The 72,089-nt window shown below is 37.2% G+C and overlaps 5 pseudogenes; 2 read left to right on the top strand and 3 right to left on the bottom strand.

The window, feature by feature from the left end:
• On the top strand, nt 8,035–10,049 carry Gm18259 (predicted gene, 18259; annotated as a pseudogene).
• Nucleotides 10,703–17,827, bottom strand: Gm9628 (annotated as a pseudogene).
• Nucleotides 23,893–25,429, bottom strand: Gm18879 (predicted gene, 18879; annotated as a pseudogene).
• Nucleotides 47,998–50,604, top strand: Gm32300 (annotated as a pseudogene).
• On the bottom strand, nt 51,258–53,185 carry Gm18263 (predicted gene, 18263; annotated as a pseudogene).

The following is a 72,089-nucleotide window of genomic DNA, read 5'->3' as shown; positions in this document are numbered from 1 at the left end:
GCTAAAACCATCCAGTGGAGGAAAGACAGCATTTTCAACAAATGGTGCTGGCACAACTGGTTGTTATCATGTAGAAGAATGTGAATCGACCCATTCCTCTCTCCTTGTACTAAGGTCAAATCTAAGTGGATCAAGGAACTTCACATAAAACCAGAGACACTGAAACTTATAGAGGAGAAAGTAGGGAAACGTCTCAAAGATATGGGCACAGGAAAACAATTCCTGAATAGAACAGCAATGGCTTGTGCCGTACGATCAAGGATTGACAAATGGGACCTCATGAAACTGCAAAGCTTCTGCAAGGCCAAAGACACTGTCAATAAGACAAAAAGGCCACCAACAGATTGGGAAAGGATCTTTACCTACCTTAAATCAGATGGGGGACTAATATCCAATATATATAAAGAACTCAAGAGGGTGGACTCCAGAAAATCAAATAACCCCTATAAAAGATGGGGCTCAGAGCTGAACAAAGAATTCTCACCTGAGGAATACCGAAAGGCTGAGAAACACCTGAAAAAATGTTCAACATCCTTAATCATCAGAGAAATGCAAATCAAAACAACCCTGAGATTCCATCTCATACCAGTCAGAATGGCTAAGATCAAAAATTCAGGTGACAGCAGATGCTGGCGAGAATGTGGAGAAAGAGGAACACTCCTCCATTGTTGGTGGGATTGCAAGCTTGTACAACCACTCTGGAAATCAGTCTGGCAGTTCCTCAGAAAATTGGACATAGTACTACCGGAGGATCCCGCAATACCTCTCCTGGGCATATATCCAGAAGATGTCCCAACCGGTAAGAAGGACACATGCTCCACTATGTTCATAGCAGCCCTATTTATAATAGCCAGAAGCTGGAAAGAACCCAGATGCCCCTCAACAGAGGAATGGATACAAAAAATGTGGTAAATTTACACACTGGAGTACTACTCAGCTATAAAAAAGAATGAATTTATGAAATTCCTAGGCAAATGGTTGGACCTGGAGGGCATCATCCTGAGTGAGGTAACCCAATCACAAAAGAACTCAAATGAAATGTACTCACTGATAAGTGGATATTAACCCAGAAACTTAGTATAGCGAGATACAAGGTAAAATATGCAAAACATATGAAACTGAAGAAGAATGAAGACCAAAGTGTTGACACTTTGCTCCTTCTTAGAATTGGAAACAATCACCCATGGAAGGAGTTACAGAGACAAAGTTTGGAGCTGAGACAAAAGGATGGACCATCTACAGACTGCCATATCCAGGGATCCATCCCATAATTAGCCTCCAAACGATGACAGCATTGCATACACTAGCAAGCCTTTGTTGCAAGGACCATGATATAGCTGTCCCTTGCGAGACTAGGCCAGGGCCTAGCAAACACAGAAGTGGATGCTCACAGTCAACTATTGGATGGATCACAGGGCCCCCAATGAAGGAGCTAGAGAAAGTATCCAAGGAGCTAAAGCGATCTGCAACCCTATAGGTGGAACAACATTATGAACTAACCAGTACCCCAGAGCTCTTGACTCTAGCTACATGTGTATCAAAGGATGGCCTAGTCGGCCATCACTGGAAAGAGAGACCCATAGGTCAACAAACTTTGTATGCCCCAGTACAGGGGAACGCCAGAGCTAGAAAGTGGGAATGGGTGGGTAGGGGAGTAGGGGGGAGGGTGTGGGGGACTTTTGGGATAGCATTGGAAATGTAATTGAAGAAAATACGATATATATATATATATATATATATATATATATATATATATATATAAACTGACAACAAAAATACTTTGTAGCATTGGAGTGATTCACTTGGTATTTTTGGAGAGACTATATTGTTTGGCGATTGAGTTTTGCTTTCCAAAGTTGTGGTTGTACGCTGGTGTTACAAGTGAAACTTAAAAATTATAGTTAAACTACCAGTGTTCCATTGGCTGCAGTTTGCAATTTGATCACAGGCTCAGGATTTTACTCACCCATATTGGTAATTAAGAAAGAAATCAAACAATTGGAGGTGATTGCAATATGATACCAGCCTGCTGCCCCTTTTAAGGGAGATCTCCATGGGAGTTTATCTAACAGGGTCCAGATGAATTGCTAAAAGAGGCTGGTAGAATTTTTGGAGACAGAAAATTGGACCCTCATACAATCAGGGTCTGTTTATGGCTGCTGCCTTGCAGGGGACTAGAGTACAAGCAATGCTTTTACAGCGCTGAGGTGATAAAGAATGTTTTAAGTATGGGGGCATAAGTCATTTTAGGAGATAATGTCCAAAAATAAAGGCATAGACAGGCAACAGAATCACTCTGCTGGAATCTGTCCTCACTGTAGAAAGGGTAATCATTTTGCCAGATTATCAGGAAATAGGCCCAGATCAAGAAACATTTACAATTGAGTTAATGCAAAGGTCAGAGCAGTCTCAGCCCAGGCATCTGTGGCATTCCTTTTGGCTCTGTCATATTAACTGGCCCCTAGAAAGGTGTTTACAAGGCCTGTTCAACTCATTGCAGTTTCCTTGCATCTGCTATGCTCCAAGTTTACTAAAAGTTAGAAAGAACAAGATGTCTTTAGTTCCTCTGATGTGTACTGGGTCCAGTCCAATCTATAAGAGATCTAAACTTAAATTACTAATTGAAGAACAAAAAGGGCTTTGAAGGGTTAATGTACACTGCAGTTTATGCATTCACTCATCTCCAAGAGATTGGTTATTCCATTAATCAAAAACAAAGCTCAAACTTAAGATTTATGAAAGGTTAATGAGACTATGGAGCTTTGGGGGGCTTAAAGCCTGGCTTGCCTATTCTACCTGACATTTCAGGAAATGCATGTAGAATTATTATGTATTTGGAGGATTGTTGTTATACTATTCCTTTGTGTCTTGATGGTTGTAATAGGTTTACATTTTGTAAGTATGCTTGTAATTTTAAAGAACCAATGAAGCAATATCATTAGAAAGTTTTGCCTCAAGGAATTGCTAATAGCATTACAATATGTAATTTTTTGTTGTCTCTGCTTCAATACAAGAAGTTAAGACTTTGAATCCTTCAGTGCATATTATTCATTACATGGAGGGTACTTTATTAGCTGATCCATCTGATGGAATTTTACTACAAGCACTTGCTCTTCTTATACAACAAGCTTTAAATTTTAGGAATAGTTGTTGTTCCAGAGAAAGATTCAAAGGTATTATATTTCTCAATATTTGGGTTTCAGTTATATCCTAAACCAATTGTAGCACAGAAAATTCAAGTAAGAAAAGATAAATTACTTACTTCAATTATTTTCAAAAGTTGTTAGTAGGTATTAATTGCCTAAGACCACATCTTAAGCTTTCCACAGTAGAACTTAAACCTCTGTTTGATATTCTCAAGGGGAACGCAAATTCAAATTACCTTTGACAATTAACTGAAGAGGGACAAATAGTTTTGCAGAAAGTAGAGGAAGGTATTAGCCAACAACATTATATAGACTATGATCAATTGTTGGCTGTTTATGTTTTTGCTACTCATGTGCCCACAGCAGTTCTATGGCAAAAGGAACCAATAATGTGGATTCATCTCTTCATCTCCAAAGAAAGTATTAACACCATATTCTGAAGCTTTTGCTGTGTTAATACATAATTTTAGGATAGAGTCATGAAAGTATTTTGGAATGAATTTCTTAAGAACTTGATGAAATGTTTATTCCTTATTTCAAACAGCAAGTAAATTAGTTATTGTAGAATTAAAATTTGTCCTATTGTATGTTCAATTTTTTTGTAAAAAAAAAGACAAGTTATAATTTACCTCTATGAATGCTTTTTTTTATTTCTTATAAGTTTGCATATATAGCCAACAGAGAAAACACTAAGTGTATTTACAGATAGCGTATCTAATGGGAAGGCAGTATATGTAATTGGATCACATGTTCATTCTCTTGAGTTTTCCCTCTGCTTCACAAATAATTGAATTGCATATTGTAGCCATTGATTTTGAAATGTTGAAAAAAAATCAAGCTTTTAATTTGTATACTGATAGCATATATATATATATATATATATATATATATATATAGTTTATATATATGGTTTACAATTGCATGAAATTGTTCCCTTTTTTAGATACTAGTAATAATTTATACAAATATAGCTAAATTTAAGAAACATGTACTATTCCTAAACCTTATAGGACATTTAAGAACTCATAGTGGATTTCCTGGACAGACCCCTTAGGGCAATGCCATAGCACATTTGTATACCAGGCAGATTATAGGCCTTACAGGGATAATTGGCCAAAAAATCTCAATCTTTACATTATAAAACTAGTAATAGCTTTAGACCACAACTTGGTATTTTTAGAGAATGTATAATTCAAATTGTAAAGACTTGCCCTCACTTTCTACTTGTACCACATAATGGTGTTAATCCTCAAGGACTTATACCTAATCAATTGTTGCAAATGAATGGTACTCATATTTTGAAAAATTAAAATATGTACATGTGACTTGAAACATTTTCAGGATTTCTAATTGCAACTGCTTTAACAGGAGAAGCTACTAAAATTTTAGTCATTGCCTATGTTGTTTTTCTACATTGATTTGGTGTTCCAAATCAGACTAAAACAGATCATGGAACTGGCTATTGCAGTCAAACATTTGAAATGTTTTGTAGTAAATTTAGTATTACCCATATTACTGGTATTAGTTATTATCCTAAAGGAAAAGGCATTGTGGAACAGGTCCATGGAACTTTAAAACAGTATCTTCTTAAACAAACAAAAGAGGGGGAATTATATCCCCATAAACATTATGTAAATCATGCTTTTTATTATTAAACCTTTAAAATTTGGATGCCAAGGAACTGTCTGATGAGTGTCTATGGCACCCTACAATTAGGCATTCTTATGATTAGGTAAAATGGAAGGAGCTTATTTACATATGACATATGGCATAATCCCAATTAAGTATTTAATATGGGGAAGAGGATATGTTTGTGTTTTTTTTTCCACATGATGCTGCAAGAGCATGCTAGCTGCTAGAGTGATTGGTGTGACATGTTGATGCTGGGACAAAGAATGATGATGACCTGTGAGCTTGCTGAGTGCCCTGACAATGGTGACAGCAAAGCTGTAATTGTCATATGTTCTTCACCTACATTTGCTTGCCTATATCCCAGATTAAACAAGCTGCCTTGCTTCGAGCTTTTAGACTTTATGGCACAGAGAACATGGAGACTGTGGAAACTGACTTAGAAAATTTAATCAAAAAGAGAAGTTATAAAGACTCTTCTCTTTCCTTTAATGTGACAAGTTGTTCTGAATCAATCATGAGCTGGTCTAGAAATCAATCCAATTTTGGAAAAAATGGAAATGACAGACTTTATTTGGAAGGCTGGTTCTGGATATTCTCATAGACATATTTGGAAGGTAGTTGTAGTTCTTTATGAAGTTACATTTGCAGTGGATAAAATTGGATAGGATCTGGATTTTGAAAAACTGTTAGTGTATGTGTTTAAGCTCCTAATATTTTACTCCTTCAGCAGCAAGGACAATGTACAGCCCTCCATGAAGAATGTTACTTTGACATCAATCGTTCAGGAATAGTAAAGGTTCTATGGCTGAAGTTTGAAAAGGACTATCCAAAAGGAAAAGAGAAAAAGAACAGAATCAGGGATGGTTTGAATCCTGATTCTCTACTTCTCCATGGCTTACAACTTCAATTTCTACACTGCTTGCACAATTAATTATGATTTTATGGCTTTAAACTTTTAGACCTTGTATCTTTAATAGATTGGTTGCCTTCACACAGGAACCTCAGCTATTCACCATGGCAGTTATTGATCGCTATGAAGAAATGCATTTAGTGCATATTCATATGACCTTCCTGGTTTTGGCCTGAATGGGAAAGACTGTGCTTTTGAAGTCTGGTAGTCAGGGATAGATAAGAGTGTTCTTGAGCTCATATCAACCTAAGACAGACCTATTTCAAAAAGCTATGTTTGTCCTCCAGGATGGGTAAGAAGGGGCAATATAGACACTGACCTAAGACAGGTGTAGTCACCTGGCCACTCTTTACCCAAGAAGGGATTATGGAAAACAAGTAAATCTTGTGCGTCCTCTCCAGCTCATCTATAAAAAACAAAAGAGGGAGAATTATGCTTTTCCTCCAGCCTTGAGTAGGCTAAATAGACCTTAAGTGCTTGCCACATTTGGACCTTAACAACACAGGTGGAATCTTCTACCTTGCTGCACCTGCAGTTTCTTATACGAGTAGACTGCCTGCTGAGCTTGTTTTCCAACATAATCCAGATTGAACAAAGGATGAATCTGTGGGCTTTCCCTATATACATCCAGTGTTGAATATTAAACTTTGAGCCTTTGTCTTGGCTTCATCTTTCTCTTGCACCTTGTTCCTTTTTCATTTCCAGCAACCTTTCAGCTACCCAGCTCTCCATGATCACTGGACAGCTACAGAGACTTGAAATTCTTGTCATATAGATCTTTGACTTTTTTGGTTAGAGAACTTGGATAAATCACACCAAGGTATTTTCTCTTGTTTGTGATTATTGTTAAGTGTGTCATTTCTCTAAAATCTTTCTCAGCCTGTTTATCCTTTGAGTCGAAGAAGGCTACTGATTTGTTTGAGTTCATTTTATATCGAACTACTTTGCTGAAGTTGTTTCTCAGGTATAGGATTTCTCTGATGGAATATTTGGGGTTACTTAAATGTACTATCATATCATCTGCAAATAGTAATATTTTGACTTCTTCTTTTCCTCTTTATACCCATTTGACTTCCTTTTGTTGTCTACTTTCTCTGGTGAAGTGTTCGAGTACTATATTGATACGCAGGGGGAGAGTGGGCAGCCTTGTCTAGTCTCTCATTTTAGTTGGGTTGATTCAAGTTTCTCTCCATTTAGTTTGACGTTGGCTACTGGTTTGATGTACATTGCTTTTACTATGTTTACGTGTGTGTCCTTGAGCTCCTTATATTTTCAATTTGAATTCTGTCAAATGAGTTATCCTTATCTGATGAGAGGCTCATATGGTTTTGCTTTCCCTTTGAGTTTGTTTTTATAGTGGATTATGTTGGTAGATTTCCAAATAATGAACCATCCCTGAACCCCTAGGATGAAGCCTACTTGATCATGAGAGATGATTGTTTTGATGTGTTCTTGAATTCAGTTTGAAGGAATTTTATTGAGTATTTTTAAACCGATATTCATAAGGGAAATTGGTCTGAAGTTCTCTTTCTTTGTTGTGTCTTTGTGTGATTTTGGTATAAGCATAACTATGGCATCATAGAATGAACTGGGTAGTGTTCCCTCTGTTTCTATTTTGTGAAATAGTTTAAAGATAATTGATACTAGGTCTTCCTCGAAAGTCTGATAGAATTCTGATAGAAACCAAACTGGTCCTGGTCTTCTTTTGGTTGGAAGATTTTTAATGACTTCCTCTATTTCTTTAGGGGTTATGTGACTGTTTAGATGGCTTATCTTATCTTGATTTAACTTTGGTACCTGGTATCTGTCTAGAAAATTGTCCACTTCAACCAACCAGATGCCCCCCCCAGACCTCTCAGAGACTAAACCACCAACCAAAGGGTACACATAGATTGGCCCATGGCTCCAGCAGCAGATGTAGCAGAGGATGGCCTTATTGGTCATCAATGGGAAGAGAGGTCCTTTGTCCTGTGAAGGCTCATTAATTCAGTATAGGGTAATGCCAGAGTGGGATGCAGGTGGCAGGGGGGAGCAACCTCATAGAAGCAGGAGAAGAGGGAATGGAATTGGGGATCTGTAATGGAAACCGGGAAAGAGAATAACATTTGATATATAAATAAATAAAATACCCAATAAAAAATAACATATATGCAGAAGGACCAGTGCAGACCTATCCAGGCTCTGTGATTGCTGCTTCAGGCTCTGAGAGACCCTGTGAGTCCTGTTTAACCTATTCTGTGTGCCATACTCTCCTGTTGCCCTCCACTCTGGTTCCTAAAATCCTTCCCCTCCTTCTCTGAGGGATTCTCTGAGGTTCACCTAATGTTTGGCTGGGCACATCTTCATGAACAGAGATTAATTCTCAAGAGTGATAAGGAAAGTAAGTATGGACTGAGAAGATAGCTTGGTTAGAATTTCATTGAAAGTGTAAATCAATGAAAAACAGAGACAATACCAAAGGGTCTGAGAGAGATTTTCTGCCTAAGTGGTCTGCCAGAAAGGATATCTAAATGACATATGGAAAAACTGAAATTCGGGGCCACAGCTCAAGCAGCTGCCAGAGAAGAACAAACAGTGACATCAAAGCCCTGGAGCCATGCCTCTGAGCAACACAACCTCAGCTGGCTCAGTCCATACTGTCTGGTTCTGTCATCAGTCCAGATGCCTCAATGGAATCTACATCCTTACTAGAGGTTATAGCAGTAAAGATCATAGTGGAATGTTATCTAGGCCAGGTGTGGCACAAAGTGGCTCAGACAAGTACAACCAGGTCATCTCCCTCCAGCCTGACCAGAGTCTTCTCCCTGGTACTGTTCAGCATTAATCTCTAAAACTACATAGCTTTCTACTCCTGACCCACTCCTCATCAACTTGAATAATCGAATGATCTCACAGCAGGCAAATAATCACAACAACTCCTTCAGATAAATGATGTTCTACCAAAGCACATCAGCTATTTTCTTTTTCTGGCCTATCCTCAGCTCTGTTTTACCCCAAATTTTCTCTCAGTATCTCCAGCAATCTAGCATACAGGATAGCCTCCCTCTACTTCCAATTACTTCACCTTTATCCTTATACCAACTACTCACTAAATCCTGCCTCCCCAGGGCTACCTGCAGCTGCCCAACATATTCAGATTTCTTACTATGCACCCCAGAGAGTGTACTTACTCCATCCAACAATACCCACCTCTGTCTCTCTCTGTCTCTGTCTCTGTCTCTCTCTGTCTCTGTCTCTCTCTGTCTCTCTCTGTCTCTTTCTCCCTGTCTCTGTCTCTCTCTCTCTCTCTGTCTCTGTCTCTGTCTCTGTCTCTGTCTCTCTCTCATCTGCAGTAGCCCCCAGTATGGTCAACTGTATTTCAACAGCCTTATTCATAGCCCATGACGCCTAGCCAGGAGCATGTCTATTTGTGGTTTAGCAGCCTCAGAAACATGGTCTCCTCAGCAACCAGAGTGGGATATGTTGGTCCATATGCAAGGCCTAGGGTTCAGTATCCTCCACTGCTTTCTTTCCAAGCACTACTTGTGAGTGACCTACAAAAGCTTTGTCTAGCCCCCTTTCCAGCTGTCTGTGCTTGTCCCTCACAGACACCAGGTGGAAGTAGGACTTCTAGCAAGGACTGTATTCATGCTCAGTATGATCCTGCCAGCTCAAGAGAATTGTATAAGCCTTTCTATAGTTTCCATAGCTTCCTGGCTCTGAATAGTATCAAATATTTCAATCTCCCTTTTGCTTAAGCTGACTTCAGAGACCATGGCATTACATCTTCTCAACCAAATCTATTGACGATATAATTGAATTGGCTTATGGACAAACAGCATGCATTTATACATACATACAAATCTTTCCATACCAGTGCATGTAACTTAGTGCAAACACCAAAGTATGCATCATCAAGACCAGAAGCATGGAGACTTGTACAATCCTGACAGTGACCCCCGGCCAACACACAAAGATGCTGCAGCACTCATATCTCTTAGTTTCCAGCACCCTCTTCTGTCACTATCCCACCTTCACTGGGCAATCACCTGCCTTTTCTTATGTGATTCACTGAGCCTGGGGGTCCTTCAGTGGGTGGTGGGGGCTGTTCCCTCTTAAGCACAGTTATTATAGTACAATCACTCAATATTCCCTCCCTTGCTCTATGACTAGTTGATTTACATGGTGTGCCAGAGACAGAGTGGATTGAGGCAAGAAAACAGGAACAAGAGACACTCAGATCTGTCTCCACTGACCTGGGGGACAGCAGATGCTCTGATAGATAGGGTACTGGAAGTTTCCAATCTTCCTGAAGACATCACCTGTACAGAGGTGACACATTCTTCACCAAAGTGGCCCTGTCTGGCACCAAGATCCAGTGGTGAGCGTCATATTAACATACACATTATTTTAGTGTACATACAGATGTTTGCTGAGTATACACACTGTGAATTTTCTTTAATCTATTTTTTGATGTATCAGATTCTAGAGTTGGACTATTTCTGTTTAATGGCATTATTGGTATTCTTGCTACAGAGAGGCTGTTTCTTCAAATGCCGTCTTATGTGGAAACCCATAATGTTAACTCTACTCATCCTCTCCTAATAAAGAAGGGGTGTTTTAAACTCTCTAGTATGTATCCCTTCTAGTCACATTTTTCTGGGTCTATATAATATATGTAAGCACAATAAATCTGTGTGAAAATTGTTATTTCAATTATGTGCCACTTTGAGGTCTTTGAAAAGGTGTCGCAATGAAGAGACTTCCCACAATTCTAAAATTCCTTCTTATAAACTTCCATTACACACAAAAAAAATCTCACAGAATGGAATTGTCATCTATTTTTCAGCCTACATCCAGCACTCCACAAGTTGGCATCACCTGTCTGATGGCAGAATTGAATTGAACGAATGTTAAGTGAAGTGAATAGTGTAAGGTGCTTTTGTGTCTCTTTTTATTTTATGAAAGAGAACCATTATGTTCATGCATACCTTGAAAAGTAAAAAATTATAAGAAACTTGGAAACGATGGTTCATCAAGGATCTTCATAAAACTTTACAGAGGTGCATATATCATCACTATAAAGCATACACATCAAGTACTTGAGATAAAGGTCAACTGTAAATGTGTCAACACGCAGACAGTAAAACAATTTATAAAGAGCAAAAAAACTAACAAAGAATCAAGTTCTTTGTTAGTTGACTGTAAGGATGCCAGATCTGTCCATAAAGGGTAGTCAGTATTCTCCTCCATTCAAGGATGAACCTAATGACCAAAAGCATAGTCAGATAGTCAGACACTTAATATTACAACAAATTATATGTTGTTGTCATTTTTCATTCTAAATATTAAATTATATTTAGGGAAATAGTACTATTTTAAAAATGTTGGCCAGAAACAAGGATTTCAATAGATCTAGCACAAATAACTAAAAATCTGGCATCTAAAGCTAGATTGGAGATAAATGTATATATTTTCTTACAATAAATTAATATCAGTTAAAGTATAATATTTCATGACTAGATAGAGGACTAGGAAATTGTCACCTGAGAGTAGATTTGTGTATCCAAGGGACAATGAAAGCATTATTGACAGTTTTCTCAATAGGTGGTAGACAGACCAGGGGTGAATGGGATTAGAGAGAATAAAATAATCAGGATATGTCAGTTTGCTTAGAAAAGTTACTTTCCAAACGATTGTGAAGAACAGCTTCATTTTATGTCCATCATTGTAATGCAGCTGCATGTAAGATGGAATGTCTACGTTGTGTTCATGAGAAGTGCTATGTATCAAAATTCCTCATTTACTACAGAAGTCAGATCATTTATGATGGAGTAAAGTGGAAGGCAGGTAGAGAGCTAAGCTTGCTGAGCATCATCAGGATAGTCTCTAGAAGTTCTCTGTTTAGGGTCCTGATGGCATTGGATCTTATTAAAATTGCATCAGGGGCACCTTTCATACAGTGGAGTTCAGTCTCTCGGTGGTACAGCAGTTTATTCCAGGAATTCAATATGCTGACTATAATTTTCAGGAAGTCTTCAAGCTATTCATCATAGAGGAGCAACGATATTGAGATAAATGAAATAAACAAGAATTTGTTACATGTTTTGAATTAGAAAGGATGAACTAACACAACTACTCATGTGGATAAAAGTGATATACAACTGTAAATTTTAACCATTCACTTATATTTTGCCAGAATGAAACAACTTATATAAAGAACTACTTTTTTTGTAATGGTCTAGAATACTTATCATATTCTGCTGTCCACATGAAATTCTACCACCTGCTCTGCATGTAAAATTTACATACTTGGCTATTTTGCTTGTTCACAGGCATCTGAGGCTTTGCTTGTGACTCAGAAAGACAGATACCTCCAGCCCAAATTATAAATCATTTAACTCAGATTAACCATTCTAGTAAACTAGATTGATCATAACCATACTAAATTATGATAACTAGGTTATTTTAGAATAACAATAGAAAGATATATTGAAGGCAACCTGTAGTGATAGATGTTCTAGCAGAACCATCTATTTGTTAGCATGTACAGGAGAAGAACAATGGTACAAATAGCTTTAATAACATCAAATGATGATGGCATAGAGGTTGCTGGGAGCTTGATGCCATGGGACTAAGAATGAAGGCTTGAGTTGGATAAATAACAGATACCCATTCTTACTAGTCATGGAAAAGGACCACTTACATTAATCTTTTAAATCCTCACTTTTATTAACTCAGATTGCTTTTAGGAGGAATTTTTTTCAGTGATATTAAAAATAATAATAATACTCTGTGAACTGCCTAGTCCTGGAGTAGGTCACTAAAAACATTTACAAATATTCCCTTTTTTCTTTAACCGTTTTCCTTCCCCTGTTCTTATTATTTTCAAAATGACATCAAATTAATTCATTAGGAGATAAGTTATGGCATTGAATCACAAGAAAAAGATCATAAAAATTATAAATGCAGTTGCTGGGATATGTAGACCTCATAACAAGTGAGGGTGTAGAAACTTTACATATAAATATAAGACTAATTTGTACAGAAAAAGCCTCAGTAGAAAGTACAAAAGTCAGAAAAATCAGAAGCAGGAGAGTTGTGAGAATTAAGAATAGTCTGTGTGAGGGCCAGTAATGGGAATTTCACCAGTGGGGAGACATAAGTGATAGATGATGAAGACAATTGTGGTTCCATGTCTTAGGAAAAGACAGATGTTTTTGTGGTTTTTTGGTTTTGTTTTTGTTTTTTATCCAGGCATAGCCAACTAAGTTAATAAATAATTATTTATTACATAATAATAAATAATATGCAAATAATAAGAAATTTTTGGGTCACGTCTGGAATTTTATGATTCTCCTACAATATTTTTTAACATTTAGTTTAGCTTATAATTCATCACCTACCTCACATATTTTTTTTCTTTAATTACTCACTCTTATCCCATTCTTCTGCATGTTTAATTTTAGTGTTTATAAGAACCTAAGAAATGGCAAAAGCAAGGTGTCCCTTCAGTTATTTAGGTGAAAACCCTGGCCCGAGGACTCACTGAGATCTTTCTGGCTTCCTCTAAGGTTTCTGGAACGCTGAGGGAAAATGTGTGGCAGCTGTAGAGAGTCTCAATCATGTGCTTATGGTTCTTGAGAAAATCCAATACCTAAAAATGGGAAAATAGAAACTGAGTTAGTTCCAATTTGGGGATTGAGGAAATAAATCCATGATGAGCATATGGATTAATTCAATAGCTCTGTAATTTTTTCTTTTTACACATGAGCACTACATAAAATCTGAAATGAGGAAATTTGAAAAGCTACCCTTTTACCTATATTTTCCTATTAAATTTGTAATCTCAACTTGGTATTCATCAAATTATTTTTAACTTCTCAGCCTTTTTCCCTCTTTACTATGCTCTCTTATTCTCATACCTCAGTAATTTTTGTTTGGTGGGAAAAAGCTGAAAATATTAAAATTATAAATATAAAATGTTTCAAAGAAAATCTGTTTAGGAAATGATACCAATGCCATAGTTTCTATTTAGCTGTATTTATTAATCTTTATTTTGTGTTTGTATAAACTGAAATGCTTCTAGGTATTATAAAATTATAGATATTACTTTTACTAACATTGAACACTTACAACTTGTACCATACTAAGTTAAACATAACATTTGAATAGAATTTTATTAACAGTAAGTATAAATTTATTAATCTTTATTAATAATTAGATAAGAAATACTTATCCATAAAATAATAAAAAATCAATTAAAAACATAAAATAGAAATTAATGTTTATGTACCCATCAATACATAAACACACAAATATATTAATTTAAATATGGTATTTAAAATACATTTGATGTAATATTCATAAAAGCTATTTTGTGAAAGTTTAATGGATTACTAAGAATGTTCAGAATTAAAGGGGATCAGTCAATAATGAGGAATAAAAAATTCTGAGGAGCTGGGTGGTTGTGGTACACACCTATAATTCTAGCATTTTGGAGGCAGAGGAATCCAGATTTCTGTGAGTTTGAGGCTAGCCTGGTTTACAGTGTAAGTTCCAGTACAGCCATAATTACACAGAGAAATCCTATGTAGAAAAAAAAAAATCTCAGGATTAAAAAGACAATATAAACACACATTTATGTCAAATACAGACATTCTTGGGATGCTGTTATACTCATTTTCTCTTGCCATTACTGATCTTGAACACATAATATATTACCACCAGTTAGAGAAAAATCTAGTTTCAGTTCTAAACCAACCCTCCAACAAAAGATACTATGGCTTCTGAGCCCTATCAACAATGACTTCTAGCAGTTGAGAGTTCACAAAAGGCCATTAGCTTAGTGTCCTCTCCTTGTCTGACATGGGGTCCTATTTATGTTTGTAGTCCCTGTGCACATGCATTACAATGCAGTTAAATTTTATAGGAAAGCAGCAGTACACCACAAGAGAAGGGACACTGGAGCATGAGTCCTGATGAGGATGCCTGGGAGATAAGACTTCCACCCTACTGTAATTCTTACACATGATTCCTGAGACTTTATAGTCTAATCACATTAAAGTTCCTATGTTTTCCTTTCCTTTTATTTTCTGCTTTTCTTTTCTCTCCTCTTCTCTTCTTTCCCTTATCATCAATCAGATATCTTAAAGATTTATTAGATTGCCCCCCTCTCATTCTCTTTTCTAAGTATGGTTTTCTTTAACTTCTGGAGGAATAGTCTTGAAAATTGTTGTAGGGTTCTCCTCATTCAAATTACAGTCCAAATCATAGTATGAAGATTCTGGGTTGTTATTTGTTTGGTTCTTTGCTTTCTTGTTTTTTGGCTGGTTGGTTTTGAAGAAGATAAAAATCAGTGAGATACTTACAATTTTTCTGAACATATTTGAGGAGAAGACATCAGAGAACTGTAACAGCATGAGGGGATAAAAGGAAAATTGTGAGTGAGCATAGGATGAGAGTGTGCCTACTGAAAATGCAGAGATGCATTCTCTGGCTCCCTTATCTCCTCACTAACGATGCCTGGCTTCAAACTGATAACATACAGCCACTGGAAAGTGACAAACCATGTTCCTTCTAAACCGGCCCTCTTTCTAATAAGCATCCCCTACAAAACTTTGACACAATGACCCCTGGTATTTAGGAGTTTCTAAGAGGCTTTATATTATTTTTATATTTCCTTACTGGCACCAGTACAATTTGTATTTGTTCTTTGCATTCTATGCAAGTCACTATACTACACTTCTCTTCTATGGGATGTCTGCCAATTGAAGACACCAATAGAGACCATTCTCCTGCAAATAACGTAAGGAAATCAAAACTCTCTCTGAGATATAACTATTGGGTTTTATGCTACACTTGTCAATTTAAGGAGAATTTATTTTAAGGAAAATATCATGTTACTGGAGGAAAATCATGTCTAAGTCATTGAATTCTTTTAAAGTCTTTGTAATCTCACAAAATTGTGCCGTTCTCCTTGTCCTATTTTTCAGTAGCATGTGCTTTCTTTTTTTCTATGAAACTTGTATTGTCAGAAATATACTAGATCTCTTCTGAAATATACTAGAATCATTGGCTGAAGACATCAGAAATAAGTGAGATACTTACAAATATCATGCGCATTTCTATAGTGAGAGCCATGGTGTCATTTGACAGTTTGATGGCTTGATCAAACAAGTCTTTGAGGTATGCCTCACCATAGTCATCCTCATTGTGGTGAATGGAAGCAGAAGTCACACCCTCCCACTAGAGTACGTTTGACATCAACAACATTGGAAGTATTCCTATTGTATAGAAACACAAGTTACATTGGATTACCTATCTCAGGTTATCAGTGGTATTCTTCTTTAGTTATCAAAAAAAATATTTTTCCATTGCCTGCTACCATCGGGTCTGTCACTGTACAGATGTGGTAGTGAATATACAATTTCTAATAAAAAACTTCAATTAAATAATTACATTCATACAAGTTACTAAACTTGAAGACATTATCTGGCTGTGGATTATCAGAACTTATTCTGAAATTTTGGTTCTTAAATTAATGAGTGTTTTTAAGTCATTCTCTGGAGACAGATTAGTATATTGGAAATTTATGCTGATCTTAAGTAGTCACCTTCTCCCAGACACTCTTGTTACTGAATAGGCAATATTTGCCTCATAGCAAGGACAGCAGCACACTACCATTTCAACTTCATTCCTAGCAAGAATATAGACATGCTTGCCTGTTGTTCAATACTGAGGGTGAAGAGACTTTTGTCATGGAAAGGATTATGTAACCTGGCTTTGCCTGGTCACAATAATACACACATTCATTTGCCATTCTACCAAAATATTCAGATTATTTTCTACTGAATTTGAGCTTTACAATAACCTTGTAGGCAGACTGGGCCAGTGTAATACAATTAAGCTATATTAACAAAAGAGGACACTTATGAGATTAAGTGACTTTCCTTAAGTGCTATTCTTAGGTGGTGTAGGAAGAAAAAAGCCAGCACTATAGACTTTGTACTCCACAGTGGGATGTCTTAACCATATTGGACTTTCATATAGATTAGGGTAACAGAAATGATGCCCATAATCAAATATAAGTATCACTAGGCATTGTTATTTGTAAAGTCCAATCTTTACTTGTGATCACATGACTCAGTAGATTATATGTTTGTCGACTTCCATTGCTCTATCAAAATCTTCCTTTCTTTTTTATAATGATTTTGATGTTGGTTTCATCATTAATTCTATTTCACAGATAGATAAAAACAAAACTGTAACATATCAATAATTTATACACTCAGCAGGATGGACCAGCAAATGTCTCAGCATGCAAAATCCATTCACCACTAGTGATAGAAATCTGAAAAAAATGTTCTCCTGCATTAAATTTTTAATGAATGTAATTTGAAAAATTGAAAAGGTGTTACACATAATTGGTACAAAATTACCAAAGCAATATAGATCCACATCTTCTCTCAATGTCTATTATGTTTCCAGAATTGGAGATAAGTTTAAAATTACTCAAGTCATGTAACTCATAGCAGATTCCCAGAAACAATAGCATAGTACTTCCTTCTAAGGTATTTATATATTGAAGCTATCAACTTCTGTGTTATCATTACAGTCAAATATCAGTATCTACTTTTAGAGATGGATCAGTATTGACCACACACATTGATGGTCTCTACCATTATACTCAGGTACTATTCCGCTTTTTCCTTAGGTCAACTAAGATGATGAATATTGTCTCTAGACATCACTGTCAATCTCCAGGATAAGAAGGCTTCTTTTTCAAAACCACAGATATAAGAGCCTACTGTGCAGTTGCTTTCTTCTAGAGTAAAACTTAGAAAGTACTTCTCAGTAACATCTGGCCTTCCTTTTGTGAGTTAGGCATAAATAAAGGTCCATTCACTTCATGTGTAAGAATAATATCACCAAAGAAGCAAGTTGTCCGAACAAAGTTTTCAACATAGTGCATTGTTTAAGCTTACTTAGAAGAAAGAGGGTCAGAATTACTTAGAGAATGATGGATGAGTCAAAGACAGCAGCATCTCTAATGAGTCCAGCCACGGCTAGCCTACTGATTCTGGAAATCTGCTTCACAGTAGTTCTGCTTTAATTTCCCACCTCTACATATTGCAGTGTACCATGCCCAAGGCCACAAGCTGCTATGAGGCAGGAGGAAGTAGACACCTGCAGTCGCAATGATGGCTCCATATTTCGTTGGCCTCAATGATGTCAAAAGCACCATAACAACTGGGACTAAGGTAGTCTCTTCTCCATCATTTGGCTTATTTCAAGTCTAAGAGCAGGTTCCGAATTAAATTATGAATAAACAGTCATCTCTACACCATGAAGATTGGTCAGAATTTCATGACCTAGGAAAACAGTCAGGACTTTCCTTTTGCTCTCAAGTACTTTGGTGACCACTTCTGAAATATTTACTGAATCTTGGATAAGATAACTTTAAATTAATTCTGAGCATTAAAACACAAGGTCACAGTTATAGTCACACAGCATGAGCAGCTTAAATCTTTTGAGTCTCAGCAGATACTCATGGGACAACTCAACGTTTTGCCATTATATTCTAGGCCCATGAGAGTCACACAGTGTTCAAATCCAGATGTTTAGAAGGCCTTTAGGTAGAAAGTTATATTCATGCCTTCAAACACTACCAAATAATTTCTGATTACTGCCTAATATATGATCGCTATAGACCTTGAACAAAGTTTACTGTAACAATCATGTTCTGTCCATGAATCTTTGCTTAAATCTAACTTAGATGTATTTGGTGACACCTATAAGGATTGTGATACCATTAGATGAGTTGATACATCTGGCTTGGCTTGGTAATTACCTTAACTTGGCCTAAATTAGCATCTCTTAGTGACAGTTCTCAGCAGTAGCCGCCTATCATCTGGCACTCTAGAAGACAAGCAACACTATGTTATCTTCTATCAAAAAAATTTCTTTCTATGAACCCAAAATATGTCACTTCTCATACCATAGGCCCTTATTTGGGTACTGTTTAAATCGAACACGTTTATTATACAGGTGGCCACTGGAACCTCTACATCAAATAGCTCATTGGAAATCTATGGGAAGCTCTGATATCTGAAGAAGAATTAATGTAAATGAAGAAGAGCTACAACGTGTAGTTTCCTGGTAGTATGTAGGATTCTTTGGCTTTGATGACTACCAGACAAATGAAAAGCAATTCATGATAAATGCAAAATGATATTTGGATCACTGGGCTTAGTTGGATGTACTAAGAAATGGGGTCATAAAGATGACCATGACCCCACCCCTCCTATGTTACTTATCCTGTCCAGATATTACATAGTATACTTTTCTTAAGTAAAGTCTTATACACTATGGACAAATCGCTGCTTTTGATCATGGTGTATATCAGAATTGGAAAAGCCCTGCCTGGATATAAGACAAGTAGGTTGAACTCATTAACTGGGAGAAAATGAGAGCATTTTTGATGGAAATAGTTCATCTAATCCAGAACTCTTTCCACAGACAGATGCGACCAATGAAAAGGCAGTGGCCAAAGGGATTTCTGGAGGCAATCACATCAGGATTGTTCTTAATAAGCCAGCTGGGGTGGCAGGTGTGAGTTGACCTTTTCCCCACTCACCTGGACTGTCCTTATCAATCTGAGTTCTTCCAAAGTTACCTATTCTTTGGTCAATTGGAAGGTTCCACACAACAATTTACTCCTAGGAAAGACAATGTCTTATGGAGAAGTAAATGTGGCCATAACTCCCATTGATTGTGTTGTGTTCAAATTGACACTTGAAAGAAACAACTAAAAATAAGCCATGGGGTATTTAATTTTAAAGTTGTATCTTACTTGTTTTTTTCAAAGATTTCATTTTCATTTTAATGGTTATATGCATGTGTGTATGTGTTTGAGTGTGGATTTGTGCACGAAAGCGACTTCACATGAAGGCTAGAAAAGAGTGTCTTATTTAGCAAAGCTATATCTCTAGGTAGCTGTGAGCCACCCTGCACAGATGCTGGGAATCAAACTCATTTTCTCTGCAAGAACATTGTACTCTTAAACCACTGAGCCATCTCTCCTCGCTGCATTTGTTTTGTTGTTGTTCTGTTCTGTTTTGTTTTTTTTTTATTTCTTGAGAATATATTTATTAATGTTTTTGTTAAAGTAGAGCTATGTCACTTCCTCCTCCATTTCCTTCCCCTAGGCCCACCCAATCACCCTTCATTGAATCCCTTTTATGTTGCCCCTATTGTGAGGTTGACAGTCTCTTATTATATTTCTTTCACACACATATATTTATGTGTATGTATAAATATGTAAAATTAGAAACCAATGAGTTTATTTTTGCTGTTTGTATGACTATAGTTTTAAAGCTGACTATTTTCATTGAACAATTAGTAAGAGGGCTCATTCCTGGGAGAGGCTACATTTTTTTCCCAGCAGTCAATAGTTGCCTGTGATTCTTTGTGTAGGAGTGAAAGCCTGCAGGTTTTCCCCTTCCATATTAAGATGCCCACTGCTATTCAGCTTTTGTTAATGGAGTAATTTCTAGGATAGAGTGGTTGACAGCTACCTTTTGATATTTTTGTTCTTTCCATGTTTCTGTCCCCTATTCTGTGATGTTCCCTAAGCCTTGAACACAGAAACTGTGAGGTTTATATCAGTTTATTAGCGCTGGGGTCCTTATAGTCCTTTGAACTCTACATTGTGTCTAGTTTTGGTTTTCAGTTTTGTTCTCCATTTGTTGAAAAATGATGATACTTTAATGAGGGGGTGGCTGGTTACACTTACCTCTGGGTTAAAGGGTAATATTTACAGAGTAATAAGGAATGATGCAGGTCTAAGATGTGAAGGAAGTGTTTTTCTAAGATTCATGATCTTCCTAGCATAGAGAATGTTGGGTTTTCAGCACAAGGGGTGATTTTCTCGTGTTGAGTGAACCCTAAGTCAAATTAGAAAATTGTTTGTTACTCTCAACATGTGAGTGACACTTATAGTACCTTTATGCATATGTTGCCTTGCTGGTAATTGTTATAGTTCATAGATGTTGAAGCTGGGTAGGACTGTTTAATTTTTTTCCCTCTCTTGGCATCTTGCAAGGTATTTTCTGGAGTCAGATCAGGTAAACCACAAGAAAGAGGCTTTAAGGACAAATCCAACTTGAATCATCTGAGTTGTGTGTCCTAAGTGATTAGTGTATTCATTAATAGGGGTTCCCATTACCTCTGAGAGGCTAGCAATGGCTATACTGAAAAGTTACATAGTTTTAGGAGTCACCTGAACTTCCATGACCAACCCTTCAAAGGTTTTCCCATGTCTGATAGTGGGGCTTTTGTTAGACTATTGTTGTGGGAAACATCCTCAGACCGAGTGCTTGAATTTCCTTTAATATGTATATGTGTAGGAATAGGGTAGGACATGTGTATATTTTTATATGCACATGTACTTAAGTTATTGTGCTTAATTAAGGTAAATATAAAAGGATTTCTTGAGGCTTTGTTTAACAACCTTGGGGTTATTTGTCATTCCTTCTCCTCCTATATTGATTCATTCATCTTTCCCATTTGGAGCCACCTCTTTGTTTCTCAATTTATATCATCTATATCCTCCAACTTCTCTTCTAAGCCTTGTCAGCTAACACCCACACCTATGGTCTCTTCATAAGTTCTTGACTTCCATGCATACTCCATGTTGGAGACTCACATCTGAAGAACTGCAAATGACAGAGGAAATGTGACACTTGTCTTTCTGGGCCTGGGTTACTTTGTTCAATATCAAGTTTTCTTGGTCTATTTCTTTGAAAACTTCATGATTTTCTTAGATCAGAATATTATTCCATTGTATATCAATACCACATTTTCCTGATCTATTCATCAGTTAACAGACACATATTCTTTTTCCATTTCCAAGCTACTTTCAACACACTAAGAGCAATAGTTTTTTATTGTTGATGTTTTCTTTAATCCTCCTAGGCACTGAATTTCAATATTAGCTCATAATTGTTAGAGTACTATCATTGACTTTTAAGGATCTCATCCATCCTATTACAACTGTTCATTATGTCATGCTAATATCTACCATCTCATAGATTCACACAATTGAAATCACCTAGAAAAACAAATGAAGCAGAGGAGAATTTAGCAAAACAATTTTGAGAGGGAAAGGAGTATTTGAATGCAGGAGGTTATTGAAATTGTACATTCAAGAGTGCTCTCCTTTGTTCTAAGATTGTATTTAATTGCTAGTACAAAATGAAGTATCAGAAGGAATATAGGACAGAAAGATAAATGCATGTGAGATGATGGACATTTTTCCAGAGTCTCATAGTTCTGTTGACTTTGACATGAAGTTCAAAAGGTTTAACCAAATACTAGTTAGTTGCTGTTTGGAATCCCATACATGTATATAATGTTTCAATTAATCTATTCCCTTTCAAACTTTCCTTTAACCCCCACCAGTACTTTCCCTTCCCAACTTCATGCACACTTTTATAAACCATCCAATTACACTTATATTGACAGTATATTGCATAGTATATGAACATCTAGCTGGCCATGATGGTTCTTGTTTCTTGTCTTCCCTAATCTTGGTCATCATAGTCCCTCATTTCATTTTCTGAATTGCAGCCATTCTGGAATTGGGTGAGAGGGAATATCAAAGAAATTTTAGTTCTAATTTTCCTGTTTTCTAGAGGAAACATTTTTTCAAATATTTATTTTTCTCTTTGATAAATATTCACATAGCTCATGTGGACATTTGATTGGATGATTATTTTTGTGTTTGGTTTTTTAAAGTTATGTAGAGTGTCTAGATATTCACGTCAGACCTATTAGTAATTATTTTCTCTCATCTTGTACACTTTTATCTTCTTTCTGCACAGTATTTCTTTTTGGATGTAAAGAAGTTTTTTAATTTCATTTAATCCCATTTGTCTTTGGATGGGGGGGAGGGGGTGATAGTATGACTTGCTATTACAGTCCATGAGTGGAAAATCCTTATTTCTGTGTGTAGCTTGAAATGTTTTAACCTTGTAGCTCTTGGTTTTAGGTCTTACACTCAGGTCTTTGACATATTTTGAACTGAATTTATTTTTAATGGGTGAGAGAGACAAATCTGGATGTTTTGTTCTTGTTCATTTATTTTTTTCTTCTATGTTAGATAAAGACTCTACAGTGCTGCTTGTGGGAAAAGCTCTTTCTCCAATGTGTGCTTTGCAATATATATTGAAACACAGTTTGTGTGTGTACACATGATTTTCTTCCTGGGTTTTCTATATTCTACATCACTGAATTTGTACTAGTAAAATGAATTTTTGTTACTAAGATTCTGATTTTTAAAATGCAATATAGTTATAATCATGTATCCAATCTTGTTCTTAGGTCAAGCTTGCTTTGGCTACTCAGAAGGTTTCAGTTCTTCTGGGGATTATTTTTTTAGGTCTGGAAAGCATGTCATTCATATTTTACTAGGATTACGTGAAATAGGTACATAATCCTTGGCAAAACAAGCATGTTCCCAGTGTCACTTGTGCTAATCTGTGGACATGGAGTTCTTCCCATCTTGTAGTATTTTTAGTCTGTTCTTTAATTTGTTTCTCCATTACTTATAATTTTCTTAGCTTGAGTCTTTCATACCCTGGTTTGACTTATTCCTAGTTATTTTAATTTAATTTGGAGCTATCATAAATATATTTTTTTCTGACTATATTTTAGAAAAAAATTATTATTGGCATTCAGGAACACTACCGAGAGCTACTAAGTTTTTGCTTGATTTTATGTCTTGGTATCTTCAGAATATTTTTTTCTGAGCTTCAGTTTGTTTGTTTGTTTGTTTGTTTGTTTTTGTTTTTGTTTGTTTTTCAAGACAGGGTTTCTCTGTATAGCTCTGGCTGTCCTGGAACTCACTTTGTAGACCAGGCTGGCCTCGAAGTCAGAAATATGCCTGCCTCTGCCTCCCGAGTGCTGGGATTAAAGGCGTGCGCCACCACGCCCGGCGAGCTTCAGTTTTTCATATATATATATATATATATATATATATATATAATCATCTTTTACAAAAATATCACCAAAAAAAAATTAAAATACACTCAGAAAACAAACAGTAATAGTCACCCCTCCCCCAATCAAACAGAAGCAGAGATGTGGTTAAGGCACTGTCAATAGAGCAGGGCTGGGTTTGAGCTGAGGAATCATGAGCGACTGAGGTGTTCAGCCACAGTATTGTTTGGAGGCTTGTACAGTACCATTGACTAGGACAGTGGGTTTGTTGTGCATGAGGCATTTCGTATTTGGGAGGCATTTCGAGGGTTGTGTGTTGGTGTAGGTAGGTTCTGAAATGCTTTCCATACAGAGAGTCATAGAGGGAGGTCTGGAATTGACAAAGGGAGAGGCCTTGGCAGCTTAACAGATCCTTGCATACAAAGTCAAGGCAACAGGACAGGATAAACTCAGAAACAGGTAGAGGATGGTACTGAAGCAAGTGGCCAGGTCCTTCTGCTTGCTTTCCAGCAAAGAGCCCAAACACCAGGCAAGACAGGTCTTCCAAACTCCTTACTCTCATCCAGGGATACTAATGCAATGGCTGCATTTTGGAAGTCCACAAAACCCTTGGCCTTCTGTTAGAAATAACAGAAGGCACCAGCCACTGTAGAAGGATCTGAGAGCTATAGCTGCCAGCCAAATGTCTCTTGGTTGGTCATTCCATTTCAGCTTTGCTCTGCCCCCATGTTCATACAGTCAGGGGACAGCAAAGCCTTCTGTAACATCTTTTCTAGTTCCCAGGTATAGGGCTCCAATATTACCTTCAGCTGGCCCCACCATGGCCATCACAGGTATGCTCCCTACAAACTCACATTCAGTGGCCAAAATGCTCAGCGCCTGTGCCATGACTCTCTGGACATTGTTGGCATGAAAGGGTAGAAGCCCTTACTCTCCTCAGGGCGGGGCTAATATACAGGGAGGAATTCTACTTCCAAGATGCTTCAGGAACAAGAAACTGTGAACCAGAGAACTTTGCGTCCTTACTCTCCTCAGAGCTGGTAGTGTCCAGATTGTTCGGGTATCATCTGAGGACAGGGTGCACAGGCATGCATTCGATGAAGACTCCTGCTTTGAACTTCAGCTAAACTTTCTCATTGAACCAAGTGTCTTCAGAAAAAAAAACAATGCCTGAGACCAATTGTATCCTGAGGTAACCTGCTTTTGGACCTCTTCAAACATTTGACTTGCTGGCATTGGGAGGGTGGGACATTCAGGGAAATTAGTCTGGCTTGCTGAATCAAAGAAGGGCTCCAATGACAGGCACAGAAAGATTCTCAGATTGAGACACACCTTGGTTTTTAGAAAAATTAGATCAAAGAAAGTTGATTAGGGGAAGCAGCCAGAACAGAGTCTTCAAGACAAGAGGTCCTCTGGGCCTTAATATAGATCCAGAGGAAGCCACACAGGAAAAATAATGTAGGTGTCTCAGGCTAAGAACCCCATTGTGGCATCCATCCATCCATCCATCCATCCATCCATCCATCCATCCATCCGGTAATTGGTTCCTGAAACTGACCCTTAGTGAGACTTGCTACTTGGAGCCATGTGAAAAGCAAGAGGCGAAAGGACAATAAAAGCAAGTAGCACTTGGGTTAGGGCCAGCAGTATTCACAAGAAGCAGAACTTCTCTTTTGAGGCCACAGAGGTGTAACTCATGGGAATGTTAAGGCCTGGGTTGTGGGATCCAGGGGTCACCAGGCCCAGGACTTTCCTGGCTTGCGGTGGGAGAAGTGGGAATGAGGACTGCCCTACTCCCTGGCCTTTGGCAGAGCAGAACCTATTTAGAAAATGTTCATTCTCTTAAAGAAGTAAGGCCATATGAACTTTTTAAACAGACTTTTAAAAAAGCTATTCAACTGGGGAGTCTTTGGCTTCTGTCTGCCACATCTGTATCTCTTGTGTCTCCCTTTTTTCTCTTTCTTCTCTATTGCTCTAGCTCAGACCCTACGCGTTGTACAGAATATGACAGATATAAGTATTTAGCATTTAAAATAATAAAGTTAGATTGTTCCAATAAGAAAAGCTATTATTCATCTTTCTTTTTTTATTTATTGTTGAGTATAATAGGGAAAATGTGTGGTCAGCTTACTTAGCTCTCTGTAATGAACTGTCATTATCAGGGAGACTTTTTGCTTTATCACCTGCAATAGGTGGGTGGAGAACAATTCACATCAACTGACCTAGGTCAGAGCAAACAGGATGCATTATTTCCTGTAGCTTCAGAATGCTTCCCGTCTCCATTCTCTCTAGGCTACCCTGTGGCCATTGCCTTTTCATTGATCAGAGATGTCTGCTGAACAGGCCTCGGGCTTTGTTAAAAGTCTCCATGGCTGAATATTTTCTGTTTTACCACAAGTTCATCCTACACTTCACAGCACAGACAAGAGTCTCCAACTCTGTTATACACCATGAGTCTCAGCAGCAAATCCACCCCTCATCATAATTTCTTTCAGTGGAGAAAAGAATGTTGTACATTCTATTATCTAAAGCAGGACAATTGCTCACCCATGACATGCTAACATTTGTTACTATAACTGATCTTACTCTATACTCAGTAACTTATGCTCTTTATTTATCAGTCCATTTTGGGGGAATTTTTTCATAGATTCTTTTTTTACTAGGTCTGACATTCATGAAGCTACATTTTGTACATTTCTGGGAACCCAATTGTACCTCTTCATTCCTGTGACCTGCTCTACTTATATTCTCCTAGGAACTCTGCCTTAAGGCCAGCACAATTGCTGCACCTTTTTCTGTTTATTCTTTTTTAAAAACGACTAATATTTTGGCATCCTAGTAATCTCATTTACCCTCCAGTCCGTTTCTTAGACTCATCTAAACGTCCCACCGTAAATGTGACCCTAGGCTGATGTCCTAGCCAGTGAGGGAATTGCTATTCTCCAGGACAGCCAGGGCTATACAGAGAAACCCTGTCTCGAAAAAAACCAAAAAAAAAAAAAAAAAAGAGAGAAGCTCTTAAATCCCTCTCTTCTTCTATCAGATTATCATCATTGTGCATTTACAAAAGTAGTGTGTTTTTCAAAACCACAGAGAAGGTTAGAAGCTCTCAAGCTTACTTCCTATTTTGTTAAAAGCTCCTGAGTTCTACCTATCAAAAGAATGAGCTCAGCAACAATGAGCCTAAGAGCATGCTGATTTGGCTGTCTCCTATTGTCTAGAAATCTCTGTAATATCCGTGATGTGTTTTAAAGACAGAGTGGAAATACTTTTATGATGATATAATAGTGAGATGAACGCTTATTCTAGGTTAGAAGCAAGTGACAAACAGCTACCCTAAACGAATCATGACTCTCCAAAGTGAATATGAGACTGTGCCGGGGCTTAGCAAACACAGAAGTGGATGCTCACAGTCAGCTATTGGATGGATCACAGGGCCCCCAATGGAGGAGCTAGAGAAAGTACCCAAGGAGCTAAAGGGATCTGCAACCCTATAGGTGGAACAACATTATGAACTAACCAGTACCCCAGAGCTCTTGACTCTAGCTGCATATGTATCAAAAGATGGCCTAGTCGGCCATCACTGGAAAGAGAGGCCCATTGGGCTTGCAAACTTTATATGTCCCAGTACAGGGGAATGCCAGGGCCAAAAAATGGGAGTGGGTGGGGAGGGGAGTTGGGGGGAGGGTATGGGGGACTTTTGGGATAGCATTGGAAATGTAAATGAGGAAAATACCTAATAAAAATATTTAAAAAAAGAAAATGTCTACTTTGCTTAATCTATAATCATTTATGATAAGGGATATTACTTGGGGTTTGAAATTAATCTGGCAAGTCCTTCCTACTACCAGTTTCTACCCACCTGTACTTATGATTCACTGTGAATCTAACTGAACAAGAAGAAAGTTAAATTTGAAACTCAGGAGGGGCTCAGTAGTGATCTAGTATAGTGGATAGTTACAATGCACAGGATTCTACTGTATAAGCTGGCATAAGTCCTACTTTAATTTTTCTTTAAAAGTGATGGCATAAGAGCAGATTGTAAAGTAGAAAACAGATGACAGAGCAGTGGAGTTGATAAGAAAAATGTACCAATGGTATTTCTCCTGATGAAGACTTCCTAACTTGACAGATACCCACTAAAAATCACCAGAGTGCTCATGACAAGCACTTGTCTCTTAGGGAATTCATTTTCAGCACCAGTATACAATAAATTGTTGATATCATGCCATAAATCAGTGATGGCAACCCTTCAGAATTTCTCGTATAGGACTAATTCTCACATACTCAATTGGGATGAAAACTTAGAACATCGATGGAATGTTATAGGAACTGCTTATTCTCCCTTTCCTACTGTGTCACTTCAGCAACCAGATTAGGAGAAAGTAACAAATAATGTCCTGATGAGATGAACTTGAAAGAACACAGAGAAGCCTTGTTAGGTTTAGTGTGAATAGAATACTGGGAAAGTGTCTAAGATGATACTAAGGAGACAAAATCAGAGGAATATAGCTGGAGATGGTAATTAGAGAAACCTAGAAGCATTTAATGTTCACATCCCAACAAGTTGTAAACTTTTGAAAATTCACAGCACATTGAGCTTTAGCATTATTCTTGTATGGTTGGCAAATACACTGCAAGAGATAACCGAGAATGTCTAGGTTTTGTACAAGATGTTCAGGTCTCTATGTTTTGGGTGACATTGACTGGAGAGGAACCCACAGATGTCAATGCAGAGTGATCCATAAAGAGGTAAGAATGAGAAACCAGTTCAGACTAAATTTTTCCTGTATGTATGTATAGATGTATGTATGTATGTATGTATGTATGTATGTATGCATATATGTATGTATTTTCCAATTAAGTATCTGATGGTGTCATTTCATAATAGCTTGACCCTGTAAGTAGTACTGGATTTCAGTAATATGATGAATATTAAAATTTCACTTGCTAGCATAAGTAGGACCATTATTATTAGTATTTACCTGTGAGAGTTCCAGAAAGAAAAATATGTAAAGAGTTATTTGATAAAGATAAATTTCAGATAGAAAATACAATGCCATTTTGCTCTAGTTGCTACAGCCCCATGCAATGCTTGGGGCTATGCTCTGTAGCTGACTAGTTAGAGAGAAGCATTGTACATTCTTATAGTTTATTTTGAACATAGATATTGACAAAACTGACAACAGAAAGTGCCCAAGATACAGCCATATTTTCAGATGTCAAGCTGATGTCCACTCATTATTAATTGTGCATTAGAAGTTCGGAATATTGTATAAAATTTGTGTTTTATGTTGTACAAACCAATGTCTGTAACATTGACGCTCTCATGTAACTTTTTGAACAATTTTCTTTTCCAGAGCCTGATCTTTTATTAGACCAAGGGGATGCATAAAACTAACAAGCAAACAAAATCTGTCAACAGTGGTCATTAGCTGCAAAGACTTAAACGTAAGGCATTTAAGTAAAGATTTGACGTGTTTAAATTTTTTGATTATTTTGATGAGCTTTTTAAATTTTCTTAGCTTTATCATTAATTTAATTATGCACTTTACATCCTGATTGTAGCTCCCCTTCTCCTTTGAGTCCCTCCCTCATACTTACCATCTCCACATCTCTTTTCCCCTTTTCCTCTGTGAAATGAGTACCAACTGGTCTTGGCACACCAATCATCAGCAAGACTAGATGTATTCTCTCCTACTGAGCCCAGCTAGTGCAAGAAGTCCAAAGGCAGGCAACAGTGTCAGAGACAGCCCCAACTCTAATTATTAGGGAACTCACATGAAGAAAAACTGCACATCTGTTACATATGTGTAAAGGGGCTCGGTCCATCCGTGCATGGTCTTTGGATGACTTTTCAGTCCAATGAGTCCCCTACTCTTATTTCCAAATTTACCCTGGGCCTATTTAAGTATTTATTTTAAACTTTTTTGCTATGTTGTGCAGAAATGTTAAATGAAGTTTTAGTAATAAAAGTCAAGATAAAATTTATTTTGCTAATGCCGTTGTCAAACAGATGAAGTTACACTCCATGGTGTCACCACCCCATTGCTATACAGCTGCTTGCCAGATTCCAGTAATAAAGCTACCAGGATTCTTGAATTCTAATTCATAAGACATGAATTTCTGTCTTTTTCTTCTGCCTAACCTTCCTTCAGGCAACTGCCAAGATTCAGAGTGTGTTTGCTCTGTTGTTTTTCCTTAAAACATTAATAAAATTGTCCTCACACTTCCTGCTGAGACTGTTCAAGAGTTCTTTTAACAAGACTAAGAATCCAAGAGGAGTATTTAGTTCCCCTAGTAATACCATGGACAATAAGATTTGTCTGACAACCACAAGCCACTAAAGATCAGAGTGAAGGAAGTCACAATCTTATGTTTCTTGGAATCAGAAGACAAGCTGAGCTACGCCCAAACATCTCATCTCTCCTGACTTAATGAAGACAGTGTCTTTTTGGCTTATTCCTTGAGAGATGAGTAGATAAAATTTTTCTTTCATAGGGGCAAATGGAGGGAAAATGTGACATTATTCCTCAGCTGAATGCCTATGAAGTAAGAGATTTTTCAAAAAGACCTAGCATCTAGTGAACAGAAGAAATAACAATTTTAGAGAACCCAAGAGGGAATAAGAGGGATTCCATGCTGTTTCAAAGCCTGATGTGATGAGGGACACTCCTCCCTGCTTCTTGGTAGAAACTGCAGTTTGAATCAATGTCTTTCAACATGAGAGGAGAAGCAGCAGAGACAGAAAAAGACACCATATATGGTAAAGTGGCTTACTGTGAAAGACACTGGACTCTGAGTCATCACAACTGTGTATCTAAGGAACTAATTATTGTGTCCTATGAGAGAGGAACCTGACATTCTCAGTGAATTAATTTTGCACTCCAATTGTTAATAAATATTCACTATCATGTTAATAATGTCAAAATGTTCTCATGTCTCCCAATTCTCTGTCCAAATATCAGAAAGTCAAAGGAATAGAGACTAATATGTGAAAGGGGGGAAGAAAGGTCACAGAACTGCTAATCCCTGTCTTCCTGGATTTGTGATCTCAACCACTAGAGGATGAGGGGATAATACTAAGCATGGTGATTCTGAGGTGCATGGAATAAGGGGAGAGTGTAAACAGTGTGACGATGACATACAGAGAGAAAGGAGATGTACTAAGCAACGTAAGTGGGAGATGCAGTTGTATTTGTTCTACAAGATTCATATGTTTGTAACATTTTTTGGTTAGGGCTCCTGTTTCCAGTACCTCCTCCTTCCTGCTAATGTTAATTGGCCAATAAGATCAAATTGTGAAACTGAGCTCCCAAATCTGAAATACAACACTCTCATGTTCTATGGCAGGAATAAAACACAGAAGCTATTTTTGCTAAATGGGTTTGCTAGCCTGGTTTGGGTTCTGGTACAGTGTTTTGGAAAGGTAAATTCCCTTGTTGAGCTAAATTTATGTATAAAATATAATATATACTATGAATTATATATATATATATATATATATTCATGTATATACTTAGTAACACATGTTAATAGGCTTCCTTCATGCCTAGCATACCAAAGTGTGTTCTTATAGGAGCTGACAGATGCTCAAGAAATGAGATGTTCCTTGATTTTAGACATGTATTTGACAAAAGGACAATGAATAAACAGGTTTTGTTTATCTTACTAAATGAACATTATATGTCCTTAGTCTTTAACTATTCTTTATGTAGTATGAATTCTAATGTTATACTATTATCCTGTATTTTGGAGCACATCAGTTCTGAATCTTAAACTTTAGGCCCAATAAAAGTAGAAATTTGTGATTGAGACTCAAATAGTCAGACGATACTAGGCTAGCATCATCTGTTGAGATAGTTAGGCATCCATCTTTCTGCCCAAGAAGGTACAGTTTAAGCAACTGCAAATAGCAGTTATTTTCTACGGTGATTCATGGATTTGATTTTTTGTATGAAGTACCCTTGGTTCATTTTTCCAACACTCTGTAAATACAGAACTTTTGACATATAATGTCACTGGGATTAAATGGAATAGAATTAAATGGAATACTGCTCTTATGTTTCTTAATGTCCTTATTTTCTATCCTTCTGAGGTCAATGATGGTGTAAAGGGACTGTAGGAAGCCTCTTTCATAGACATTTGTAGACTATCAGGCAGAAATTATTATTTTATACTCCAAATGTATATCATGAAAGGCTTGTTACATGTTTATATCAATGCAAAAAATCAGTATGTTTTATGATGATATAGGATAAATTTATATATCCTGCCTCTAGATATGATTTGGAAAAGACAAATAATTTGAAGAATTTAGAATTGAGAACAGGGAAAGCTAATCCATAGATTATGAGTGATTATTTAATTTGTAAATTTATAGTTGAAAAATATAAATAGATTTTTCTTATTTGTTACTGAAACTAACATTTGTAGTGGATGCAAACTGTTTTAGTTTGGGTTTCAATAATTGTGAGGAGGCAACATGACCATGGCAAATTTTATGAAGAAAAACATTTTTAATATATTTTTTCTAGGTATTTTCCTCATTTACATTTCCAATACTATCCCAAAAGTCCCCCATACCCTCACCTCCACTCCCCTACTCACTCACTACCATTTTTTGGCCCTGGTGTTCCCCTGTACTGGGGCATATAAAGTTTGCATGTCCAATGGGCCTCTCTTTCCAGTGATGGCCGACTAGGTCATCTTTTAATACATATGCAGCTAGAGTCAAGAGCTCCGGGGTACTAGTTAGTTCATAATGTTGTTCCACCTATAGGGTTGCAGATCCCTTTAGCTCCTTGGGTACTTTCTCTAGCTCCTCCAATGGGGGCGCTGTGATCCATCCAATAGCTGACTGTGAGCATCCACTTATGTGTTTGCTAGGCCCCAGCATAGTCTCACAAGAGACAGCTATATCAGGGTCCTTTCAGCAAAATCTTGCTAGTGTATGCAATGGTGTCAGCGTTTGGAGGCTGATTATGGGATAGATCCCTGGATATGGCAGTCTCTAGATGGTCCATCCTTTTGTCTCAGCTCCATACTTTGTCTCTGTAACTCCTTCCATGGGTGTTTTGTTCCCAATTCTAAGAAGGGGTAAAGTGTCCACACTTTGGTCTTTGTTCTTCTTGATTGAAGAAAAACATTTAACTGAGGGTGTCTTAAATTTCACAGGTTTAGTCCGTTTTTATCATGATAGGAGCCATAGCAGTATGCAAACAAACATGGCACGAGAGGTAACTCAGAGTTGTACATCCTGATCAGCAGGAAAGACAATGAGCCACTGAGCCTTTTCTTGAGCTTCTAAAATGTCAAAGCAACACACCTCTTCTACCAAGACCACATCTACTCTAACAAAACAACATCTTCTGTATTGCTACTCTCTATGAGTCTATGGGGAACATTTGTTTTCAAACTGACACACAAATGTTAAGTATTTATTAAACAAAACATCTCCAAAGATAAGATAAGATGCATTTCTTCCTTGCAAAGAGAAGTGTTTTAAAACTCAATCACATTTGCACAGAAAAACTCAGTGACAATGAGAAAAGCAAAGGAGTGTAAGCAGCTGTTTGCCTTGGGGCATAATTATGTAACCACTTCTAGGTCTTACATTTATTGAAGATCATTTATTGAAGATTCTTCAATTACTAGATGGTTCAAAAGGTTTTTTCAGGCATCCGTGCATTTTGACACTATTTTCCTAGGACTTCTCACTAAGCAACTGGAATCAAATAATCTATTAAAACAAGAAGACAACAGCGGGTTCACATAATACTTGCTCAAAGAGGCTGCTATATCATTTCACTTTACTATCCATGTGCATATTTAAAATAATCATTTGAAGCCAGGCATGGTGGCACACACCTATAATCCCAGCACTAGGGAGGCAGAGGCAGGCAGATTTCTGAGTTCGAGGCCAGCCTGATCTACAAAGTGAGTTCCAGGACAGCCAGGGCTATACAGAGAAACCCTCTCTCGAAAAACAAACAACAACAACAACAAAAAATCATTTGAAGGTGATAGGAGGGTAGAATTGTAAAATGTAGGCACTTACCATGTGTTACAGACTTTTAGAGGGGATAAACTCAGAAATGTCACTAGAGTGCTTATGAAGTTTCTAGTGAAGTGCTAAAACCCATGAATGTTATCTCTTCCAGTTCCTATTTTTCTTCTCCTGTTTATTTTATTATATTAGTTATTTAAGCAAGACTTATTGACCCACAGAAGGCTTATGCCATTGAGCAGGAATGAAGACTGGATTGTAAGTGCAGGAGTATATTGAGATACATAATGAAGCTTGATATAAAACATCATAGATAATGCATGGAGAAACAGAAGAAGTGAGAGATGAAAGCATCTGTGTGTTAGGACTGGCATGACCTGGAGACCTGTCATTACACAGAGGGACAGCTGTATAGTGAAGAAAACCACACAGCATATACTCAATATATTTCTGCAGGTGGATTTCAACTATGACCCAGGTAGAGTCAGAGCATCCAGACATCAACTTTTGGAAAAAGAAGCAGAAATAGAAACAGTAGACACTTGAAAGCTAAGAGAAATTAGTGAACTTGTAGGTATACTAAACTCTGCCAACACAGCTTGCAATAATAACATATGATAAATGCAATTGTGTTGGCATCACACAAGTTTATATTAATGGATATTTAAGCATGAAAGTCAATGTTATTTCAAACTTTCCTACAGAGTAGTAAGTAAAGCGATAGGGTAGGAATTATGCAAGGGTCCTATACTGTTAAATCGTCACTTACAAGATTTCACTTATAATTTATCAGCTGTGCAATATAATATTCCTTTTGTTGTTCATTTTCCCTGGAAGTGTGATTAATATATCTATTATGGTTCCTGTGACAATCAACAGTATACCAAAGCCAGTGTTTGGCTTCGGTTGAATTTTCTGAGCTTAGTAGAATTCATACAAATAGTATGAATGTGAATCTATTCAGTGTGTCTCCCACACTGGCTTACTCCATTCTGGAATAGGAAGAATTATGGCATCTGTTGAAAACCCTGATTTTGAACCTTAAGGTAATGGTAGACTACGTATTTGGGAAACGATGAAATATTAAAATTCTTGGAGATTCCCAATATAAAACCTAACCAATGATCAGAATGCTGATGCATCTGATGTGCAATTAATTTTAAGAGTTCTGAAAAATGAAATTAACATACTAAGGAAATGATCTTTTTACTTTAATTTCAAACATTGATCTTTTTCATTGATCTATAGTTATATAACTTTCAAAGCCCCTGGACCCTTCTGAGTTAGCTCTTTTCACTGTCCTAAAAGTTATCATTTGACAAACAGTACTAAAACTGGCATGCTGATACCCTTGGGTCCCCTCTGCATCAAAGGCTGCACCTATATCAGTGGCCTCTCAGAGTCATTCTGCAGGGCGATCAACCCATCACACAATATCAAGCCTTCAGTGATCTCCATGACCACTCTTGGTTTCAGAAGAAGTACCATGAGAAGGACTCTGAATATGGTCACTTTCAACTGCCAACTTGATGTGCTGCCTAAGTTAATTGGCACACAGATTCTGTTTGCTGACTCCAAAAAACAAAACAAACAAACAAACACAAAACAAAAATCATATCTCAGGAGTTTTTTTTCTAATGGCAGTGACTTTTTTTGGTAAATAACAGTTATTCAACTTCATCTAATCTGCAGCCATTATTGTAGTGTGCTAGCTAGCTTTCTGTCAACATGTCACAAGGCAGAGTCATTTGAGAAGAGAGGACTTCAGTTGAGGAAGTGTTTCCCTCAGCCTGAAATGTAAACAAGTCTGTGAGGGCAATTTCCTTGTTAATGATTGATGTGGGAGTGCCAAGCTCAATGGAGGTAGTGCCGCCCTAGCGCAGGTGGCATGAAGTGGTATAAGAAAGTGAAGTGAGTAAGCCATGGGAAGCAAGCCATTGAATGGCATTTCTCCTTGCTCTCTGCTTCCATTTTGACCTCCACTTCCTGCTTGATTTCTGGGCCTGAATTCCCTCGGTGATGAACAGTGATGAGAAACTATAAGCCAAACCAACTTTCCTCCCAAATTGGTATGGGTCAGTGATTTTATCATAGCAATAGAAACCTAGACAAGATACACAGTGATACACTAATATTTCACTTGCATGGACTCTGAATCTAAAGTATTACGTGGGCAGCCCTGAGAGAATCTATGCTTTCCTCTGAAGCTTCACAAGCCAGTCCTCCATCATCTATACTTTCACCAATATTATCACTACCCCAACAGCAACATTATATGATCTGAGCACTAAATGGGTTTCCAGACCAAAGATTTCAAATACTTTCATAATCCTTCCCCGACATCACATAGTCAGGTCCACCCTAGTGATACTTGGCTTCTCCTCTGCCAGGTTCAGTTCTAGTTTGCTTCCTGATGCTGTGAACATCCTGCCCAAAAGCAACTAGGAAAGGAAATGGGTAATTTCAGCTCATCCTTTAAATTCCTAGTCCACCATTGAAAGAAATCAGGGTAAGAACTGAAGTAGGAACAGAAGCAGGAATCACATGAGCTTGCTGACTGGTTTCTTCCCAGCTTCTTTTTCTCTTTGCTTCTCATGACCAACTTTGAGTGAGTAGTGCTGCCTATTGTTGAGTGCACCATCCTATATCAATTAACAGTCACGAAAATTCCCAGAGACTTCCCCACAGGCCAATCTGATGTATGCAACTCTTCAGTTGAGTTTCCTCTTCCCATATGATTTTAATTTGTGTTAAGTTGGCAATAGAAAGTAACTAGCACAAAGAAAATTGTCAAAGTTCTGGATAGTTTGAAAAGATTGTTAGGATGTTATAAATATGGGCCATAAAACAGGGGAATGTAAAAAAAATAAGTAAAATGACAGGAACCATATAAAGTATTTACATTGAGTCACATCCACTCATGTATAGAGTTCTTCATACCTTTTGGCTTCACTGAATTAACCAGGATAGGCAAGATACAGCCTTTAAAGTGCTCTTACTATAAAGACTGGACACTTTTGTCTATCTGTACCAGACCTAATTTTTATTATGCCATAATGGAATTAGTATATATATATATATATATATATATGTGTGTGTGTGTGTGTGTGTGTGTGTGTGTGTGTGTGTGTGTGTGTGTGTGTGTGCATGTATAAAGAATAATTTTTATTTATGATTTTTATTTGAGAATTTCATCCATGCTTACACTATTTTGTCCTTTTGCACACCTCCCTCTCACCTCTCTATCTCCTGCTACGCCCCTATCTCTGTTACATGCATGACTTCGTCTTTTATAATTATAATTGTTGTAGATGTATAGGTGTTTCTGAAACTTGTTGAGTCTGTTTGTTGTGGTTCTTATGTACATGCATTTGAGTTGGACATGAGATTGGAGAAGCTATCAGGGATTCCTTCACAGTGATGAGTACTTTCACCTTTCTAAGGGGCTATGGATTGCCTATAGTTCTTCAACTATGGCAAGGCCTTCTAAATTTTCCTCTATCCTATTTGAGTTATTAATTTCCTTTCATATACAGACATAGCCTTAATGTCTGCCACTCTATTTAATTACTTTAATGAAACCATTGCTGATTTCTTTTATTGTATTTTCTACAGGGCCCCAAGTAAAGAATACCAATAGAATGTCAACTAAATAATGGAAGGAGAACCAAATCTCTTCCCCATACATGCTTTTCCATGCCTTATGTCACAACAGTAAAACAAAATGCTATTTTAAGAAATAGTACAAAATAAAAATCAAGGTATCTTTGCAAATATTTGACTTCCATATTGCCTTACTTCACATATTAGTATCTTCACTTTCTTCTTGCTATGAAGGTGCACTGTTTGAAATTTGAATACAGAGTCTTTCTCCTCTGCATTATATCTCATCTCGACTATTCATGTGAGGACCCTTTATGTAAATGAGCCAGAAGTCAATGAGTACACCTACAAAGTCTGCAAACAATCTTGTAGCCTCAGAATTAATCTTTCTAGATAGAGCCTCCTCAACTGTACATTCATGCATCTATGAGAAAAATTGTCTTGTGGATTCATCTTGCCACCGTTGAGTGCTGAGGCCACATTCTTCCTCAGAAGCAGGTTTGATGCCAACCCCAAGCACACTGTTCCTGTAAAGGTAGAGAAGCTAACGCACCATCTTCTCTGAGATTACTTAGAGTCACTTTGTCTGTTCACAGTGCCCTTTGTTATATACACTGGTGTTTTCTACTGATGGAGAGTAATAAACATCTTTCACTGTACAAATTTAACTAATTAATTATATTTCCATAGGCTCAGATTTTGAAATGAGAGTCACTTCTTGTATCTTTCATTTAACTCCCAGAAGTGCTTCTGAACTCTCGTAACATGTGGAACCTAGATTGAGCCAGGGTAAATAGTTTAATGTCTGGTGGGATTTCCCTGATCCTCAGTAATACTACACTTATGAATTTTTAATATTAGCTTAATATCAATATCATTTTGTACAGTGATGTCTTAAGGAGATCAGAGTTGAGGCATTCTCTTCTTATTTAAACTTATTTCCTGATGAAAATAAACATATAACTTCTAATTTCCTGAAACTGATGGTGAAAAGGATGAGATCATAAAAAAGGAAGTGACAGCCTGCAAGTACCAACTTGGCCCTCTAAGATTATTCATTTCATCTTTGGCAGAATATTTAGTTTTTAGAAACCATTTTAAATGATTTAATGTGTATAATAGCTTAGACTTTTTATGGTCATAAATCTATTATGATAAAATGGACTACAAAACTTATGTGATTTTCATAGTTTTAATTTTGTACTCAAGGCAACCATTCACTCACTATGCACCTGAGGTTCTGTGGTGCTATATATAAAAAACCCCATCTTGTTCTGGAAGTCAGTGTAACACTGGCCCTAGGAACTGCTCTGTGCAACACATACTTAGAATACTTAGTTTTCTATAATGATCACTATTGTTATCCCATAAATTTATTTTTACATGTGGATAAAAACAGAATTCTAAAATCTCAATAATTTTCACTTTCAAGGGGATTAATGAGCCAAAATGTATGTGCCAAGGGGAAAATTTTCTTTGACTTTTGTGACACTAGTTTGGAAAACTTCTGTTCCAAAGACGCTTTAATAAATGCAATTGGAGATGTGGAACAAAATATTCAAGAATTAGAAATATTTATTCACATAAATATTCAAAATAAGAAAAACATAAAAACTAGAATAGTTACAATATATATACATTTGCATTTAATTAAAATATGACCATTTCAAAAAACTTCTCTTAGAATATATTTTATGCACAACATTTATGTCTAAAATATAAGTGTACATTCTATTAAGTATTTTCAGAGTCTATGAGGACAATGTGACAAATCATTCATAAAATTAATTTATGGTTATTACCAATTCTATTTATTTGGAAATAACTATCAAACAAATAAATGCATTCCAGACCTGTTTGAAGTGTTGAATACTATGCCTTCCTTTCAGTATATATTTCAGCTCCTTTCTTAGAAACTTTTGTATTGCTGTGCAAGACACCATGATCAAGGCAACTTATAAAAGAAAGCATTTAATTGGGGGGTTGTTTACTGTTACAGAGGGTGAGGCCATGTCCATTATACCACAGAATATGGTCGAAAGCAGGCATAGTGCTGGAGTAGTAGCTGAGAGATTACATCTTGATTCACAGTTTATAATCAAAAAGATAAAGTATGCCAGCTGTTTGTTTTGAAATATCAAAGCCCACCTCTACTGACACACATTCTTCACCAAACCACACTCTCTAATTCTTTGCAAAATAGTCTACCAACTTGGGGCCACACATTCAAATATATGAGCATATGGGGTCAATCTTAGGACAACCACACTCCTCTTCAGATAGTGAACCAAAACTTACTCTACAAAGTACATCACATCCACTGAGGACATTACCCACCTCTTTTCTTGGTTAGAGAGGCTAAACTTCTGCAGTCAACTGCATCTACTCCACCTTGTACCACTCATTCCCACTCTACAGTCCTGCTTCCATCTCTAGGCAGAAACAGAATACACATGCTGCCAATCACTGTAACACATTTCAAACATTCACTCAATAATAGAGAGATGAGAGTTTCATACCAAGAAACACTGCAATGACCAGACTCTAAATACCTAGGACCCATCACAAAGAAAATTGCACAGCCAAAACATTTGACCAGTCAAAATTAGTACTCCTGCTGGGTGATAAAATATTTCATTCCCAAGATATATTACCTTAAAAAACATCCAATTTCAAGAAAAACTATTACATTTTAAATGACAGCTTGATCAAAACATTGATGACCACCTAGGCTATCCTCTGCTACATATGCAGAGAGAGCCACAAGTGCCTCCGTATGTTTTCTTTGATTGTCCGAGGGAGCTCTGGGGTTACTGGTTAGTTCATACTGTTGTTCCTCCTAAAGGGCTGCAAACACCTTCTGTTCCTTCGGTACTTTCTCCAGCTCCTTCATTGGGGACCCTGAGCTCCGTCTACTGGATGACTGTGAGCATCCACTTCTGTACTAATCAGGCACTAGCAGAGCCCCTCACGAGATGGCTATATCAGGCTCCTGTCAGAAAGCTCTTGTTGACATCTGCAATAGTGTCCGGGTTTGGTGGTTGTTTATGGGATGGATAGCCAAGTGGGGCAGATTCTGGATGGTCATTCCTTCAGTTTCTGCTCTGAACTTTGTCTCTGTAACTCCTTCCATGGGTATTTTGTTCCCCCAAAATAGAATAAGAAGGATCAAAGTATCCACACTTTGGTATTCCTTCTTCTTAAGTTTCATGTGTTTTGCAAATAGTACCTTGGGTATTGTTAGCCCTTGGGCTAATATTCACTTATCAGCGAGGGCATATCATGTGTGTTCTTTTGTGATTGGGTTACCTCACTTAGGATGATATCTTCCAAATCCATCCATCTGTCTAAGAATTTCATGAATTCATGTTTTTAATAGCTGAGTAGTACTCCGTTGTGTAAATGTACCACATTTTCTGTATCTATTCCTCTGTTGAGGGACATCTGGGTTCTTTAAAGCCTCTTGCTATTATAAATAAGACTGCTATGAACATAGTGGAACATGTGTCCTTATTACAAGTTGGAGCATCTTCTGGGTATATGCTCAGGAGTGATATTGCTGGATCTTCCAGTAGAAATATGTTCACTTTTCTGAGGAACTGCCAAACTGATTTCCAGAGTGGTTGTACCAGTTTGCAATCCCACCAGCAATGGAGGAGTGTTCCTCTTTCTCCACATCCTCATCAGATGCTAAACTACTTCAGAGCAGTTGCTTCTCTTGTAAAGGATATAGTTCAGTTTCCAGCATCTACATGGCAGGTTATAACTGTATATAACTGCAGTTCTTGAGGGTGTTGTGACCTTTCATTGCCTTCCTACAGTGTGAGTACCCACCACAGTTAGCCCAAACACTTATATACATAAAAATAAAATAAATTCACCTTTGAAATTTTCTATGAATATATTATCAAATTCAGAGATAAAGTTAATGAAATGGAAAAAATGCAAATAATTAATGAGATAAAAATCAGGTTCTTAACCATATCAACCAACCAGACTCCTCAGAGTTCCCTGGGACTAAGCCATCAACTAAGGAGTACACATGGCTCCAGTTGCACATGCAGCAGAGGATGACCTTCTTAGGCATTAATGGGAGGAGAAGTCCTGGTCCTATGAAGGCTTGATAGATGCCCCAGTATAGAGGAATGGAGGAAGGGAGGTAGGAATGGGGGGATGGGTGGAGGAACACCCTCATAGAAGCAGGGGGAGGCAGAATGGGCTAGGGTATTTTCGGGAGTGGGGGAAACTGGGAAAGGTGATAACATTTGAAATATAAATAAAGAAAATATCCAATAAAAAGTAAAAACAAACAAACAAAAAGAACAAAAACAAATCGATTGCTATTTATATAATACATATCTCAGGTTCTTTGAAAAGTTTAATAACATTGAAAAACCATTAGCACATTTGACCAAAAAATTAGTGAGATTGCAAATTAATAAAATTAGAGATGAAAAGGAGATAGTAAAGCAAGCATTAAGGACATTCAGAGAATTATAGACACATACTTTAAAGTTATATCTAACCAAATTAAAACCAGGAGAACACAGCTAACAAAACCAGTGTAGCAGTGTTTATAGTGGCTCACAGAGACTGAGGCAACTATCACAGAGTATGCATGGGTTTGCTCTAGATGTTCTCTCTCTATGTTAGGGTTATTAGCTTTGTATTTCTATTGGACTCTTAACAGTAGGAATGTGAGCATATCTGATGTTATATTGTCTCCTCTGGGGATCATTTTCCTCTTACTATGCTGCCTTGCCCACCTTGATGTGAGGGTTTGTATCTAGTCTGGTTGTAACTTTTTATGCCATGTTTGACTGATATCCTTCAAGTGCCTGCTTTTTTTTCTAAAGATAGATGGAAGAGGAGAGGGCCTTTGGGAGAGTGAAGGGGTTGCTGTGGCGAGTGGAGGGTGAGGAAACTAAGGTTGGAATATACTGAAATTAAAACAAAACCCAAAGAAAATAAAAACAAGCATAGATAAAATTTTCCATATGCACAACCTATTAAAATCCAAATCCAGTTGAAGTTAATAATTGAAAATATAACATTAAGCGAGAAAGAAATATTTAATTACTTAATTTTTAAGTAATTATATACCTCTCAACTGGAAAAAAAAGTCCCAAAATCCAAAGGTCAGGACAGAATTCTCCTAGACATTCAATGAACTAATATGACTATTACTTGTTAGACTGCAAAGTAAAGGAAAAATTCCACATTCTTTTAATAAATTCATTATTATTTTGATATCAAAACAAGACCAACAACAACAACAACAAAAAAAGAAACTATAAGCCAGTATCTTTCATGAACATATATACCAAACTTCTCTATACAATATTTGCAAATTAGATTCGTCTAGGAGATGCAAGTGTAAATAAAGATACATAAAATTCACACAAATTGACTAAAGGGCAGATCCATTATTATCTTATTAGATCTGGAAAATACTTCTGATAAAATCTCCAATCCATTCATGACAAAAATTCTGGAAAAATATGGATGTGCGGAACAGGTCTCAACATGATAAAGGCAATGTACATTAATCATCATATTAAATGGAGAAACATCCACAGCATTGCCAAAAATATGAAAATAATAAGTCTTTCCATTTTTCCAAATAGTACTTGTAGTCTTTGTTAAAGCAGTAAGTGAATGATGCTAAGGAAATGGAAGATGTCAAAAATATCTTATGAAGATGATATAATTCTTTATATAAAAAACATTAAATACATTACCAGAAATACCCTAGAACTTACAAAGACATCCAGCAATGTAGTAGACTACTAAAGTAACACAGAGAAATTTGTAGCCTTTTCTATTTACCAAATGGAAAAAAAAATGAGAAATCAAGGAAACAATACCATCAACAATTTCCTCAAACTAAAAATTAAATTCTTGGAATAAAATTAAAAAAAGAAATGTAAGCATTGCACAGTGAAAATGTTAAAACACTAAAAGAGAAACTGAGGCAGTCACCAGAGAATGGAAAACCTCCCAGGCTCATGGATTGGCAGGATTAATAGTGTGAAAATGGCTATCCTACAAAAAACAATCTACAAATTCAATGTAATCCTCACCAGAATTTCAATAGAATTCTTTAGGGAAATAGAAAATTCTTAATTTTTACATAAAAATGCAAAGGACAAAGCAGAGTCAAAACAATCCAGGACAACAGCAAAACAACAGCTAGAGGCATTGTCATCCTAGATTTAAAGTGGTGCTACAAAGCTATAGTAACTAAAACTATGGTAATAGCATAAACACAACAACATTGCTCAATGGAGCAGATGTAAAGGCTCAGATGTAAATCTAGACATAAAGGCTCAGATGTAAATCTAGACACTGACAGCTACATGAGTTTTTGTCACAGAAGCAAAAACTAAAACAATACAAAACAACAACAACAACAACAAAACCCATTGAGGTTGAGACTTCATCCTCATCACTCACTCAACTCCAAATGCATCAAGACCTTTAACAGAAGACCTAATACCCCCAGTCTCATAGAGGGGAAAATTGGAACTATGTTTGTAGTTCTCTAGTAAAATGCTTTCTGAACAGAGCTCTAATAGTGTAGCTGTTCTAACCAACAATTATCAACGGGAATCTCATGAACCTTAAAAACAATCCTTATGGGAAAGGACACAATTATAGTGAAGGGTCAACATACAGAAGCAGAAAAATCTCTACCAACCATATGTCTTAGAGACTCTATAATATAGAGAATTCATATCTAAAATTACAAAGAACACTAAAACTTAAACATTAAGGAATAATACAATCCAATTGAAAATAGGTCTTGGATATAAACTGAGTTATCAAAAGTGAATATACAAATGGCTTAGAAACAATATAAAAACATTTAACATTCTTATCTATTCAGGAAAGGCAAATTGAAGCTACTTTGTGATTTCATCTTATCCCAGGCAGAATGGGTATGATTTTAAAATTTACAAATGCTGCAGGGATGTGGAAAGATGGGAAGAGCTACTCAGTGGGAATGCAAACTGGATGAGACCATGGCAGAAACCAGCATGGAGCTCTCTGAAAGAACTGAAAGCACTGTATATCACATGGGCACTAATCATACCACTCTCAGACATACATGCAAAGGACTTCATATTCTATCATGGCAATACCTTATCATATATTTCTGTTGTTGCTATATACACAAGAGTCAGAGAATTGAAATTGTCTACATTTCCATCAGCTGACCGATGAAAGAAGGTATATTTTCACAATGAACTATTACTCAGCTATTAAGTTAACGGACATGTGAAATTCACAGATAAGTGGATGGAGATAAGAGTATGGAAAGGCAGACACACACACATGCAGAGAGAGAGGGAGAGAGAGAAAGAGAGAGAGAGGGGGGAGAGAGAGAAAGGAGAGATAGGAGAGAAAGGAGAGAAAGGAGAGAAAGGAGAGGAAGGAGAGAAAGGAGAGAAAGGAGAGAAAGAGAGAGGAGAGAGGATCATTTGTTTTCTCTTACTTGTGAATGTTAACATTGAATCATCATATATGTGTATTTTGTTAGAAAGCACACAGAGGTCAGGAAATTACTAAGGCAACATGGGGAAGTGACTTTCAAGAAAAGAAAAACAGAAATCTTTGGTATAAAGAGTTAAAATGGAATTGTGGCAAGGAAGGGTTAAATTAGAGTATGGGAAGGCAGCATAGAGCAGAAAATACTGTGAGGGATAAATAACACCAAAAACTTTTTCAAAAAATTATATCAAATGCTATTTGATAGAAGCTTCCTAAATATGTATATATACACATATACAAAAAGGATTAAAAATACTTATTAGACTATATTGGGACAAGAATGTTCCTACTAGTCGAGTCACCACAATGTAAAAAGTAACAAGTCTAGTGCTCAGAATATTTTGCCTCTATTGGAGGTTTTGACTAGTGAGGCCCTAAGTCCCCAAACATTACAGATTGTTGTCAATGATTTTGGTGACACTCTGAAAGTTGGTAAGATCCCATTTCTGAAGACATCACATACTTGAGTAATAGAACATAAAGACATTAAGTTGGTTCCAAACCAGAATAATCATCATTATGGGTTACTTTCATAGTATAGGGAGATGGAATGCTCAAAACAGAGGAGCGAAGTAACCATCAATCTAATCCAGCCATGATTTCCTGTGAGCTACAATAATGATTATCCTGGCAAGAAATGAATTCTGGTGCTAGAGAGACATAAACTTTATTAGAGCAACCAATCACTTTTGATTGGCTTTAAAAACAGCTTCACAATATGAAACCTATTTCTATCACCATTGTCTGGCCATATATATCATGAACTCTAGAAGAGAACATAAAATTATAATTCTGTTATATGGATATAGTAATGAATTAACTCTAAGTGACTTTTGAGTTACATTTATATATCCATGTATCTCTAAGCCCTCTTATAGAAGGCTATGTTAGTGATTAAGAGAGACCTCCAAATACTTAATAGAATAAGAATGAAAAAATATTCAGCTCTAAATCAAATATATATCAACTTAAAATGAGTTATCACAGTTTCAGTTGAGAAAATGCCTCCCTGAGATCCAGCTGTAAGGCATTTTCTCAATTAGTGGTCAAGAGGGAGGGGCCCTTGTGGATGGTACCATTCCTGGGCTGGTAGTCTTGGGTTCTATAAAAAAGCAAGCTCAGAAAACCAGGGAAAGCAAGCCAGTAACATCCCTTCGTCCATGGCCCCTGGGTCAGCACCTGCTTTCTGATCTTTTTGAGTTCTATTCCTGACTTCCTTTGGTGATTAACAGCAATGTGGAAGTGTAAGCTGAATAAAGCCTTTCCTCCCCAACTTACTTCTTGGTCATGATGTGGTTTTTTGTTTTTTGTTTTTTGTTTTACAAGACAGTGTGAAAAACTGTAAAGAACAGAGGTGATTAATGACTATAAAGAAATACTATCTTCTATACATTGCAGAATATTCGCACATATGAACTCATAGCAATTTTGAGAGCATGCATATTCAAGACATGTGCAAGCCCAAGTCATATTAAATCTGAGCACAGAGAGGGCACCTCACAACAAAGTTACATCCTGAATGATATTAGCAATTGTTAATTATTGGGGGATAGAGGATCGTTTTTAGGAGTGTTACTCCTGTTAACCTGGCAATGCTCTAACAGAAGCCCACATATCCAAGAATATATCGGCAGCACAAATTGGCCTTGATGGGTAGATAAATGGAACACAAATTAGGGTGGATAGGGAAGGGGAGTTTATCTAGGAAGGCTTTGGGGAGGGTGGTCTAATACCTTTTTTATAAAATTCTTAAAGAACTAATATAAATATACTTTTTAAAAAATTACAGGCAATTACAGTGGGGTGGAAGTCTTATCTCCCAGGCATCCTTATCAGGACTCACGCTCCAGTGTCCCTTCTCTCGTGGTTTATTGCTGCTTTCCTATAAAATTTAACTGCATTGTAATGCATGTGCACAGGGACTACAAACATAAATAGGACCCCATGTCAGACAAGGAGAGAACACTAAGCTAATGGCCTTTTATGAACTCTCAACTGCTAGAAGTCATTGTTGATAGGGCTCAGAAGCCATAGTTTCTTTTGTTGGAGGGTTGGTTTAGAACTGAAACTAGATTTTTCTCTAACTGGTGGTCATATATTATGTGTTCAAGATCAGTAATGGCAAGAGAAAATGAGTATAACAGCATCCCAAGAATGTCTGTATTTGAAATAAATGTGTGTTTATATTGTCTTTTTAATCCTGAGATTTTTTTTTCTAGATAGGATTGCTCTGTGTAATTATGGCTGTCCTGGAACTTACACTGTAAACCAGGCTAGCCTCAAACTCACAGAAATCTGGATTCCTCTGCCTCCAAAATGCTAGAATTATAGGTGTGTACCACAACCACCCAGCTCCTCAGAATTTTTTATTCCTCAATATTGACTGATCCCCTTTAATTCTGAACATTCTTAGTAATCCATTAAACTTTCACAAAATAGCTTTTATGAATATTACATCAAATGTATTTTAAATACCATATTTAAATTAATATATTTGTGTGTTTATGTATTGATGGGTACATAAACATTAATTTCTATTTTATGTTTTTAATTGATTTTTTATTATTTTATGGATAAGTATTTCTTATCTAATTATTAATAAAGATTAATAAATTTATACTTACTGTTAATAAAATTCTATTCAAATGTTATGTTTAACTTAGTATGGTACAAGTTGTAAGTGTTCAATGTTAGTAAAAGTAATATCTATAATTTTATAATACCTAGAAGCATTTCAGTTTATACAAACACAAAATAAAGATTAATAAATACAGCTAAATAGAAACTATGGCATTGGTATCATTTCCTAAACAGATTTTCTTTGAAACATTTTATATTTATAATTTTAATATTTTCAGCTTTTTCCCACCAAACAAAAATTACTGAGGTATGAGAATAAGAGAGCATAGTAAAGAGGGAAAAAGGCTGAGAAGTTAAAAATAATTTGATGAATACCAAGTTGAGATTACAAATTTAATAGGAAAATATAGGTAAAAGGGTAACTTTTCAAATTTCCTCATTTCAGATTTTATGTAGTGCTCATGTGTAAAAAGAAAAAATTACAGAGCTATTGAATTAATCCATATGCTCATCATGGATTTATTTCCTCAATCCCCAAATTGGAACTAACTCAGTTTCTATTTTCCCATTTTTAGGTATTGGATTTTCTCAAGGACCATAAGCACATGATTGAGACTCTCTACAGCTGCCACACATTTTCCCTCAGCGTTCCAGAAACCTTAGAGGAAGCCAGAAAGATCTCAGTGAGTCCTCGGGCCAGGGTTTTCACCTAAATAACTGAAGAGACACCTTGCTTTTGCCATTTCTTAGGTTCTTATAAACACTAAAATTAAACATGCAGAAGAATGGGATAAGAGTGAGTAATTAAAGAAAAAAAAATATGTGAGGTAGGTGATGAATTATAACCTAAACTAAATGTTAAAAAATATTGTAGGAGAATCATAAAATTCCAGACGTGACCCAAAAATTTCTTATTATTTGCATATTATTTATTATTATATAATAAATAATTATTTATTAACTTAGTTGGATATGCCTGGATAAAAAAACAAAAACAAAAACACAAAAACATTTCTGTCTTTTCCTAAGACATGGAACCACAATTGTCTTCATCATCTATCACTTATGTCTCCCCACTGGTGAAATTCCCATTACTGGCCCTCACACAGACTATTCTTAATTCTCACAACTCTCCTGCTTCTGATTTTTCTGACTTTTGTACTTTCTACTGAGGCTTTTTCTGTACAAATTAGTCTTATATTTATATGTAAAGTTTCTACACCCTCACTTGTTATGAGGTCTACATATCCCAGCAACTGCATTTATAATTTTTATGATCTTTTTCTTGTGATTCAATGCCATAACTTATCTCCTAATGAATTAATTTGATGTCATTTTGAAAATAATAAGAACAGGGGAAGGAAAACGGTTAAAGAAAAAAGGGAATATTTGTAAATGTTTTTAGTGACCTACTCCAGGACTAGGCAGTTCACAGAGTATTATTATTATTTTTAATATCACTGAAAAAATTTCCTCCTAAAAGCAACCTGAGTTAATAAAAGTGAGGATTTAAAAGATTAATGTAAGTGGTTCTTTTCCATGACTAGTAAGAATGGGTATCTTACTTATCCAACTCAAGCCTTCATTCTTAGTCCCATGGCATCAAGCTCCCAGCAACCTCTATGCCATCATCATTTAATGTTATTAAAGCTATTTGTACCATTGTTCTTCTCCTGTACATGCTGACAAATAGATGGTTCTGCTAGAACATCTATCACTACAGGTTGCCCTCAATATATCTTTCTATTGTTGTTCTAAAATAACCTAGTTATGATAATTTAGTATGGTTATGATCATTCTAGTTGACTAGAATGGTTAATCTGAGTTAAATGATTTATAATTTGGGCTGGAGTTATCTGTCTTTCTGAGTCACAAGCAAAGCCTCAGATGCCTGTGAACAAGCAAAATAGCCAAGTATGTAAATTTTACATGCAGAGCAGGTGGTAGAATTTCATGTGGACAGCAGAATATGATAAGTATTCTAGACCATTACAAAAAAGTAGTTCTTTATATAAGTTGTTTTATTCTGGCAAAATATAAGTGAATGGTTAAAATTTCCAGTTGTATATCACTTTTATCCACATGAGTAGTTGTGTTAGTTCATCCTTTCTAATTCAAAACATGTAACAAATTCTTGTTTATTTCATTTATCTCAATATCGTTGCTCCTCTATGATGAATAGCTTGAAGACTTCCTGAAAATTATAGTCAGCATATTGAATTCCTGGAATAAACCACTGTACCACCTAGAGACTGAACTCCACTGTATGAAAGGTGCCCCTGATGCAATTTTAATAAGATCCAAAGCCATCAGGACCCTAAACAGAGAACTTCTAGAGACTATCCTGATGATACTCAGCAAGGTAAGCTCTCTTCCTGCCTTCCACTTTACTCCATCATAAATGATCTGACTTCTGTAGTAAATGAGGAATTTTTATACATAGCACTTCTCATGAACACAACGTAGACATTCCATCTTACATGCAGCTGCATTACAATGATGGACATAAAATGAAGCTGTTCTTCACAATCATTTAAAGTACCTTTTCTAAGCAAAGTGACATATCCTGATTATTTCATTCTTTCTAATCCCATTCACCACTGGCCTGTCTACCACCTATTGAGAAAACTGTCAATAGTGCTTTCATTGTCCCTTGGATACACAAATCTACTCTCAGGTGATAATTTGTATAGACCTCTATCTAGTCATGAAATACCCTACTTTAACTGACATTAATTTATTGTAAGAAAATGTATACATTTATCTCCAATCTAGCTTTATATGCCAGATTTGTAGTTGTTTGTGCTAGACTTATGGAAATCCATGTTTCTGGCCAACATTTTATAATAGTACTATTTCCCTAAATATAATTTAATATTTAGAATGAAAAATGACAACATCATATAATTTGTTGTAATATTAAGTGTCTGACTATCTGACTATGCTTTTGGTCATTAGGTTCATCCTTGAATGGAGGAGAATACTGACTACCCTTTATGGACAGATCTGGCATCCTTACAGTCAACTAACAAAGAACTTGATTCTTTGTTAGTTTTTTTGCTCTTTATAAATTGTTTTACTGTCTGCGTGTTGACACATTTACAGTTGACCTTTATCTCAAGTACTTGATGTGTATGCTTTATAGTGATAATATCTGCACCTCTGTAAAATTTTATGAAGATCGTTGATGAACCATCATTTCCAAGTTTCTTATAATTTTATACGTTTCAAGGTATGCATGAACATAAAGGTTCTCTTTCATAAAATAAAAAGAGACACAAAAGCACCTTACACTATTCACTTCACTTAACATTCTTTCCATTCAATTATGCCATCAGACAGGTGATGCCAACTTGTGGAGTGCTGGATGTAGGCTGAAAAATAGAAGACAATTCCATTCTGTGAGATTTTTTTGGTGTGTAATGGAAGTTTATAAGAAGGAATTTTAGAATTGTGGGAAGTCTCTTCATTGCGACACCTTTTCAAAGACCTCAAAGTGGCACATAATTGAAATAACAATTTTCACACAGATTTATTGTGCTTACATATATTATATAGACCCAGAAAAATGTGACTAGAAGGGATACATACTAGAGAGTTTAAAACACCCCTTCTTTATTAGGAGAGGATGAATAGAGTTAACATTATGGGTTTCCACATAAGACGGCATTTGAAGAAACAGCCTCTCTGTAGCAAGAATACCAATAATGCCATTAAACAGAAATAGTCCAACTCTAGAATCTGATACATCAAAAAATAGATTAAAGAAAATTCACAGTGTGTATACTCAGCAAACATCTGTATGTACACTAAAATAATGTGTATGTTAATGTGACTCTCACCACTGGATCTTGGTGCCAGACAGGGCCACTTTGGTGAAGAATGTGTCACCTCTGTACAGGTGATGTCTTCAGGAAGATTGGAAACTTCCAGTACCCTATCTATCAGAGCATCTGCTGTCCCCCAGGTCAGTGGAGACAGATCTGAGTGTCTCTTGTTCATGTTTTCTTGCCTTAATCCACTCTGTCTCTGGCACACCAGGTAAATCAACTAGTCATAGAGCAAGGGAGGGAATATCGAGTGATTGTACTATAATAACTGTGCTTAAGAGGGACCAGCCCCCACCACCCACTGAAGGACCCCCAGGCTCAGTGAATCACATAAGAAAAGGCAGGTGATTGCCCAGTGAAGGTGGGATAGTGACAGAAGAGGGTGCTGGAAACTAAGAGATATGAGTGCTGCAGCATCTTTGTGTGTTGGCCGGGGGTCACTGTCAGGATTGTACAAGTCTCCATGCTTCTGGTCTTGATGATGCATACTTTGGTGTTTGCACTAAGTTACATGCACTGGCATGGAAAGATTTGTATGCATGTATAAATGCATGCTGTTTGTCCATAAGCCAATTCAATTATATGATCAATAGATTTGGTTGAGAAGATGTAATGCCATGGCCTCTGAAGTGAGCTTAAGCAAAAGGGAGATTGAAATATTTGATTCTACTCAGAGCCAGGAAGCTATAGAAACTAAAGAAAGGCTTATACAATTCTCTTGAGTTGGCAGGATCATACTGAGCATGAATACAGTCCTTGCTAGAAGTCCTACTTCCACCTGGTGTCTGTGAGGGACAAGCACAGACAGCTGGAAAGGGGGCTAGACAAAGCTTTTGTAGGTCACTCACAAGTAGTGCTTGGAAAGAAAGCAATGCAGGATACTGAACCCTAGGCCTTGCATATGGACTGACATATCCCACTCTGGTTGCTGAGGAGACCATGGTTCTGAGGCTGCTAAACCACAGGAAGACATATTCTCCTGGATAGGCATCATGGGCTATGAAAAAGGCTGTTGAAATACAGTTGACCATGCTGGGGGCTACTGCAGATGAGAGAGAGAGAGAGACAGCGACAGTAAGAGACAGACAGAGACAGACAGAGACAAAGGTGGGTATTGTTGGATGGAGTAAGTATACTCTCTGGGGGGCATAGTAAGAAAACTGAATATGTTGGGCAGCTGCAGATAGCCTTGGGGAGGCAGGATTTAGTGAGTAGTTGGTATAAGGATATAGGTGAAGTAATTGGAAGTAGAGGGAGGCTATCCTGTATGCTAGATTGCTGGAGATACTGAGAGAAAATTTGGGGTAAAACAGAGCTGAGGATAGGCCAGCAAAAAAAGCTGATGTGCTTTGGTAGAACATTATTTATCTGAAGGAGTTGTGATTATTTGCCTGCTGTGAGATCATGCGATTATTCAAGTTGATGAGGAATGATTCAGGAGTAGAAAGCTATGTAGTTTTAGAGATTAATGCTGAACAGTACCAGGGAGAAGTCTCTGGTCAGGCTGGAGGGAGGTGAACTGGTTGTGCTTGTCTGAGCCACTTTGTGCCACACCTGGCCTAGATAACATTCCACTATGATCTTTACTGCTATAACCTCTGGTAAGGATGTAGATTCCATTGAGGCATCTGGACTGGTAACTGAGCCAAACAGTCTGGACTGAGCCAGCTGAGGCTGTGTTGCTCAGAGGCATGGCTCCAGGGCTTTGATGTCACTGTTTGTTCTTCTCTGGCAGTTGCTTGAACTCTGGCCCAGAATTTCAGTTTTTCCATATGTCATTTAGATATCTTTTCTGGCAGACCACTTAGGCAGAAAATCTCTCTCAGACCCTTTGGTATTGTCTCTGTTTTTCATTGATTTACACTTTCAATGAAATTCTAACCAAGCTATCTTCTCAGTCCATACTTGCTTTATCACTCTTGAGAATTAATCTCTGTTCATGAAGATGTGCCCAGCCAAACATTAGGTGAACCTCAGAGAATCCCTCAGAGGAGGAGGGGAAGGATTTTAGGAACTAGAGTGGAGGGCAAAAGGAGGGCATGGCACACAGAATTGGTTAAACAAGACTCATAGGGTCTCTCAGAGACTGAAGCAGCAATCACAGAGCCTGGGTGGGTCTGCACTGGTCCTTCTGCATATATGTTATTTTTTATTGGGTATTTTATTTATTTATATATCAAATGTTATTCTCCTCCGGTTTCCATTAGAGATCCCCAATTCCATTCCCTTGTCTCCTGCTTTTATGAGGTTGCTCACCCTGCCTCCTGCATCCCCACTCTGGCATTCCCCTACACTGCATCAGTGAGCCTTCACAGGACAAAGGACCTCTCTTCCCATTGATGACCAATAAGGCCATCCTCTGCTACATCTGCTGCTGGAGCCATGGGCCAATCTATGTGTACCCTTTGGTTGGTGGTTTAGTCTCTGGGAGGTCTGGGGTGGCATCTGGTTGGTTGATATTGTTGTTCTTCCTATGGGGTTACAAACCCCTTAGGATCCTTCAGTCCTTTCCCTAACCCCTCCTTTGGATATCCTTGCTCATTCCAATGGTTGTCTGTGAGCATCTGCCTCTGTTTTTGTTAGACTCTGGTAGAGCCTCTCAGGAGACAGCTAAATCAGGCTCCTTTCTGCAAGCACTTCTTGGCATCCCCAATAGTGTCTTTGTTTGGTGTCTATAATTGTGATGGTTCCCCAGGTAGGGCAGTCTCTGGATGGCCATTCCTTTAGTCACTGCTACACATTTTGTCCATGTATTTCCTCTCTTAAGTAATTTGTTCTTCATTCTAAGAAGGACTGACACATCCACATGTTGATGTTCACTTTTCTTGAGCTGCATGTGGTATATGAATTGTATCTTGGGTATCAAGAACTTTTGGGCTAACATGTACTGATCAGTGAGGACATAGAATGTATGTTCTTTTTTGATTGGCTTACTTCATTCAAGATGATATTTTCTAGTTCCATAAATTTGCCTGTGAATTTCATGAATTCACTGTTTTTCATAGCTGAGTAGTATTCCATTGTGTAACTGTACCACATTTTCTATATCGATTTTTCTGTTTAGGGACATCTGGGTTATTTCTAGCTTCTGGCTGTTATATATATGGCTGGCTATTATAGATATGAATACTCTGTTCAGAGTGGAGCATGAGTCCTTATTACATGTTCAATATCTTCTGAGTATATCTCCAGGAGTGGTATAGCTGAGTCTTCAGGTAGTAGTATGTCCAGTTTTCTGAGGAAATGGCAGACTGATTTCCAGAGTGGATGTACCAGCTTACAACTCCAACAGGAATGGAGGACAGCTTTTCTTTCTCCACATCCTTCCCAACATCTGCTGACACCTGAGTTTTTGATCTTAGCCATTCTGACTGGTATGAGGTGGAATCTCAGGATTGTTTTGATTTGGATTTCCCTGATGACTAAGGATGTTGGACATGTCTCTAGGTGCCCTTGGCCCTTCGATATTCCTCAGTTGAAAATTCTTTGTTTAGATCTGTACCCCATTTTTAAATAGTATTATTTGGTTTTCTGGAGTATACCTTCTTGAGTTCTTTTATATATTGGATATTTGCTCTCTATCAGATGTAGGATTTTTTAAAGATCTGTTTGCTCCCAATCTGTTGGGTGCCCTTTTGTCTTATTGACAGTGTCCTTTGCCTTACAAAATTTTGCAATTTTATGGGGTCCTATTTGTAAATTCTTGAATTTAAAATATAAACCATTGGTATTTTCTTCAGGAAATTTCCCCTGTGCCTGTGATTTTGAAGCTCTTCACCATCATCTCATCTATTAGTTTTTAGTGTATCTGGTTTTATGTGGAGGTCCTTGATCCACTTGGACTTGAGCTTTGTACAAGGAGATAAAATGGGCTAACTATCATTTTTCTTCATGCTGACCACCAGTTGAACCAGCATCACATGTTGAAAACACTGTCTCTTTTCCACTGGATGTTTTTTGCTCATATGTCAAAGATCAAGTGACTATTGGTGTTTGGGTTCATTTCTGGGTCTTCAATTATATTTCATTGATCTACCTGTGTGTCTCTGTACAAATACCATGCATTTTTTTATCACTATTGTTCTGTAGCACAGCTTGAGGTTAGGGATGGTTATTCCCCAAGAAGTTCTATTATTGTTGAGAATAATTTTTGCTATCCTGGGATATTTGTTATTCTAAATGAATTTGCAAATTGCCCTTTCTAACTCTGTGAAGAAATGATTTATAATTTTGAAATTACTCTCTTTTAAATAAACCCAAAAGTAGATAGCCACACAAACATAATCCCACTGCTAACAACAAAAGTAACAAGAAGCAACAATCAGTTTTCCTTAATATCTATGGACTCAATTTTCCAATAAAAAGACATGGACTAACAGACTGGATATGAAAATAGGGCCCAGTATTTTGCTGCATTCAGAAAATGCACCTCTGTGACAAAGACAGACACACTACCTCACATCAAAATGCTAGAAAAATTTTTTTACAAGCATATGGCCCCAAGAAATAAGCTGCAGTAGCCAGTCTAATAGTGAATAAAATTGACATTCAACCAAAAGTTATCAAAAAAGGTAAGGAAGGACACTTCTTCCTTGTCAAAGTAAAAATCTTCCAAGATGAACTCTGAATCTTGAACATCTATGCTCCAAATGCAAGCACATCCACATTCATAAAAGAAACTTTACTAAGTATACATTGTATTTCACACAATAATCATGGGAGGTTTTGATACCCCATTGTCATCGATTGACAGATCATGGAAACAGAACCTAAACAGAGACACAGTGAAACCAACAGAAGTAATGAACCAAATGGCTTTAATAGATTATCTATTGAACATTTCATTCTAAAACAAAAGAGTATACCTTTTTCTCAGCACCTCATGGTACCTTCTCCAAAATTGACCATATAATCAGTCACAAAACATGCCTCAACAGGTACAAGATGATTGAAATAATCCCTTGGATCTTATCAGATCACCATGAGCTAAGGCTGGTCTTCAATAACAACAAAAACACATGAAAGCCCACATATACCTAGAAGGTGTACAATTATCTACTCAATGATAACTTGTTTAAGGAAAAAATAAAGACATTAAAGAAATTGATAATTTAATGAAAATGAGGGCACAATGTACCCAAACTTATGGGACACAGTGAAAGCAGTGCCAAGAGGAAAATTCATAGCTCTGAGTACCTCCAGAAAGAAACTGGAGAGAGCATACACAAGAGCTTGACAGCACACCTGAAAGCTCTATAACAAAAAGAAGCAAATATACCAAAGAGGAATAGACAGCAGGAAATATTCAAACTGATGGCTGAAATTAACCAACTATAAATAAAAAGAACTACACAAAGAATCAGCCAATCAAGGAGCTGGTTCTTTGAGAAAATCAACAAGATAGATAAACCCTTAGCCAGAATAACAAGAGGGCACAGAAACAGCATCCAAATTAACAAAAATCAAAAGTGAAAAGGGAGACATAACAACAGGAACCAAGGAAATTTTTTTTAAAAAATCATCAGATTCTACTACAAAAGCATATTCTCAACAAAACTGGAATATCTGGATAAAGTGGACAATTTTCTAGACAGATACCAGGTACCAAAGTTAATTCAAGATAAGATAAGCCATCTAAACAGTCCCATAACCCCTAAAGAAATAGAGGAAGTCATTAAAAATCTTCCAACCAAAAGAAGCCGAGGACCAGCTTGGTTTATATCAGAATTCTATCAGACTTTCGAGGAAGACCTAGTATCAATTATCTTTAAAGTATTTCACAAAATAGAAACAAAGGGAACACTACCCAGTTCATTCGATGATGTCATAGTTATGCTTATACCAAAATCACACAAAGACACAGCAAAGAAAGAGAACTTCAGACCAATTTCCCTTATGATTATCGATTTAAAAATACTCAATAAAATTCCTTCAAACTGAATTCAAGAACACATCAAAACAATCATCTCTCATGATCAAGTAAGCTTCATCCTAGGGGTTCAGGGATGGTTCATTATTTGGAAATCCACCAACATAATCCACTATAAAAACAAACTCAAAGGGGAAGCAAAACCATATGAGCTTCTCATTAGATAAGGATAACTCATTGCAGAATTCAAATTGAAAATATAAGGAGCTCAAGGCCACACACGTAAACATAGTAAAAGCAATGTACATCAAACCAGTAGCCAACGTCAAACTAAATGGCGAGAAACTTGAATCAACCCAACTAAAATGAGAGACTAGACAAGGCTGCCCACTCTCCCCCTGCGTATCAATATAGTACTCGAACACTTCACCAGAGAAAGTAGACAACAAAAGGAAGTCAAATGGGTATAAAGAGGAAAAGAAGAAGTCAAAATATTACTATTTGCAGATGATATGATAGTACATTTAAGTGACCCCAAATATCCCATCAGAGAAATCCTATATCTGAGAAACAACTTCAGCAAAGTAGTTCGATATAAAATGAACTCAAACAAATCAGTAGCCTTCTTCTACTCAAAGGATAAACAGGCTGAGAAAGATTTTAGGGAAATGACACACTTAACAATAATCACAAACAAGAGAAAATACCTTGGTGTGATTTTTCTAAGTTCTCTAACTAAAAAAGTCAAAGATCTATATGATAAGAACTTCAAGTCTCTGTTGCTGTCCAGTGATCATGGAAAGCTGGGTACCTGAAAGGTTGCTGGAAATGAAAAAGGAACAAGGTGCAAGAGAAGGATGAAGCCAAGACAAATGCTCAAAGTTTAATATTCAACACTGGATGTATATAGGGAAAGCCCACAGATTCATCCTTTGTTTCATCTGGATTATGTTGGAAAACAAGCTCAGCAGGCAGTCTACTCCTATAAGAAACTGCAGGTGCAGCAAGGTAGAAGATTCCATCTGTGTTGTTAAGGTCCAAATGTGGCAAGTACTTAAGGTCTATTTAGCCTACTCAAGGCTGGAGGAAGGGCATAATTCTCCCTCTTTTGTTTTTTATAGATGAGCTGGAGGGGACGCACAAGATTTACTTGTTTTCCATAATCCCTTCTTGGGTAAAGAGTGGCCAGGTGACTACACCTGTCTTAGTTCAGTGTCTATATTGCCCCTTCTTACCCATCCTGGAGGACAAACATAACTTTTTTAAATAGGTGTCTGTCTTAGGTTGATATGAGCTCAAGAACACTCTTATCTATCCCTGAATACCAGTCTTGAAAAGCACAGTCTTTCCCATTCAGGCCAAAACCAGGAAGGTCATATGAATATGCACTAAATGCATTTCTTCATAGCGATCAATAACTGCCATGGTGTATAGCTGAGGTTCCTGTGTGAAGGCAACCAATCTATTTAAGATACAATGTCCAAAAGTTTAAAGCCATAAAATCATAATTAATGGTCCAAGCAGTGTAGAAATTGAAGTTGTAAGCCATGGAGAAGTAGAGAATCGAGATTCAAACCATCCCTGATTCTGTTCTTTTTCTCTTTTCCTTTTGGATAGTCCTTTTCAAACTTTAGCCATAGAACCTTTACTATATCTGAACGATTGATGTAAAAGTAGCATTCTTCATGGAGGGCTGTACATCGTCCTTCCTGCTGAAGGAGTAAGAGATTAGGAGCTTAAACACATACACTAACACTTTTTCAAAATTCAGATCCTATCCAATTTTATCCACTGCAAAGGTAACTTCATAAAGAACTACAACTACCTTCCAAATATGTCTATGAGAATATCCAGAACCAGCCTTCCAAATGAAGTCTGTCATTTCCATTTTTTCCAAAATTGGATTGATTTCTGACCAGCCCATGATTGATTCAGAACAACTTGTCACATTAAAGGAAAGAGAAGAGTCTTTATAACTTCTCTTTTTTATTAAATTTTCTAAGTCAGTTTCCACAGTCTCCATGTTCTCTGTACCATAAAGTCTAAAAGCTCGAAGCAAGGCAGCTTGTTTAATCTGGGATATAAGCAAGTAAATGTAGGTCAAGAACATATGTCAAATACAGCTTTGCTGTCACCATTGTCAGGGCACTCAGCAAGGTCACAGGTCATCATCATTCTTTGTCCCAGCATCAACATGTCACACCAATCACTCTAGCAGCTAGCATGCTCTTGCAGCATCATGTGGAAAAAAACACAACCATATCCTCTTCCTCATATTAAATACTTAATTGGGATTATGCCATATGCCATATGTAAATAAGCTCCTTCCATTTTACCTAATCATAAGAATGCCAAGTTGTAGGGTGCCATAGACACTCATCAGACAGTTCCTTGGCATCCAAGTTTTAAAGGTTTAATAATAAAAAGCATGATTTACATAATGTTTATGGGGATATAATTCCCCCTGTTTTGTTTGTTTAAGAAGATACTGTTTTAAAGTTCCATGGACCTGTTCCACAATGCCTTTTCCTTTAGGATAATAACTAATACCAGTAATATGGGTAATACTAAATTTACTACAAAACATTTCAAACGTTTGACTGCAATAGCCAGTTCCATGATCTGTTTTAGTCTGATTTGGAACACCAAATCAATGTAGAAAAACAACATAGGCAATGACTAAATTTTTAGTAGCTTCTCCTGTTAAAGCAGTTGCAATTAGAAATCCTGAAAATGTTTCAGGTCACATGTACATATTTTAATTTTTCAAAATATGAGTACCATTCATTTGCAACAATTGATTAGGTATAAGTCCTTGAGGATTAACACCATTATGTGGTACAGGTAGAAAGTGACGGCAAGTCTTTACAATTTGAATTACACATTCTCTAGAAATACCAAGTTGTGGTCTCAAGCTATTACTAGTTTGATAATGTAAAGATTGAGATATTTTGGCCAATCATCCCTGTAGGGCCTATATCTGCCTTGTATAAAAATGTGCTATGGCATTGTCCTAAGGGGTCTGTCCAGGAAATCCACTACGAGTTCTTAAATGTCCTATAAGGTTTAGGAATTAGTACATGTTTCTTAAATTTAGCTATATTTGTATAAATAATTAGTAGTATCTAAAAAAGGAAACAATTTCATGCAATTGTAAACAATACACACACACACACACACACACGCACACACACACACAGACATATATAAATATATATATAGGCTATCATTATACAAATTAAAAGCTTGATTTTTTTCAACATTTCAAAATCAATGGCTACAATATGCAATTCAATTATTTGTGAAGCAGAGGGAAAACTCCAGAGAATGAACATGTGATCCAATTACATATACTGCCTTCCCATTAGATAGGCTATCTGTAAATACACTTAGTGTTTTCTCTGTTGGCTATATATGCAAACTTATAGGAAATAAAAAAAGCATTCATAGAGGTAAATTATAACTTGTCTTTTTTTTTTTACAAAAAAATTGAACATACAATAGGACAAAATTTAATTCTACAATAACCAATTTACTTGCTGTTTGAAATAAGGAATAAACATTTCATCAAGTTCTTAAGAAATTCATTCCAAAATACTTTCATGACTCTATCCTAAAATTATGTATTAACACAGCAAAAGCTTCAGAACATGGTGTTAATACTTTCTTTGGAGATGAAGAGATGAATCCACATTATTGGTTCCTTTTGCCATAGAACTGCTGTGGGCACATGAGTAGCAAAAACATAAACAGCCAACAATTGATCATAGTCTATATAATGTTGTTGGCTAATACCTTCCTCTACTTTCTGCAAAACTATTTGTCCCTCTTCAGTTAATTGTCAAAGGTAATTTGAATTTGCGTTCCCCTTGAGAATATCAAACAGAGGTTTAAGTTCTACTGTGGAAAGCTTAAGATGAGGTCTTAGGCAATTAATATCTACTAACAACTTTTGAAAATAATTGAAGTAAGTAAATTATCTTTTCTTAATTTTCTGGGCTACAATTTGTTTAGGATATAACTGAAACCCCAAATATTGAAAAATATATTGCCTTTGAATCTTTTTCTGGAGCAACAACTATTCCTAAAATTTAAAGCTTGTTGTATAAGAAGAGCAAATGCTTGTAGTAAAATTCCATCAGATGGATCAGCTAATAAAGTACCCTCAATGCAATGAATAATATGCACTGAAGGATTCAAAGTCTTCTTGTATTGAAGCAGAGACAACAAAAATTACATAATGTAATGCTGTTAGCAATTCCTTGAGGCAAAACTTTCTAATGATATTGCTTCATTGGTTCTTTAAAATTACAAGCATACATACAAAATGTAAAACTATTACAACCACCAAGACACAAAGGAATAGCATAACAACAATCCTCCAGATACATAATAATTCTACATGCATTTCCTGAAATGGCAGCTAGAATAGGCAAACCAGGCTTTAAGCCCCCAAAAGCTCCATAGCCTCATTAACCTTAAATAAATCTTAAGTTTGAGCTTTGTTTTTGATTAATGGAATAACCAATCTCTTGAAGATGAGTGAATGCATCAACTGCAGTGTACATTAACCCTTCAAAGCCCTTTTTTGTTCTTCAATTAGTAATTTAAAGTTAGATCTCTTATAGATTGGACTGGACCCAGTACACATCAGAGGAACTAAAGACATCTTGTTCTTTCTAACTTTTAGTAAACTTGGAGCATAGCAGATGTAAGGAAACTGCAATGAGTTGAACAGGCCTTGTAAACACCTTTCTAGGGGCCAGTTAGTATGACAGAGCCAAAAGGAATGCCACAGATGCCTGGGCTGAGGCTGCTCTGACCTTTGCATTAACTCAATTGTAAATGTTTCTTAATCTGGGCCTATTTCCTGATAATCTGGCCCAATGATTACCCTTTCTACAGTGAGGACAGATTCCAGCAGAGTGATTCTGTTGCCTGTCTATGCCTTTATTTTTGGACATTATCTCCTAAAATGACTTATGCCCCCATACTTAAAACATTCTTTATCACCTCAGCGCTGAAAAAGCATCGCTTGTACTCTAGTCCCCTGCAAGGCAGCAGCCATAAACAGACCCTGATTGTATGAGGGTCCAATTTTCTGTCTCCAAAAATTCTACCAGCCTCTTTTAGCAATTCATCTGGACCCTGTTAGATAAACTCCCATGGAGATCTCCCTTAAAAGGGGCAGCAGGCTGGTATCATATTGCAATCACCTCCAATTGTTTGATTTCTTTCTTAATTACCAATATGGGTGAGTTAAAATCCTGAGCCTGTGATCGAATTGCAAACTGCAGCCACTGGAACACTGGTAGTTTAACTATAATTTTTAAGTTTCCCTTGTAACACCAGCGTACAACCACAACTTTGGAAAGCAAAACTCAATCGCCAAACAATATAGTCTCTCCAAAAATACCAAGTGAATCACTCCAATGCTACAAAGTATTTTGGTTGTCAGTTCTTATATAAGAACATATGACAGTGTAACTTTTAATACCTCATTAAAGAGACATTGTTTTAAATCCTATCCTATATATGTCTAGTTTCTAGGATAAGAATTACATAAAACATTATCCCAATTTAGAAACCTGTTTTCCTGGGTTGGCAATGCCACATGTTATTGTTTAGAATGACTCCTACTTTCTGTTACCAAATTTACAAATTTATAATCCTACCCAATAACTTATAAGTCAATACTCTATATCCAAGACGTGTAGAACATATTTATACCTTTACAACCATTTGAAACAAATTGAAGTCCCTACACACACCTTATATATTCACCAAACAAAATTTTCTCGCTCTTTCTAGCTGTAATTTCAAGAGAAGGGCACCTTGTTACTTTCTGAACCCAATAAACACAATTGCAGAGATTTTTCTAGGAAAAAAAAACCAGCCATCAGCCCCTTTTACAAAGATGCTGAAAAGCTGTTGGCCCCTTTAAAAGCAGCTTTTGCAGACAATCTCCCCCTGGCAGGGCTTCTTCAGCTCTGCTACACTAGTAACTACAGGTGCAGGGCTCCAGAGAACAATTGAGATTGTTTGTTAAAAAAGTTTAACTAAATCAAGGGGTGGAGAGCCAGCAGATAAAGTTTTAATCAGTTTTTCTTTTCAACATGAAAAAGACCAAGAATCATTCAAATAATGAAACAAAAACAGACATAAATTTACAAATGTAGACAGATTGGTGCATTAAAGATAGACAATAGACGGGATGGAAGAAAACTTGATGTAACCAGTAGGAGCCAGAGAGGAAGCAGGACATCTCCCCATTTCTTCCTGGTCCTAGGAGAACTCTGCAATACTTATATCCAATTTTTGCTAATGTGTCTCAGACAGGGGACAACTGCTTCTCTGAAACCTCTCTCTCTCTCCCTCTCTCTCTCTCTCAATTGTCAATTGTGTATTTACCATTCCTACTTTTGGGAAGCAAGAACAGCATAAATCTACTTGAGCTAAGAATTTTTCTAACATATGTTTTATAAACCTGCTCCTCTCACCTGATGCAGCTCTTGGTGGCAGACAAAGGCCTATATAGAATTTCCTTATCCCAATTGCGCTGTCACCCCTAGGTGAAGTCTGGTGTCAGGTTAACACTTGTTCAGCCTAGCTGGTATCCCTTTGAATACATCTCCCGCAACAACAGTCTCCAAAAGATAAAATTTATACTTAGCACTAGCATTAATGCTTTTTGTTACTTACGGTGCAGGATATTGTAACTTCTTCTGTTTTCTGTGAGCTCCACCCAAGACCGCAGCTTTTCAGTAGGTGCCCTCCCCTAATCCCCGTTTTTCAGTCCCCTTGTTCAGGTGCTACCTGTAGTCATCCGGTCCCCAAGGAGAACTGGGCACTTGAAAGGGGGGGCTTGAAATGAAAAAGGAACATGGCACGAGACAAGGATGAAGCCAAGACAGTTTCTGATCGAGGGTCAAAGTTTAATATTGAGCAATAAATTTATATAGGGAGAACCCACAGCCCCATCTCTTGTTTCAGCCGGATTATGTTACAAAGCAAGCTCAGCAGGCAGTTTATTCCTGTAGGAAATTATAGGTGCAGCAAGGTGGAAGTCTCCATCCTGGGTCGTTAAAGTCCAACTGTGGCAAGCACTAAAGGTCTATTTAGCCTATTCAAGGCTGCATGGGGAAACGGCACAAGTCTCTGAAGAAAGAAATTGAAAATCTCAGAAGATGGAAAGATCTCCCATGCTCATGGATTGGCAGGATTAATATAGTAAAAATTTTCATCTTCCCAAAAGTAATCTATAGATTCAATGCAATCACTATATATTTTTCTAAAACTTGAGCTGTTTGTTTGACTCCTTACACTGGGAGTGAGGCACTGCTGGTTCTTTTGCTAGGTCTCTGGACACTTCAGTAAAAATTCTTTCTTGCCAAACAATTTCGATACATGTGCAGAAGACAGGCAGATATGCCTTTTAAAAGTTTTTTTTTTCCATTCCATTTGTTTACATCTCAAATGAGATTTTTCCATTCCATTTGTTTACATCTCAAATGGTATCACACATTCTGGATACACCTCCACAAGACCCCTATCCCATAACCTTTGTCTCCTTTCTCCTCTTTGCCTCTATGAGGGTGCTCGGCTACCCATCTACCCTCTCCTGTCCCACCCATCCAGCATTCCCCTACGTTGGAGCATCACACCACCACAGGACCAAGGGCCTCCCCTTCCACTGATGTCATCGTCTCCTACTCATCTGTCTGGAGCCATGGATCCTTCCCCGTATACTCCTTGGCTATGGTCTAGTCCCTGGGAGCACTGGGTGGTCCAGCCAGCTGATGTTGTTCTTCCGATGGGGTTGCAATTACCCTCAGCTCCTTTAGTCCTTTTGCCAGCTCCACCACCAGGGTCCCTGAGCTCAGTCTGATGGTTGGCCCCAAGCATTCACATCTGCCTTGGTCAGTTGGTGGCTGAATCCCCTAGGAGCAGCCACAGTAGGTTCCTGTAAGCAAGTGGCAATGACAACAGTGTCTGGTTTTGTGTCTACAGACAGGATGGACCCCCAGGTAGTTTCCTATCCAAAGGAAGAACAGGAACAAAAAATGGAACAGAGACTAAAGGATAGGCCATGTGGCCACTGCCCCAATGGGGGATCAATTCTCCTGGCAGACACCAGATATGAATCTTTTACAGGAACATCATGCAATAGGAAAATTTAGATAATAGAGACATGAAGGAAAAAAAAGGCAGAGACTATATTAGGAATATGTCAAGTTTTTAGCCAATCAAAGACACTGGGACAATATCAAATCTCTAACCCTGAAATCATTGAAGTTAAAAAAAAAAGCTGAGTGTAATAAAAGAAATTTACTGCAAACAAACAGCTAATATCAAATTAAATGGAAACCTACTTGAAGCAATTCCACTAAAATTGGAAACAAAACAAGGATGTCCACTCTCTCTATCTCTATTTAATATAGTACTCAAGTGGTAGCTAAAACATTAAGACAACAAAAAGTGATAAGGGGATACAAATTGCAAAGAAAAAATAAAAGTGTCACTATTTTGAGGTGATGTGATAGTATACATAAGCAACCCCAAAAATTCTACCACAGAACTTCTCCAGCTGATAAATAACTTCAGCATAGTGGCCAGATATAAAATGAACACAAACAAATCAGTAGCCTTCCTTTATACAAATGATAAACAGGCCGAGAAAGAAACAGGTCCCTTAACAATAAATAAGCCACTAAAAATATAAAATATCTTGGGGTAACTCTAACCAAACAAGTCAAAGACCTGCATGAAAATAACTTCAAGTTCTCAAGAAAGAAATTGAAGATGTCAGAAAATGGTGAGATCTTCCATGCTCATGGATTGGCAGAATTAGTATAGAAAAAATGGCCATCCCACCAAAGGCAATCTTCAGATTCAATGCAATCCCCATCAAAATCCCAACACAATTCTTCAAAGACATGGAAGGCAATTCTCAAATTCATCTGAAAAGGCAAGTAAAAACAGAATAGCAAAAACAATTCCTACCAATGAAAGAATGGCTGGGGGAATCACCATCTCTGACCTCAAGCTTTACTACAGAGCAATAGAGATAAAAACTACATGGTATCCTCACAGAGATGAGACATTGATCAATGGAATAGAATTGAAGACCCAGATATAAAACAACAAACTTATGGACACTTGCTCTTTGACAAAGATGCCAAAAATATACAATGTAAAAAGGAAAGTATCTTCCATAAATGTTGCTGGTCTAACTGGCTGGTTGTATGTAGAAAAATTAAAATAGCCCCATATTTGCCACCTTACACAAAACTCAAATCTAAGTGGATTATGGACCTAAACATAAAACCTAAACATACACTGAATCTAATAGAAAAGTAAGTGGGAAAGAGACTTGAACTCATTGGAACAGGGGGGAAATTTCCTAAAAAGAACTCCAGTGGCTCATGCTCTAAGATCAAGAATTGATCAATGAGACCTCATGAAACTGGAAAGCTCCTGTAAGGAAACATAGTCAATAATAAAAATATGCAACCTACAGATTGGAAAAAAAAACTTCACTAACCCCACATCTGACACAGGGATAATATGCAAAATATATAAAGAAGTGAAGAAGCTAACCACCAAAAAACCCAAACAACCCAATCACAAAAATGGTGTGTAGAACTAAACCAAGAATTCACAGCAGAGGAATCTTGAGTGGCTGAGAAACACCTAAAGTAATGTTCAATGTCCTTAGTAATTAGAGAAATTCAAATCAAAACAACCCTGAGATTCTACCTTATACCAATCAGAATGGCTAAGAACAAAACCTCAGGTAACAAAACATGTTGGAGAGGATGTGGAGAAAGAGGGATACTTCTCCATTCCTGGTGGGACTGCAAACTGGTACAACTACTATGGAAATCAATCTGGAGATTTCCTCAGAAAATTGGAAATAGTTCTATCTGAAGACCCAGCAATAGCACTCTTGGGAATATACTCAAAAGATGCCACACCATGCCACAGGGGCAGGTGTTCCACTATGTTTAGAGAAGCTTTATTTGTGATAGACAGAAGCTGGAAAGAGTCCAGATGTACCACAATGGAAGAACGTGTACATAAAATGTGGTTAACAGAATGAAATACTACTCAGTTATTAAGAGCAAGGACATCCTGAGTTTTGTAGGCAAATGGGTGGAACTAGAAAATATCATCCCGAGTGAGGTAATTCAGACTCAAAAGGACATGAATGGTATGTACTCCCTAACAAGTGGATATTAGCCACACACACACACACACACACACACACACACACACACACACACACACACACAGAGAGAGAGAGAGAGAGAGAGAGAGAGGGAAAAGGTACAGAATAACCAAGATACATTCTTCAAAACTCAAAAAGATTAACAAGCTGAAGGGTCCAAATGAGGAATCCTCAGTCCTACTTGGGAGGGAGAAAAAAGCAATCACAAATATGGAGGGAGGGAGGTTATCTGGGAGCGAAAGAGGATGGGAGGTGGTGAAGGAGAGGGAAACCTGATCTGGTATTGGGTGAGGGAAAAGGACTGAAGCCGTGAGGGCCAGCAGAAAGAATGGAAATAGGAAGTAGGAAGTTGGGGAGATCCTCCAGAATGCACCAGAGACCTGGGAGATGAAAGACTTCCAGGACTCATAGGGAGGGACTTTGATAAAATGCCTGACAGTAGAGAGAGGGAACTTATAGAGCCCACCTCCAACAGAAAGATAGGGCATCAAATGAGGAATGGGGTTGCCATCCCACAGTCAAAACTCTGACTCATAATTGTTCCTGTTTGAAAGAACTACAGGGATGGAAATGGAGAGAAGCCTGAGGAAAAGGATGTCCAGAGACAGGCACAAAGTAGTTTTTTGCTCAAGGGGAGGTCCCAAGGCTTGACACTATTACTGAGGCTGTGAAACACTCACAAAAAGGGACCTAGAATGACCACACTCTGGAAGACCCAACAAGTAGCTGAAAGTCAGATGCGGATATTTGAACCTAACCAATTGACAGAAGCTACTGACCCCTGTGGTTGAATTAGGGAAAAGCAGAAAGAAGCTGAGGACAAGGGAGACCCTGTAGGAGGATCAGCAGTCTCAATTAATCTGGATCCCAGAATTCTATCAAACACTAGATCACCAAACAGGCAGCATACACCAGGTAATATGAGGTCCCCAACACATATACAGTAGAGGACTACCAGGTCTTGGTTCAGTCAGATTAGATGCACCTATCCCTCAAGATACTGGAGGCCACAGGGAGTTTAGAGGTCATTTGGGTTTGGGGGTGTGGACACACTGGTGGAGAGGAGTTATGGGTTGTGTAACCGTCTGAGTGTTGATGGGGTGGGGATGAGGGAATAAAATCTGAAGTGTAAAGAATATTGAAAATTTTAAAAAGCAGAATATTAAATAATATATATAAATATTAATATTAATATAAAACATGTAAGTAGTGTAAAATATAATTATACATACTAAATCTTGACTATAAACAATTTTAAATATCTAATTATAAAATATATAAATAATAAAAAATGAAAGCAATTAATTGTCAACCAACCATGTTTTATTCAGGAAGTTATATTTTGATTTTATCAACAAAATAAAATATTTTCAGAGATGCTCAAATTAAGTCATTCCATGACTACTACACTAATAGTGTAGAAGTTGCTAAAAAAATCTTTGAAACAAAATGAAAGAAAAAAATTTCTACCAAAAGAACATTCAAAATGATAGATTATTTGAAAAGAATACAGAAACAAGGAGGAAATAGAAAATAACCAGTCTTTTCTACTGCATGCTCTAATATTACAAGAGGGAGAAGGAAGAGGATGAGGAATCTGAAGAGGGATAGGAGAAGGATGAGGGAGAGGAGGAAAAAACAACAATGGTCTCACAAAATTTAGGTTTCATGAAAAAGGCCACCAGCAAATTTATGCATTTTGTTGACAACTGTGGCCTGTTCATGGTCACAGGCAGAGCCATTAATAAGTTCTGATTTATAATCTTATAGGTCTTTACTTGAAATCTTGGAATCCTGTAGAGCTCACTATTGTCAGAGAGGTTTCCAAAACCAGTGTCTTTTATGCTTATATGATTTCCAAGCCATGTCAAACTGCATTACTGCACAAACAATATCATTCATTATAAAGTGGTGAAGGAATCTTCAAAGGAAGCCTTGAAGGAACAAACTCCCACATCATGGTTTAGACTTGCTGGCATTACTCTACCAACTCTACCAAATACCAAAGCCCATGTAAATATCTTTTTTTTCATTTCTTTTATTGAATATTTTCTTTATTTACATTTCAAGTGTTATGCACTTTCCTGGTTCCCCCTCCTACAAAATGCTTGTGCCATCCTCCACCCCCTTCTTCTATGAGGGTGTTCCTCTACCCACCCAACCATTTTCACCTCCCGCCCTCTATTTCCCTACAGTGGGACATTTAGTGAGTCTTCATAGGACTAAGGAAGGACCTCTCCTCCCATTGATGCCTGACAAGTCCATCCTCTGCTACATATGCAGCTGGAGCCATGTGTACTCCTTGTTTGATAGTTTAGTCCCTGGAAGCTCTGGGGGTCTGGTTGGTTGATATTGTCCTTCTTCCTATAGGGTGACTAATCCCTTGAACTCATTCAGTCCTTTCTCTAACTCCACTACTGGGAACCCCATGCTCACACCAATCAGTGGCTGTGAGCATCTGCCCCTGTATGTGTAAGCAATGGTTGGCTGCGAGCATCCACCTCTGCATTTGTAAGCTCTGGTTGGGTCTCTCGGGTGACAGCAATATCAGGCTCCTTTCAGCATGCACTTTTTGGAATGCACAATACTGTCTGTGTTTCATAACTCTAAATGGGATGAATCACCAGATGGGATAGTCTCTGGATGGCCTTATCTCCATATTTGCTCCTGTGAGTATTTTATTCCCCTTCTTAGAAGGATTGAAACACAGACACTTTGGTCTTCCTTCTTGAGTTGCATGTGGTCTGGGAATTGTATCTTCGATATTTGGAGCTTTGGGGCTAATAGCTACTTATCAGTGAGTGCATACCATGTGTGTTCTTTTGGGATTGAGATACCTCCTTCAGGATATTTTCTAGTTCCATCCATTTGCTAAAGAATTTCAAGAATTCATATTTATTAATAGCTCATAGTAATCCATTGTGTAAATGTACCACATTTGCTATAACCATTCCTCTATTGAAGGACATCTCGTTTTTTTCTAGCTTCTGACTATTATTAATAAGGCTGCTATGAAAATAGTAGAGTATGTGTCCTTATTACATCTTGGATCATCTTCTGGGTATATGTCCAGGAGTGGTACAGCTGGGTCTGAGAAAGTGCCAAACTGATTTCCAGAGGGCTTGTATCAGCTTGCATCCCACCAACAATGAAGGAGTGTTCCTCTTTCTCCACATGCTCACAAGCATCTGCTGTCACCAGATTTTTTTATTTTATCAATTCTGACTGGTGTGTGTGTGTGGGGGGGGGGGAATTTCAGGATTGTCTTGATTTGCATTTTGCTGATGTCTAAGGTTGTTGAACATTTCTTTAGATGATTCTTGGTCATTCGATATTCCTCAGTTGAAAATTCTTTGTTTAGCTCTTTACCCATTTTTAATAGGGTTATTCTATTCTCTGGAGTCTAACTTCTTGAGTTCTTTGTATATATTCGATATTAGCCCTGTATCAGGTGAAGGATTGGTAACAATCTTTTCCCAATCGGTTGGTTGCCATTTTATCCTATTGACAGTGTCATTTGCCTTACAGACGCTTTTCAATTTTATGAGGTCCCATTTGTCAATTCTTGAACTTAGAGCATAAGCCGTTGGTATTCTCTTCAGAAAATTTTACCCTGTGCTCATTTATTGGAGGATCTTCCCCACTTTCTCCTCTTTAAGTTTAAGTGTATCTGTTTTTATGTGGAGGTCCTTGATCCACTTGGACTGGACCTTTGTACAAGGAGATAAGAAGGAGTCAATTTGCATTTTTCTAAATGCTGATAGCCTGTTAAGCCAACACAATTTGTTAAAAATGATGTCTTTTTCCACTGGATGGTTTTTGCTCCTTTGTCAAAGATCAAGTGACCACATGTGTGTTGGTTCATTTCTGGGTCCTCATATCTATTCCATTGATCTTCATGCCTGTCTGTGTACCTGTTTTTATAAGTATTGTTCTGTAATACAGCTTGAGGTCAGGGATGGTGATTCCCCCAGAAGTTCGTTGATTGTTGAGAATTGTGTTTCCTACCCTGGGTTAGTTGTTATTTCAAATAAATTTGAAAATTGCTCTTTCTTACTCTATGAAGAATTGATTTGGAATTTTGATGGGTATTGCATTGAATCTTTAGATTGCTTTTGGAAGGTGGCCATTTTTACTATATTAATCCTGTCAATCCATGAGCATGGGAGATCTTTCCATCTTCTAAGATCTTAAATTACATTCTTCAGAGACTTGATGTTCTCGTCATACAGATCTTTCACTTGCTTGGTTAGAGTCCCACCAAGGTATGTAATATTATTTGTGACTATTGTGAAGAGAGTGGTTTCTCTAATTTCTTTCTCAGCCTGCTTATCCTTTGAGTAGAGGGAGCCTACTGAGTTGTTGGAGTTAATTTATATCCATTAACTTTGTTGAAGTTGTTTTTCCAGTTTAGGAGTTCTGTGGTAGATTTTTGGGGTCACTTAAGTGTACTATCATATCATCTGCAAATAGTTATATTTTGACTTCCTCCTTTCGAATTTGAGTCCTGTTGACCTCTTTTGTTGTCCAATTGCTCTAAGCTAGAATTTCATGTACTATTTTGAATAGGTAGGGAGCGACTGGGCAGTCTTGTCTAGTCACTGATTTTAATGGGACTGCTTAAACTTTCCCTTCAATTAGGTTGATGTTGGTTACTAGTTTGCTGTATATTGCTTTGAATATGTTTAGGTATGGGCCTTAAATTCCTGATCTTTCCAAGACTTTTAACATGAAGGAATGCTG

The sequence above is a fragment of the Mus musculus genome, chromosome 13 (assembly GCF_000001635.26).
Source record: "Mus musculus strain C57BL/6J chromosome 13, GRCm38.p6 C57BL/6J".
Classification (NCBI taxonomy): Eukaryota; Metazoa; Chordata; class Mammalia; order Rodentia; family Muridae; genus Mus; species Mus musculus.
The sequence above is the reverse complement of the archived record's forward strand: the minus strand, read 5'-3'. Positions and strand labels throughout refer to the sequence as shown.